This window comes from Vicugna pacos, chromosome 4 (genome assembly GCF_048564905.1).
Source record: "Vicugna pacos chromosome 4, VicPac4, whole genome shotgun sequence".
Lineage (NCBI taxonomy): Eukaryota > Metazoa > Chordata > Mammalia > Artiodactyla > Camelidae > Vicugna > Vicugna pacos.
In genome coordinates this window covers 3,239,214-3,311,302 of record NC_132990.1, presented here as the reverse complement: position 1 = coordinate 3,311,302, position 72,089 = coordinate 3,239,214, and the positions used below count along the sequence as shown (strand labels likewise).

General features: G+C 41.7%; 1 protein-coding gene across 9 annotated transcripts; it reads right to left on the bottom strand.

Moving 5' to 3' along the window:
• Positions 1–12,545: 12,545 nt before the first annotated feature.
• PTPDC1 (protein tyrosine phosphatase domain containing 1) lies at positions 12,546–66,850 on the bottom strand. Of its 9 annotated transcripts, none has more exons than XM_072959130.1 (10): positions 66,777–66,850; positions 42,226–42,313; positions 28,254–28,425; positions 26,149–26,229; positions 25,794–25,912; positions 24,655–24,792; positions 21,850–23,093; positions 18,069–18,254; positions 16,843–16,953; positions 12,546–14,459 (listed from the first exon to the last, which is right to left on the bottom strand). In XM_072959130.1, exons 2-10 carry the CDS (start codon positions 42,305–42,307, stop codon positions 14,340–14,342), a joined length of 2,253 nt encoding a protein of 750 aa, XP_072815231.1. In that variant the 5' UTR covers positions 42,308–42,313; positions 66,777–66,850; the 3' UTR covers positions 12,546–14,339. The 9 variants fall into 9 exon arrangements, with proteins under 9 accessions (XP_072815231.1, XP_072815232.1, XP_015099061.2 ...); XM_072959131.1 differs by having other exon boundaries at positions 66,784–66,825; XM_015243575.3 differs by lacking the exon at positions 66,777–66,850 and adding an exon at positions 66,466–66,742.
• Between the last annotated feature and the right edge of the window lie 5,239 nt (positions 66,851–72,089).

Sequence of the window (72,089 nt, the reverse complement as noted above, 5' to 3'; positions counted from 1 at the left end):
GTTCCTTCTGACTCAGGTCCCTACATTACTTCCCTCTTCCAGCAATTTTCCATTCATTTTACATTTTCTTCCTTCGTCCCTTCCACAAATACCCAAAGAACCTAGAGAAACACTGATCACTGTTCCTACGTCCCAGTGGGGGAGAGAGACTACAACAGCCATTGTACACAAAGCCTCCATGAGAGGATGTGATGCAGATGATGGTGTGATTTCAAAGCCGATGCTCTATGACCCTTTCCAGGTTAAACATTGCTTCTGGCTCTCATCGCTTACAGGATGTGCAAAGCCTCTGGCATGGCAGTTAAGACCTCCTTCGATGTGTCCTAATCTGCCCTCCTGGTGGGCACCCTAGGTGCCCTGGCCTCCCCTCCAGCCCCACACTGAAGCCTTCTTGTCTGCTAACCAGCTCCAAGCATTTGCTGCCGGCCCCTTTCTTGGCCCTTGGCACCTGCTACCCTCTCTCCCCAAGCGCCCTCTCCATTCACGTCTGCCCTGCTCTGTAGACTCCCCCAGCTGTCACCTCCTCTGAAGCCTTTCCTGCCTCCACTGTGGGACCTTTCCCTGTACTCAGGGCCACTGGCTCCTGCAAGGACGCCCCTCATCTCTGCATCCCTGGGGTCCTGGCACCGTGACGAGGCCACTGACAGGTGCTGATAAATGCCCTCCGCACCCCAGCACCCGCCGAATACGTGAAGGCTGGCGTACTTTCTCTCTTGGCGGTGCCGTGAGAGCCTTCTCTCTGCCATTAAGCCACCACGCGTGTCCCCCTGCAGCTCCTCCCCTGGGCCTCCCCGTGCCTTCTAAGCCTGCTCCCAACCACCGCACCATAGCCCTTCAGCGATGTGAGTTCCGGCCGGCCAGGCTTCATCTTGCAGGCCAGGCAGCCCCAGTTCTTTCCTGGAAAACCTTCCCCGAAGTGCTGACCGGGAAGGACTCGGCTAGGCCAGCAGCAGAAGGGCCCCAAACCTCTCTTACCTTCCTGCACACCGGGCAGCAGAACTGTCCGTCGGCGTGGGTGCAGCTCTGGCACACCAAGATCGGGCTCCAGGCACTGTTTGCAGGAGTTGTGGGAACAGGACAGGAGCAGCAGCGGGGGCGTGAACAGCCCCACGCACACCGGGCAGGCCAGCACCGCGCGCAGCGCCTCCCGTGGTGGCAGCGGCCGCCCGCCCTCTCCGGGGCCGTCCTTCCCCGCCGGGCTTCTAGAATACAGCCACGTGGGACGGGTCACAATAGACACGCCCAGGCTCTCCTCAGAGGACAGGAGCAGCAGGGGGACCTCCACAGACACCCGGGGCCCAAGGATGTGTTGGGCACAAGGTGGGAAACTGTGGCCCGCCAGCCAAATCCAGCCTGCGGCTTCTTTTTCCCTCTTTTCTTTTATTTGCAATTGAAGTCTAGTCAGTTTACAATGTTGCACCAATTTCTGGTGTACAGCACAGTGCTTCAGGCATACATGAATGTACATGCACATATATTCATTTTCATACTCTTTTTTGCTGTAAGCTACTGCAAGATATTGAATATAGTCCCCTGTGCTATACAGTGTAAACTTGTTTATCTATTTTATATATGCCAGTCAGTATCTGCAAATCTCGAACTCCCAATTTATCCCCCACCCCCGGTAACCATAGGCTTCTTTTCTATGTCTGTGAGTCTGTTTCTGTTTTATATATAAGTTCATTTGCCTTTTTTTTTAGATTCCACATGTGAGTGGTATCATATGGTATTTTTCTTTCTCCTTCTGGCTTACTTCATTTAGAGTGACATTCTCCGGGGCCATATATGTTGCTGCAAATGGCATTATTTTATCCTTTTTTATGGCTGAGTGGTATTCCATCATATAAATATACCACAACTTCTCTATCCAATCATCTGTCGATGGACATTTAGGATGTTTCCATGTCTTGGCTACTGCAAATAGTGCTGCTATGAACACTGGGGTGCATGTATCTTTTTGAATTAAGGTTCCCTCTGGATATATGCTCAGGAGTGGGATTGCTGGATCATGTTGTAAGAGTATTTTTAGTTTTTTTGAGAAATCTCCATACTGTCCACCTTAGTGGCTGCACCAATTTACATTCCCACCAACACTGTAAGAGGGTTAGCTGGCCTTGCTCATGTTTCTTCATCTACAAAACTTTGCCCAGGTCATCTTAATCCCCACCAGCTCTGTAACACTGCACATCCAGTCACTGGCATGTTACTTAGACTTTCTTAACCTCACTCACTTTCATTAATGGGAAAACTGCATAGGTCTTACTTGGCCAGTGGGTTCTTGGGAAGATGAACTAGTCTTAAAAAGGAACATTGATTGAGCACCCAGGCTGGGCCAGGCAGCTGTCACATTATCTGTCATCTTATCTCCACAACTGGAAGAGACTCGAGTAACTAGCTTTCACCTGAGTCCGGGAAGCAGAGGATGGAGAGGTGGAATGACTTGTCCAGGGCTACAGTTCATGTAGGTGGCAGAACTGGTAATACCACACTCCACGACTCTTTATTTGCCCCAGTGGGCTGTTGCCTCGCAAATGAGGTCTTCCGGCAGATGGGAAGGCTCCTGGTGAAATGCACCATTTCCTTACACTCCTGGGTGTGCTTATGAGACCATGGAGAGCAGGCAGAAAGGAGTAAAAACCTACCCCATGTGCTCTTAGGCTTCATTTGACACAGATTGGAGCACTGACCAGGTTTGAGACACATGATGGGGCATGTGGGGGCTCAAGATGCTTGTTATCCGTGACGGTGACAGCCAGCCTGCAGACTCATTAGTGCTCTGCACACACCATCCCATTTACTCACCACATCGCTCCTGTGTAATCAGCTCTACTTCATGAATGCAGACAAGGCAAATCCCTGCTCTCAGAGAGCTGTCAGTGCAAAGGAGACGGCAGATGTAGAAAAGAGGTGCAGACGTCCCAGAAGGCCCACCAGCCATCCCTTCTCTGGCTGTCTTCCAGGACAGTGGCCAGAAAGGTCAACTCCCTCTCATTAGACTGTCTGACATTGAGAGGGTGGTTGTGGTCAGGTGCTTTTGGCCAATGACACTTGCAATGATGTCTACTGACTTCACCACACTTCCCTTTATCGTTCTGCCTTGTATGAAGATGCAAAACTTGGAGTTGCAGCAGCCGCTTTGCAACCATGAGGCTCCGACATGGAGCCGGACATCAGTGAACAGCTGCACTGATGTCAGGTCTCACGTCCCTCCAGCTCACTGTGTATGAGTAAACAAAGCCACCCTGAACTGGGTTTGCAATCCTGACTGACAGGACAAGGCAGGAAGTATCATGAGTCACGGGAGAGAAGCTGGAAGCCTTCTGGGAACACGAGATGACTCACAACAGAAAGGATCGTGGAGAGTGGAGCAGCCGCGGCTGTTGCTCACTCCATAGAGCCATGCTTTCTGCCTTGCTAACAGCCCCCCAACTACACTCAAGACCCCAAAGTGCCCCATCCACTGGGACAAGACCCTAACAGCAGTGTCGTCCCCCTGGCCAGTCACTCAGACATTTAGGGCCAGCTTGATTACACGGCCCACTTCTTTCCAGTGAGACATTAGGGGAATCTGGCTAGAAGGTTACTGAGAAGTGTTTCTAAAAGGGGGAAATCTCCCACCCCTTTTCTTCCTGCCTTGAGCACGGTTGCGTGAAGACGTGATCTTGGAGCTACAGCCTACAGCAGCCGTCTATGATCGAGACGTAAATCCCCGAAGATCTGCAGAGACGCCGACCCAGACTGCTGACACTGACATCAACGAGCTGTTGAAAGAAGCCTGGTTCCAGATTTCTTGGAAGTAAAGAGCAGACGCCTTCATTGCTTAAGCCCTGTCGGTGGGGCGTGCAGTGGCTCATTCCTGGCTTGCGCGCAGGCTTTCTGGAGGACCAGGCATCGTGGTCATGTTTGCAGGCACAGAGGCCAGGGTGAGCAGGCATCTTCCGAAAAGGGAGCGTCGAGAGCAGGTGTGGAGCGGGAAACTGTGGAGTATACGATGGAGACAGTGAGTCGTCTGGTTTAGTAGTAGAGTCAGTGTTTGAACTAGGATTCTTTTTTTATTACGTGTGTTAGAAATTGCTAGCTCAAACTGGCCAATGGGGAAACAAAATGGAATAAACTGGCCCCACACTTAAGAGAACTGAGACTGGCCACAGGTGACGTTGGGGTCTGGGCTCGAATGATGTCCTCAGGCCTCAGTTCCCCGGAGCGCAATGGGACGTGGAGGCCGGGCAGTGGGATTCAGGAACGTGGGAGAGGAAGGTGTGCGAGCAGCAGGCCCACTCTGGCTCTGCGTGTCTTCCGGGCACCCTGAGCGCCTCCCAGAGGCCACCCGACTGGACGAGGTGGACACCCTTCTGCCTCGTTATCCCCCCTCCCCGTCCCCGCCGCGTTCCTGCTGGAGAGTGCTGGACAGTGGGGTTTCCCTCCGTTCCCTTTTGTCCACTTGCTTCCTTTCTAAGGCACAGTCTTCCCCATCTGTGTCCCTGTTGGACACCACCTCTGTGCCAGACTTCAATCAGAAGTTGCCCCTGCCTTCCAGGAACCTGTGTTTGGGTGGAGGAACCAACACGCAGCCCCTAGACTCTTCCCTGGAAGTCAGCACTCTCCTTGGAGGAGAAGGTATCCAAGGCACGTGGCCTGGCCCCCAAGAAGCTGCAAAGAAAGTGTCCCCTGGGGTGGGCCCAGGAGGACAGATGTCCCTGGGGGAAGGGCAAAGACAGAGCAGGAGGGCTCGGGGTGGGGATCCTGGATCCCCGAGTCCAGCGTGGTGCAGAGCAGGTGCCAGTTTGGTACCCATCGGGTAAGACCCCAGGGAGACTGAGAGGGGAGGACGTGAAGAGATGTGTCTTTAGAAAGTCCTGAGACGTGTGGTGAGACCCCCAGAGACTGGGGTGGGGGTGCAGAGGAGGGGATGGAGCTGAAAGGCAGTTACCCACAAATCCGTGGACAACTGGTTCACAGACTGAAAGCTGGGGCCTGGGGGAGGGACGAGGCAGAGGCGATGAGAGAGGGGAGCCAGGTTCTCTGGAGGAAACAATAAAAAACCAGCTGCATCTTGTAAAGTTGCTCACCCCACTACCCCGGCCCAGCCACCCCTCTCCTAGGCTTCTTCACCAGGAGAAACCCAGACCGAGTTTTTGGAGAGGAGAACCTGTCCATCCCTGCACGTGTTTCGCATCTTTATTCACAGTTGGCAAAGCCCAGAATCAACGCGCATGTCCTTGAGTGAATGGATAAACACATGCTGTGGCCCATCCACACAGTGGAAATTCCCCAGCACAGAAATGAGCAAACCACGGATAGACAGGGCAGCACAGGCGAATCGCAAATGCATTTTCCAAAGCGAGAAAAGCCAGATACCAAAGGCTGCACGCTGCCTGACGTTCTGGAAACGCAGAACCAGAGGGACAGAAAACAGATGGCTAGGTGCCGGGCCGGGGATGGGGGCTGCCAAGGGACACCAGGGGGCTTTCTGCATGGACGGAGTGATCCTGTGTCTTGACTGTGGTGGTGATCATACGACTGTGTGTTTGTCAAAACCTAGAAGATGAAAAGCAGAGAATCTGACTGTATATTAATTATATCTAATATACCTGACTTTAGAATCAGCAGCCACTGGGGTGACAGCCTTCGGGGGGGAGGTGGTTGAGTCGTGGTGGCTGATGCTGTGGTGAAGGGCAGAGGAGGGGCTGGAATGTGGGGTCAGGCCCTAGGGGAGAACTCAGGAAGGGGCTTCTGCATACAAGCCTGGTCCTTGGAGCTTAGGGAGGGACAGATCCTGGTCCTCCTGGCAGTGTGCCATGCCCAAGACAGTGTGCTCAGCCAAGACAGCCCTACCTAGGAGCGCACTGGAGAAGATCGTACTTTTTTTTGTTTGTTTTTAATTGAAGTATAGTCGATGTGTCAATTTCTGATGTACAGCATGATGTCCCAGTCATGCACATATATACATATATTCATTTTCATATTCTTTTTCATTAAAAGGTTATTATTATAAGACACTGAATATAGTTCCCTGTGCTACACAGAAGAAATTTGTTTTTTTATATATAGTGGTTAACATTTGCAAATCTCAAACTCCCAAATTTACCCCTTCCCACTCCCTTGCCCCTCTGGTAACCCTAAGAGTGTTTACTATGTCTGTGAGTCTGTTTCTGTTTTGTAGATGAGTTCTTTAGTGTCCTCTTTTCCCTTCTTCTTCTTCTTTATTTTTTTAGATTACACATATGAGTGACATCATATGGTATTTTTTTTCTCTTTCTGGCCTCCTTCACTTAGTATGACCATCTCCAGGTCCATCCGTGTTGCTGCAAATGGCATTATTTTGTTCTTTTTTATTGCTGGGTAGTATTCCACTGTGTAAATATACCACAACTTCTTTAGAGGATCATAGTTCTTTTTTCACCTTCTCCCAAGAGTTACGGAAGCTCCTGTACAACTCATCTCCTTAGCCAGCCTCAAACAAAGGGACAGAGGAAAGTGATTTCCTCGGGGTCGAGAGTGGATCCCAGATTAGAAGACAGGTCTCTGAGCTCCTGGAGCCCCGTCCATCAGGATGTCTGGGGATCAAACAGCACACACCTCCATCTAACTGCTCATCTGCTTATCAGGCTCACCTTCTGGCTGCTTAGAAGGGGCCAGCCTCCAGGACACAGTCTTGTATTTTAAGGAGAAAATCTGTATGTGTTCCAGGCTTGCTGAAGGTGCGCAGGCAGCAAGCCCAGTGTAGCAGCTGGGAGACGGAGCAGAGGACCCAAGCATGGAGGCACATTTGACATCTCAGCTCCACATGATCCCCGAAATGGGCCGGGCATAATCTTGGGGCCCAGAATAACCTAGATCAGATATTTCCCCATTCCCTGGGGGGAACTGGGGACTTGGAGTCAACACTGTGTTCATCTAAAGAAAGCAAAGAAATGTGATCTTTCTTGCCTTCTGCTGTTTGTGGATTTAACAGTGTGGAAGAGGGGGGAGCTCTTTGAAATTTGGCACCAGAATGACCCTCGGCTTTATTTCTCCCCCAACCCTCTCCTAGAGTCCAGGGACAGAATGATTTGGTCTCAGAACAAAGGCCAGAAACATTTCCACGTATTGTGTCTTTGTCCAGAGTTCTCATCCTTGGCCAAGTCTCTCATTTTCCTTGGCCAAGTCCAAGTGTCCCCTGGCATGGGAGCCTCTCATTCTTTCCAAAACAATTTGGCTCCAGGGACCTGTTCCGCCTGGGCTGCCGTGTGCTCCTGGGGCCACCTGCCTCCTTAGAAGGGAGCCCGCTGCACATCCCACATTCCAAAGTGGGGGATGGAGTATGGGAGCCTGAAGGTGCTTGAGCAAGGACAAGAATGAATGACTCCAGAGGAAGAATTTAGATGGTCCTACATTTAATTCAACTTTCTACTCTGTGGCTCAGACACAGTACTTTCTGAAGGACCATTTCTCATTTGCCTGAAAGTTTATTTTACACTCGGGGTTTCTTCATGACTCACGGTCCTTGGGCGGCAGCCAGGAGGCTCTATCAGAATTTCTGGGGTGATGACTTCTGGGCACATCATTAGCACCATTGTAGGAGGCTGGAACTTTTCTGAAGCTCTTTAATTAAACTGAGGTTTCTATGCCTCGATTTAATTAGTTTGTGGCTACCAGGGGCCAAAATTTGTAATTGTTGAAGGTTCAAAACAATTATGTGGCTATAATGGCTAAATGGTGTCTGAACCCTTTAAATACATGAAGCAGGAAGACAAACATCTGGTAACAGAGGTTGTGTTCCGAATGGGCGGTGGCCAAAAACAAGCACGCATTCGTCAGAGTCTAGAAAAATACTGAGCAGGGAATGTAAGACATCTGTTAAAAAGCAGAGTTTTCCAAACTCAGTCCTTTAGAAATTCTCAGGGGAAAAAAAACCCACCGAAAATAAGAAATAAATTTCAATTCACTTAAAGATATTTTAGATTGTAAAAACAAAGTTCTCTCTGTAAAAATATTGTAACTCACCAAGGTTCTCTGCAGATTCAGAGTCAATAAATATCAGAGCCCACTGGTGCGCCATCCATCCCTTTTTCAGCTTTAAAAAATAGCACAGTTACTATGTGGGCATATTTGTGTTCTAAAAATTCAGATAATCCAGGTAAAGTTCCAGTCCACCTTGAGAGGAATCACCCAATTCAATCCCCTCTATAGAGAAAACCACTGTGACCATTTACATTTTTTTCCTTCCAAAATGTTTTCTTTCCTCCTTTACAAATGTAGTTTCTTTTCTTTATTTGAACAGCCTTATTGGGGGTAAAACTGACATACAATATTTAAAGTGGACAGTCTGATAGCTTCCGACAGGTATACACTCATGAAACCCACTTGCTGTCGCCACAGATCACGTTGCATCTTCTAGAGTTTTACATAAATGGAGTCATTCAATATGTCCTTTCTTTGGGGAGGGGGGAGCTTGGCTTCCTCCACTCGGCACAATTAGCCTGAGGCTCATTCCTGTGGCTCTGTGTATCAGTAGTCCACTCCCTTTTACTGCTGCGTGCCATTCCTGGTGTGGATGTACCACAATTTAGTATCTGTGCACCTGTGTGTAGACATTTGTGTATTTCCAGTTTTGGGCTATTCCAAACACAGCTGATACAAATACTCGTGCACAAGTCTTTGTAGGAACAGACACATTTTTTTTTTCCCTCTGGAGTAAATGCCTAGGAGTGGAATGGCTGGACCACATAGCAGATGTATGCTTAACTTTCTAAGGCACTGCCAAACTGTTTCCCAAAGTGTGTCCCATTTTACACCCCCACTAGCAGTGTAAGAGAGTTCCTATTTCTTTGCATGCTCTCCGACACTTGGTATGATCAGTCTTTTTCACTTCATTTTAAAAGATGTGCAGTGTATCTCATTGTGGTTTTCATTTGCACTCCTCTGAGTAATAATGCTTAGCGTCTTTTCATGTGCCTATTTGCCAGCTATGCATCTTTGGTGGTGTACTAAAATCTTTCGCACTTTAAAAAAATTAGGCTGTTTTTAAAATTGTCTTATTGTTGAATTTTGAGAGGTTTTATAAAGTCTGGATACAAGTCCTTTATCAAGTATATGCTTTGCAAAGATTTTCTCCTAGTCTGTGGCTTGTCTTTTCATTTCCTAATAGTGTCTTTTGAAGAGCCGAAGTTTTTAATTCTGATGTAGTCTTATTTATCAACGTTATTTCATGGACTGTGCTTTTGAAACAGCACGTGACTGACCAGCTTAAACCGGTTTTGCTTCTGTAAAACAGGTTGTTGACTAATCAAACCTGGAGTTATTTTACAGAGGTAACACTGCCGCGTGTGCAATATGGGAACCCATGTCTCCAGAATGACCCCAGAACCAAGCAAGAATCTTTAGTCTATGAAACTCAAGAGTAGAATGTTGACACTAGGGCCCTTTAGGAAGCAAGAAGTCCTTCAGGAAGGGAAATCTGGCTTCCAGCAGCTGATCACCGTGTATGGACTGATGGAGGCCAGCCAATCAGCTTATTCCCCTCATCCCTTAAATTACACCTGGTACCCTGGGTCAGGGAGATGGATTTGAGCTCTGCCTCCTGTCTCCTTAACTGTCGACCTTGAATAAAACTCTTTCTCAAAAGCTGATGGCATAGTGCTGGCTTCTCTGCACATCGGGCAGTGAACTGCTGCTCAGTCACACTTTTGGTGTCATATCTAACAAATCTCTGGCTAACCTAAGATCACATGTATTTTCTCCAAGAAATTTTATATAAAACTATTTTATCTAAAACGATTTTGCATTTAAAAGCTGACTTCCGCAGATGGTGCAAGAAATGGGTCCATACTTTTTGGGGGGAATATAAATATCTAAATTGTCCTAGCGCCATTTGTTGACAGACATGGACGTGTGGGTCTATTTTTGGACTCCTTTTTTTTCTGTTCCATTGATCTATTTACCACAGGTTTGATTACTGTAGCTTTATCATAATACCTGAAAACAGGTAGCATTAACCTGCCGGTTTTGTTCTCTTTCGAAGCTGTTCGAGGTCCTTTGCCTTTCCATATACATTTTAGGATTAATTTGTCAATTTCAACAAGAAAAGCCTGCTTGGTTACTGGTTAGGATTGTGTACAACCTGGAGGGAAATGACATTTTAACAACCTTGAGTCCCCTGACTCATGGATAGGTGCAACTCCCCTGTCTTAATTTGGTCTAAGTTTCTCTTGTATTTATTATTTATTACATTTTGTAGTTTTCAGTGTACAGGTGCGGTGAATGGAACCATTGCTCCCCCATCCCATCCCCTGAGCTATGTCCATGTCCTAATTCCCAGAGCCCGAGAAAACGACTTTATTTAGAAAAAGCTCTTTGCAGATGTAGCTAAGGGTTTTCAGATGAGGAGGTCATCCTAGATTATCTAGATGGGCCCTAAATTTAAACGGGTGTCCTTATAAGAGACATGTAGAGGACAAACAGAGAAAGAGAAGGCAACGTGAAGACAACAAGTGACGTGGTGGATATGGGCACACACTGGACTTGGTACCCGATGGAGGGGTTAATGATGGAATGAATGATTCCTGGGTCCACAGCATCAGCAGAGCACCAAGCACAGAGAGGAGGCACGAACCTGTTGCCGAAAGAACAGGAATCTCACACTGGTCTCTCCCACTTGTACTGGGATTCTAATGTGAGCATACAGGATGTTCCTGGAAAGTAACTGATCATTTAATTTTTGCTAAAGTAATTCAGAAAGTGTCACCTACCAGTCCCAGGAACACTAAATTTAATGTTAGGTTAAACCATATGAAATGACCAATATTTGATCATTTCTGCCCTGCAGAAATGGCCATTTAATATGTTTCAACCTAATTCAATGTCTGAGTAATCTGTTTTTATTTTTAAGAGAAGAAAATGATAAAGCAAGTCATCAAATCAGAACCAAGGAGTATTTGTAGACTGTAATCAAACGGTCACATAAGTCAGAATGTATTCTAAAAATGCATTCTTCTCCCTCCAACAGGCAATCTTAAAACATTTTTCATTTTAATTAAGAAAGCCAGGAGGCAAGGGCGTGACAGCCTTCTGTGATACAAGCTGCAATAGAAACATAAAACTTTTATTTTCAGTGCAGAAGACTGTATGATATTAATATGATATTAAAGTCTTACTGGGACATTAGTTTTAGTGACTGGATGTTTTAGCTGATGGCTTAGAAGGCAGGCCCACCACAGCTCCACTACTGAATGGCTCCATTGTGATTATTTATAAATCAGTTTTATTGTCAGCACTGGGCTAAGCAGAGATCAGCTTGTGCCTAAAAGCATAACTAAAAAAATAATACACCACTGAGTGACAGGATTTGTTGAATTCTTCTCCTGCCATTTTACCTGTGAATAATTTTCAACCACTAGCAATGCAAAGGGCTCCTTTGGTAAAGGTGCTCACCTTGGGTCACGTTCGTAAAAATAAAAAGCACCAAAGGAAATGCTGTTCTTGAATTACCTGCACTGAAAATATATCAGTGCTTATTAACTTTGAACAGTAACAACGAAGATTCTATGAGTAAGCTGTCATTTTTAATCAACCCCCCAATTATCTGGGGGCCTTCAGACAGCAGGAACTTGGGGCGTGCCCTCTGTCTACAGCATACTACCTCTACAAATTTTTTCAGATCTTTAGAGAACAGCCAGAAACAGCACCCAAGCATATGAGCAAGTGTCCTCTACTTAAGAGAAAACAGAGAAATTTTTTTCCCCACTGAAGTATGGCATATTGTTGTTTTCATGGAACTCAGAGCGATGAAAGCACACAGCTTTCTCAGGTAACACCGGGAAGCGGCTGAAGCTCCGACGCAGTTGACCGGCACGGCATTTCTGGGCGATGCGTGTAGGCGAAGCAGTCGCTAATCCAGCAGCACTTCGCCTCGAAGAGCATCAGCAAGATCTCTGAAGCAGGAAAACCCGCACGCGGCAAGAAATCGCGTACTTCCCAAATGTGATGTGCTAGAGGTCCTCTATATAGTGACCGCAGAGTGAGTGCAGCTCGTCAGAGGATTACAGATGTGGAGCACTTTGGCTACAGCTATGGATGAGGAGCTGCTCTACGCTGCCGCCCCGGAGCCTAGAGCGGAAGGGGCCTCAGGAGGGGGAGAGCGCGGCCCAGAGGCAGTCGGAGGGGCCGGCCTCTTGCTGGGCGGCTCAGAGGGGTCACGAGCAAGACAGGGCCCGCGCCTGGCCGTGGGCGTTCAGCTCCGAACATGTGCGCTTCCGGCCCTCCCCACTCGGCTGATCTGAATTTGGGAGCCCCTTACCTCCTTCCAGTAGGGGGATTTCTATCCTCTGGGCTACAGAGAACTCCCCCTCCGCTCAAATACAGGAAGCCTCCTTTCTGCTCGCCTCCATCCCTTGGTCATTCTGAACCAGCAGAGCAGGGATGGACCAGACCTGGCCAGCTGACGATCCAGCCTACGACTCAGGCTGCCCCTCAGGGCAGTCCAATCACAGGGGCGTGTGTCCCTGCACCACCAGGAGCTCAAGAGCAGCACGCTGCGTGTAGAAGCACAAGACAAGGGCCATGGGTCGTTCTTTTCGCTTTTATTCAAATACAAAACCTGTGTACAGCTCGGTACATTTCTCCTACCGTCTCTCTCTTCCAGGCTGGTGCATTCAGACTTTCAGCGTTCACTGCTGTGGTCACATCAGGGCTGTGCAGGGTCTGGCCTCTAATTTGAAACAATCATTTTGGACGCACAGGCCGACAGCCACTTGTCAAACGAGCCCCAGTGGCACCTGCCCATACGAGACTGACAGAGATGAGGTTAACCACGGTTTTAGACTTAAAAACCACATTTTTATAATGTACCTTTGGATGAATGTAACTGTTTTCTCTCCTTCTTTCCCAGATCAGGCACTTGAAAATAAGAAATTTCAGGAGTGGGCAACCCAGCTCGTTAAAATTCACTGGATTTGATTTCCTAAAAATTCACACAGTGTGGGAGGAAACGGCATTTAGCATTTGCCCCTGGAGTCCGTAAGACTGACAGTGACTAAACCATTTTTGATGTGCTGGAGCCTGACTCAGAAAGCCAGGAGTTGGAGGAATTTCATTTGTTGCAAATTAGCCCGGCTTCCCCTGAAATTCCGTCTTTAAGATCAAGCAGCAGCTTTGGTTTGAACTGGTTTAACATCACCTTTATTGGTAAAAACTACTCTCCTCCCTGCGGCACAGCATCTCGTGCCCCACATATTCATTTAAATCATCGTTTAGGCTTCAACTGCCAATTGAGTTTGGTTAACCGGGAACTAAACAGTTTAGGCAATTACTTCTTATCTGAAACCAGTAGGGTGAGCGCAACCTACTGGGTCAAGTTCAACTTAAAACCTTAATTCTCCAAAAATAGGGCCGTGAGGCAACTGGGGCTGTGGAACAGGTGGCTGTGGGAGGTGTGGGCTGGGGCGGATGCTGTCCCCACATCTGCACGAACAGAGCTGCCTCCCGGCAGCAGCCGCCCCTGCAAGACAGTTCTTCCTGCCGGAGTCTAGCAGCTCCCCACGCCGCCTGCCACTGGTCCCGCCTCCTCCGTGAAGATGCTATCTGGCTTAGCAACGGCCCAGGGGAGCGGGAGGAAGGCTTCACGTGTCGAGAACTGCTCCTCCCTCCCGTGACAGCAGAGGTCAGTGAGGCTGTCTGGGAGCCCGACGAAGGGCAAACCTATTTCCTACAATGAAAAAAATCCCAAACACCTCACTGGCGATCCTCAGGAGTAAAATTAAATCACTCTGAGAAATATAATACACTTTGAGACCTGCTACCACAGTTATAAAAAGAAAAAGCAAACAAATTCAAACCAATAAAAAATGCCTTTAAAAATGTCGACTCACTGGCCTTCTTATGAGCAAGTACAAAGCAGTGTAAGACACTTGGTGACTTCCTTAGGTCATGTATCGGGGGGACGGACACACGGTGAAGCTTCACCACTGAAATGATCTGTTTGGTAAAAACTCTAGGAAGAGTCCCGTCAGTCAAATGCTTTGGAAAGAAGAGCCACAGCTTCTTCCCAAATGTCAAAAGGAACAAGGATGTAAACACCACATACTTAACGTAGCAACACAATAGTAATTCCGTTCAATAAATAAAAGAAGTGGCACCAACTTTATGGCAACTTTTCAACCAAAAACGTAACTCAAGGATATTTTAAAATAAATAACTGCTCCAAAGAGGAACAAGACTTCCTCGCACAAACCAAGAACATCTGGAATGAAGTGCTGTAGGATGGACCGGTCCCACACGTCAACCTGTTCACCCGCCAGCAGAAACGCCAGCAAGATCTTCAGATCCGAAACAGTCCCCACGAATATCAGGGCAAGCCGGCTTCACCAAACGTCAGGCTTAGGGTCATCTTTTGTCATTTTTCTTTTTTCTTCCAGCGTGTGCTTAAATATTTTCTTCAGGGTGTTGTAAACTACTGGTCCGTTTTCAGAATCAAAACTAACCTAGCGACAAAGAAGATTTAAATTCAGGATACCGACTTTTACTGTCAGGATACTGTAACAAGAATTTTAAGCAGTCTCTGTTTTGGGAAAAAAAGAAAGAGGGTGAAGAAAACATTAAGACCTATTAGGTAAGGTATTATAAGAAGCACACATAATAAATTAGGTATTATACAAAGCACACATAATACATTTCACATACTAGTTTTAATTAAAAGATGACATTAGAACGGCCAATCATGCCAATATCAAACTTATGAATGAAAACTAAAAAAATTAACTCTAAGTATGCACTGTACTCTCACACTGTCATGAAGCAAGTCAACAGTGAGTGTGATACGAGTTTCGAGCCGAGAGACTAAACATGGATGGTTCAAGGGGAAAAGGTCTCCTTATTCAAACACAGCACAGCAGCTAAGTGTTGCACTTAAGTGGCCCGAATGGGGAGCCTGGCTCTCCGCCTGCCGGCCGTCGTAGCCTTGCGTCATACTTCACCTCTGTAAAATGGAGCTCACATCCCCCCATCGTCTTAGGATTTCTGTGAGTGCGAAATACGAGTTCTAATACATGCTTGGCACATGTAAAAACCTCCATAAATGCTACTCTCCTTTCCCCTTGGTGGGAAGGCACCATGTACACATATCTGGATTATCTGCCCACGTTCACCATACCATAGGGTTAGGAGTGACCTCAGGACAGAGAGCCGAGCAATCACCACACCTCCACCCCACTCCCACCACCAAGGTAACGTGCAACTGCTTAGGAAGGGATCGGGACCGCCTGGTCAGTGACCCCCTCCCTCCTAGAGGGAGACAGGAAAGGTCAGTCCCTTGTGAAGGGCTAGGAGGGTCTGAGACCTCCCCCTGCTTACACGGTTTGTGGCCACTGGCAGAAGGCACAAGATCGCTGGGTCAGAGACAACTTGATGACTCAAGGCAGCACGTGCCCCATAACCACAAGGGCTCGCCTTGCCCTCCCAGCCCCGAGGGGGTGCTGCCGAGGGGCACGGGGGAAGGCTGCACAGGCAGGAGGTCTGCATCACAGCTGGGGAAGTCCACGCTTAGGCGGTCCCACATCTGATGGAAGAGCCGTGGCAAGCCTGCTGAGCTTCGGCCTGGAGGAAACATGGTCTTTATGACCCTGGAAGCAGATGCTGCACAGATTTCTTTGAAGGGCCAGCCTGGAACAAAAGCTATCAGGGCCTCTGCTCCTAAGATTACGTACAATGGGAGAAACCCAAGAACGCTCCTCTAGCATTTTCAGAGACAGCTTTGGAACAATCGGTACATTTAACTTTTCATTAGTATCCCCCTAAAAGGCCACAGAAGTTGTGAAGAGCCCCTGCCACTTGCACAGACTGGTATTAAGGATTTTCTTCAGTTAAATTCAGAATTTAACTTTATCTCATTACTCTGTCAATCCTATCTGCAAAACCTTCTTATTAATAATGGTTTAAACTGTATACTTTGTTAAACACCAAACCACAACCCTCCCCACACAGCAGGCAGCCTCTAGGTCTGTGAGAACACAAACAGAGACGGAAGGGATCACAGGATTTGGGTTTGAGCCACTGACTCTGGAGATGGTCAAGAAAAGATGGAGAGGATGCAGAGTGGTCTGTGCTGTAAAGTCCCGAAGAGGGACACGGAAGCCTGCAAGGACATCACCGTGGAAAGAGTGGAGGAGGAAAGACGTGGAGAACGAGCACAGATAATACTATGACTGATATTATTGCATACTGGTATTATCACTAACATTTACCACAGATGCTGTCATGGGAAACCTGGGTTCTCTGCTTAATGACATTTTTGTATCTCATACGAGAGACACCAAAGGAGCTGAAAGGGTGAGGGGAACCTTTTCCTTTGGCACGAACCTGGCTTCCTTCTTCAGCCAGCGAAGACTGCTGCAGGCCAAAAGGATGTGCATGGAAAAAAAACCACTTTTTTTTTTTTAACTTGTTGCTGAGGATCTGCCAACCAACCGGGCATGGTACCGGACTGCCAACATTGGACGTTAAATTTCCAATAGATGGTTCAGACCCAGGGCAGGACTGGCTCAACAAGAAAAGGTTCTCTGACTTCTACTAGGCACGTAATTTAAAAATATTTTCTCAACACTCAAGTGTCTCTCTCTCCATAAAAGTTCCCTGTTGTAAAGTTTTCCTTCAAAAAACCCACAGTTCAGCCTTTTCTAACATCATTGTTAGGAAACTGGTATTTTTTTGGCCAAATGTCTGCAATTACTTTCAAGAAACGTCAAACACATTTCCAGTCAGAGGAAACATGGCTAGAAGCTTTATTTTAGAGGAGGCCGGTGACTTCTGGAGTCTGATTTATAGACTGTGCTGACCGGGTCTGGCCGGGGACGGAGGAGCAGGACCCACCTTAGTGAAAGCTTTGATGGCGCGGGCAAGAATGGCCTCCTCCACGTCTGCAGGGATCGCCCGCAGGCTCGCTACGCAGTGCAACACACACAGGATGGTCTGGTGCTGGCCCTGTTTTTGCAGAGATCAAAATCAAGTAAGTCATCTGAAAAATGCCTCACGAAATAAACCCCAAACAACTGCTGAGCCAAGAAGTGGTTTGTGGCCAAGTATTCATCATTTCACATACTGAACTACCCACCAAGGGTTCTACCAATATTTACTGTTACGTGCTTACTGGAAAGGCTTTCAGGAAATAAAAATTAAAGCTGGTGAGTTATTACACAAAGTACAGGTGAATCTGAAGATAAGGACAATTTTCAGCCAAATGCCCTCCACGCAGTGAACTGAAGACGATCCACTCTTGTTATTAATGGACACAGTGGCTTCATCCGGCTCGCGCGTGCTGACGTGTCACGGCAGTACGTGGCCTGCTCGGCCGCGTCCTCAGCGCCCAGGACTTGATCGTGCAGGCACTACTGAGGGAGGAGGGGCAGGAGAAGGAAGACAGCCACAGCCCCCCGGGAGCACGCCATAAACTAAGGGGGGGTCCCCTAAAGAACGTGTCCCCAGCCTGGCTCCTGAGGGCTGTTTACTTTGGAGAAGTACAGGAGAAGCTCCAGCACTGGAGCAATGCACACCCACTGAATGTATGTAGGTGACACACACAGCCCTTTTTAAGAAATACAAACAAGTGCATAGTCCAGCCCACCTCACAGTTCTCCACCTTATATGCTCCTAGTAAATAAGTAGAAACAAATGCTTGAAAGTGAAAAAATGGTTATAACTTATTCCCCCGCCAGAGCATTACCTACCCATTCAAGTTAACATTTATGAAAAATTAAACGCAACATGGAAAAATACCTATGTTATAATTTTCAAGAAAAACGAAGTTTAAAGTTGTACACAAAATGATTTTTACCAAGTTGACATATGTGCTGGTAACAGAAAAGACACGGAAATGTTAAAAGTGGCTCCCCTGGGGCCATGGGCACTTTCCCGTTTTATTTTTGTACCTTCTAAATGTTTATACTGGGCGTGCATTTCTTCTCTTACCTCGGAAGAACTGAAATTAGACACTGATATGGGATCCTGTACGAATTCTCTTTTTTATAGTGGATTTTTTTAGCGTGTGAAACGTGTATTGAGGCCCTTTAGCCAACGAACCTCATCAGCTGTCCAATTACCTTGTCCAACAGAAACAGCGCTTCCGCGGCCTCCGCCCGCCTGTCAAGCAGCAGGTCCACGTCCCGTCTGGGGATCACAGGCTCCTTCAGCTGCTCCACCCAGGACCACATCAAGCTGCACAGGGTGAGAGGGTCCCGCTCGCCACACAGTCTTTCCCAAGCTCCATCTCGGGAGTTTAGTTCTTTCTAAAAAGGAAGGAAGGAAGAGAAAGAGAAAGGGACAAGAGGAGAGCACAGGGCGGGGGGGCGGGGGACACGGAGGGGAAGGAAGAGAGACAAAGTGAGGCAGCGAGGGAGGCAGGCACCGGCTGCCATCTGGCAGTCTTCAGGCTGCCCAGGAGGGTCAAGCCTCCGGCTCTGGGGTGTGGACTGAGAACCCTCCCAGCGCCCCCAGCTTCCAGGCTGCACCTCGGGCTGAGACACTTCACTTCTCTAAGCCTCAGTTCCCCTTTGTGGAGGTCATCCTGCCCCTCAGGTGCGCTGACTAACAGAGGGCCACTGAAGCTGCGGGTACAGAGAAGGACTTAGTTAACCCGAGTCCTTCACTTCGTTCAGAAACCACTGTAACGGTTCAAGAAGAGGGAACAATCCTTTTCAGACTCCTTGGAACAAAACAGGAATATTCACTGCACTGAAGCAGGATGGGGCATGAAAAAAGTGTGAATATGGAACACCTACAGGTTACCCTGGGATAAGGAAAAGCTTCTGCAGGGAATGTCAAAGTGTCAAAAAAAGTGTCAAAAAAAAAAAAAAGCTGGTAAATGTCTTACACATATTTCTTTCAAATTCCTTTTTAAGAATCCTACATAGAACTTAACAAACAGGCTGGGCATTCTCAAAATCTGACAGGGTGAAGTGACTAGGAAGTCTTGCCAATATGCCAAATGCTTGGAGCTAATTTAAGCAGATTTTAAAACTCTGCCTTAGAGAACAGGGGAAAAGTGAGATAAGAATTTTAATTTCTGACAGGGTTTATATTTATGTTTAGGTAAATAAAACACACAACAGGAATAAGCACCACTCATTCACTCACGCATCCAATATTTACAGAACACTCAAACAGTATGGCAGTAATGGCAATACATGACCTCTCTCTGATGTCTACAGCAGCCCACCAGGGAGGCCCCCTTTGACAGGTGAGTGTACTGAGGGGCTCAGGAAAGATAGAGCAACTTGCCCAGGAGCCCACGGTGACAGAGGCCAAAAGAGGCGTCCCCAGCCCAGCTCCACCCCAGTCCGTGACGTTCCTGCCACACCACCAGTGTCCTCTGGCATTGAGTTTCTCTCTATTATCTCACAAATAGTTTTGTATAGTTCTTCATATCCCACAGATCATGTATAGTCTTTTATTCAATTTTATGTAGATAATACGAAGAGAAGCTGAGCAGAAATGGCACGACTCAAAGACCCTATTAGTAAAATGACCATTACATCATTGTTGTTTTCTGAAGTCTTCCAGTGGAGTTGGGAAGGACTGCAGGGATGATGGAAAGCATTAAACACATAGACTGTATCCTGGGTCGGCTGCATTTGAACCACATGACCTCAAGTGTATCACCGGACCCCTGTGACCCTTAGTTCCCCCATCTGTGATACTTAATTCATAAGGACTGAAAGTCTAACAAAGAACCCACAAGTAACATCACCTGTCTCTCAGGATTACTGTGAAAACCACATGAAATAACAGATGTGAGAGGCCCAGCGGGCGCACAGGCAGTATTATGTGCTCAAGTCATTTCAATTGTTCCAGAATTCAACTGATTGGTTTTATTACCTCAAGAAACAAGGAAAATCTCAAATAAACAACCTAACCTTACACCTAATGTAATTACAGAAAGAAGAACAGGCAAAACCCAAAGTTAGTAGAAGAAGAGAAATCATAAGATTAGAGCACAAATAAATGAAATAGAGACTAAAAAAATAACAGAAAAGATCAATGAAACTAAAAGCTGGTTCTTTGAAAAGATAAACAAAATTGATAAACCTTTAGTCAGACTCATCAACAGAAAAAAGGGAGAGGGCCCAAATTAATAAAATCAGAAATGAAAAAGAAGTCACAGCTGACACCACAGAAATGCAAGGGATCCTAAGAGGCTACAATGAGCAACTACACACCAACAAAAAGGACAACTCAGAAGAAACGGACAATTTCTTAGAAAGGTATAATCTGCCAAGACTGAATGGAAGAAAACAGAAATCATGACGGACCAATTACCAGTCCTGAAATTCAATCAGTAATTAAAAAACTCCCAACGAACAAAAGTCCAGGACCAGGTGGCTTCACAGGCTGATTCTACCAAACATTTAGAGAAGAGTTAACACCTACCCTTATGAAACTATTCCAAAAGATTGCAGAGGCAGGAACACTTCCAAACTCATTCTAACAGGCCACCATCACCCTGATACCAAAACCAGAAAAAGGTATCACAAAAAAGAAAATTACAGGCCAATATCACTTATGAATATAGATGCAAAAATCCTCAACAAAACACTAGCAAGTCAACTCCAATAATGCATTAAAAAGATCATGTACCCCACGGTCAAGTGGCGTGCAAGGATTTATCCCAGGGATGCAAAGAGTTTTCAGTATCTGCGAATCAATCAATCTGATACACCATGTTAACAAACTGAAGAACAAAAACATACATCAACTCAACAGTCGCAAAAGCAACACGGATGGCCCTGGAGACAGTCATTTTAAGTGAAATAAGCCAGAAAGAGCAAGAAAACTACCATATGCTACCACTTATATGTGGAATCTAAAAAAAAGGGCACAAATGAACTTATTTACAAAACACAGACTCACAGACAGAAAACAGACTTATGGTAACCAGGGGGTAAAGGCGCTGGGAAGGGATAAACTGGGAGTTCAAAACGTGAACCTCTTAGGGAGTGATGGAATGTCAGGTGTCTTGACTGTGGCAGGGGGTTTACAGGTGTGCACATCTATCAAAATGCATCAAATTGCACATCTGAAATGTGTGTAGTTGACTGTACATAGACTATGCCACAAGTTGTTAAATTTTTTAAAAATTTAAAATATAAAATTAAAAAAAAAAGACTGTCTTTCTAGTGAAAGTGACAACACAAAAAGGGGTTATAATTAAAAACTTCTCATTCTAATTTAAGTAAAAGTCAGGAAGTAGACCCCAAAGACCCAACCTCAGATAAAACTAGTGGCACAAAAAATACTACGTGGTCACTCCCATTTGCTTCCTGGAATCCAACAGCTGCCTCACTGGGGTGGACTGGGAAGTCTGCAGGAGGGAACACTAAGCAGACAGCACCGGTTTCTCATCCTTCTGGCCTCACTCGACACTTGTGTTGATGAGTTTTGGAAAAGAACTGTCTCTGAACTGTCAATGGGTCTCAAAGTGGGGCTCCCTGCCAGGCCTCAGGTTAGAGATGCTTCAGGTCAGCTCCTACAGCTGTCTGCTTGGGGTCCGTTTGTCTGTCCATCCATCCCACAAACCCAGCGAGAGAGAAGGCAGGCAACGACATCCATCAATACTGATGCCCTGTGCAGCCAAGCACCCTGCTCAGTGCTAAGCACCAAGTGGTCTGTCTCACAGGGACTGGAACGGACCCACACAGCAGTCCTGTGCCTGCTGTTTCTATGACAGCAAAGCTGGTATTACAGCTGAGAAGCCTGACGTTCAAAAGCTAAGTATTATACAAAAATGTCTTCAAATTCCCGTAACAAACGAATTTGGAAAATATATTCCTTTTGCTCCGACGCAAATACTTCCCACGTGTATATAATCAAGCGAAGCGCGAGTACCTGCCACATTTCTACCTTCCTTTTCACCTCCTCCTCTTCTGCAAACTCGTCTAAATTTGCCAGGGCTTTGGCTGCCACTATTCTCCTTGCTTCAACACTCAATTCAGACTGTAAAACTGTGCTTGGCGCGACTTTAGACAGATCTCTGCCGTCCTGGGTTTCAAGTCCAACCAAGAGCTGTGCTTTGGGACTGGACCCACAGCCCCAAGGGCAGCGGCAAGTCTCCCCATGCCCTGCAGCAGAGCCCGGGCCACAACCACCGAGAGCTTCACGTCCACAGTGGGACACCTGCTGGTGAGGACAGTTTGGTTCCTTAGGCATATGTGCCAAGTTTGGTGTAACTGGTTCCCCAGCGTTGCATGATCCCGAAACACCTGAAGAAAAGGTTCTACTTCGCTGTATTTCCTTTGGAATGTTCGTCCTAGAGGAAACTGGTGACCCGTCATCTCGCAGTCCTTCCAGGCCTCCAAATTTAGCCTGATTCCAGAAAGAAAAAGCGCTGCAGACCAGCGTTTCCTTGTTTAAATCTGGCTGTGGGGACCGCGAGGAGTCACAACGGCCGACGGGCTTGTGGCAGAGCAAGCCCTGGGCAGGCGCCGTCCACGGCGTGCCCCCTCGCTCCAGGAGGGACTCGGCCCTCTTTAAATCCGAGTCGCTGTAGCTAAGCCGTCTTTTCAGATGAGTCAGGGGCTGAAGGCACTCCATGTTCCGCCTCTTCCACAGAGGGTCAAGCTCTTGCTCACTGGAAAGAACTGCATCCTGATTCTCAAAATCCGCCACCACTGCGCTGGGGGCGAAAGAGCCCGACGCGTCGCTGTCATGTCTCAGTAACTCCTTCTCCAGCTGCCTTGTGACCACCTCAGAAACGGTCTTTTCAATCTCAGCAGAGAGGCCAGGTACTGCCGCCACTTCCTGCCTCACCACCGGCCTGTTCTCAGCCAAGTCCAGCAGCAATCTGCAAACGAGGTGGATAATTTTTGGTACGTGCTTCAGAAGTCGGGCCTCGTATCCATGAAGCAGATGGTGCTGGCGAATTAGGTACTGTGCTAAGGTGACAGCATGGGCCTTGGGGTCACAGCAAGAGAAGATATTGCGAAGAGGAACCAGAAACTGGGTGAACTCCCTTACACACAGTAGCTGTCCTCGCGTTTGTATGGAATTAGGTCGTTTTGCCCGAACAAATATAATTGCTTGGTCAGCAGTCATTCTTGTTGCAAAAACTAAGTAACATGCTATTAAAACACCTAAACAGTGAAGAAGAAAAGATCGATATGAGAAAAACTTGCGTTTTTATTTATATTCTTTCATGATTTAAAATTTGGTGTTAGGAAACCATATAAATACAGAAATACTGTGAGGACAATGAAAACTTTTAAACTTCTGTGTGGGTGTTTATCTATTTACTTGTCTGTGTGGCAACCTTTCCCTTAACTGAGAACCCTTGGCCACCTCTGCACCCCAGTGCAAGCACAAGAACTGTCAGAGTGACGCTGAGTACATGTGCAGTGAGGGGGATGGCAGAGTACGTGTGCAGTGAGGGGGATGGCGGAGTACGTGTGCAGTGGGGGATGGCGGAGTACGTGTGCAGTGAGGGGGATGGCGGAGTACGTGTGTAGTGAGGGGGGATGGCGGAGTACGTGTGCAGTGAGGGGGGATAACTAGCTGTGCATGAGGGGGATGACTGAATGAACTGATTACCTGGCCCAATTATCTTGACCATTCCCAACTCCATCATGGAAAAAAGCAAACCCTCTTTCCATTCTGAACAGCTCTTAAAAATTTCCATCCAATCAATCCATACACTCTGCTTGGAACTTCCCATCCCTGCCAACCTTGCCATCAGTTGGTGGTATGTTCTAGACTGGCATTTTTCCTACTTGGGCATTTTTTTGTTTTACTTGGGCATTTTTATCTTTGGGGATTATTCACATTCAAAATCGACTTTTTTTTTCCTGATGAGTCTTCTTCAAGATTTGTGCCTAAACTAACATGCATTTTCCTCCAGACCATGCTATAACTCTATTTTTCTGTAAGTACTTAGTATTAAGGAAAACAGACTTAAGAGTATAAATATTATGTATTCTTTTTAATTAGTACCAAATGAAGATGAATAATAAAAAGGCAGGTACACAGGCACACTGTGGGCAGAGTTGAGCTCGGATGTCTGCCTGGACCAGATGACAATGAAGTTCCCCACTCTTTTTGTGCCCCAATTTCAGCACAGCACTGATGCTCTGCCGTGTTTTTCAGTAAATCTTTGATTTTCATGAAGAATTCTAGGCACAGATAAGACTCTCCTTCACAAACAAAATCCTTATAGCCGTGGAATTAAATCATAGCCTTGACACTTATTTGATGTAGCAAATTAATTAACTTCCTTTAATACTTACATTGTTGCTAAAGACTTAAAAAAACAGTAGGAGAAATAACACTTGCTACTTTCATTATTACTTTGGTTAAGGAAAATTACATTTTTAAAAGACCTTATGTATTAAAAACAAAGTGTTGACTTTTTTTCCTTTAAAGAGGAAAATCAGAAAGGTCATTTAGCTCGTTGTGGCAATCCACCTGTTTATTACTCAATATAATGAGGTTTTAACCCTCACTCATCCAAAAATACTCTCATGAATATATGGTCACTAAAACTGTTTAAGATATTTCAAGTATCTTTTATTGACTTGCTCCATTTGACTCCAAAGCTTTGATAGGATTCTGAAAAATATTTACCCTCTAGAATACGGAAATATTATTCCTTATATGTTTAAGTATGCTACCAGACCATTAAAACCACCTCCTGGAATTTACCTGTTCGACCAAGCCCTGCATGACAGTGGACAGCTACTTTTCCTTCTTGTAAGGCAAATGTCATCACCTTTACCATATCTAAGATGGTGGTAAGTGACGCTACACCATAATCCTTCCACCCGAAATTGTAGAAATAAACTGAACAATAAAAAAGAGAACAGGAAAAAAAAATCAACATATAAGAAAAATATTGGCAAAGTGAGTTAATTTATGAAAAGTATAAAGCTATGAGGCATACAGATCTCACTGGGTGTGCAGGCCTAAAATAAAAGGCTTTTTACGTTTCCAGTAAGTTTACTGTCAACATTTCTTACAAAGCACATTCTATATTACTTAGCACATTTCCTGCTGAAACTCAGCCAGAAAAAATTAAGGAAAAGCAAGATTGCAAATTACAGTCAGCGATTTATGCCAAAATTATTCAACCATGGAGGGAAAGCAACCGTGTTTAAGCATGGAAACACGTCTAACTGACTGATGAATGGCATAAGGCAGTAAGTACACAGAGGTCTTCTGCCCAGTGGGAGAAAACAGCTAGACACAAACCTCTAAAATAAATACAAGTTCTAAAACTGGCACGGGCTGACCCTTCCCAGCTCAGTATGAGTAACACACGTTTCGCGGTTTCCAACCTGATGCTCCCATAACCGAGGGGCTTCTGGGGATGTCACATGAAGACTCCCTGCATCCCACCCGGGGCAGAGCTGGGCAGCAGCTCAGGGCACAAGTGGGTCCAAGGCTCCGAGCCTGCTGCCATGACTGAGCGCTGTGACCCCGGGCACATCACATCTTGCTCAGCCTGCGTGGCCTCATGTGTGACGCAGAACACTACTGCACATCAGCTTTCAGGAGTAAATGAGATGAGAGATCCGGCACGCTGTTTATGTTAATTATTTCTACAAGGTCTCCAGTCTCCTCTCAAGATTCCTCTGACAGGGAAAAAGCAAGCCTGGACTTTCAACAGCAATACCAAAGAAGGATGGTGGCGCTGCTGAAAGTTAGCTCTCCTTTACTTTTAGGAACCCTACTACTATGCAGTAACTGTTTATTTCCATCACCTTTTTAACCCAAGACCTGAGCAGACAAGTCTTTGAGCTCTGTCCTTGGTAACTCACAGAGAGGAGGGTGGAAGGACTTACTGCCAGCCTCCATGAAAGCTTCAGGAAGGTACGTGAAGCCACTTTCTTGTTCCAGAGGGTTCCCACAGCTGGCATGTTCACCAGGACGCTGCAGGTTGATGATAGTTTTTATACCGTGACTTAAAGGAAGAAGAAAAAAAAAATCAGTCATACTGGAGGTATTGTTGGAAAAAAATAACCATTTTTGGCATTCATAAACACTATTAATTATTCTGAAAACCTTAACGTCTTATTTGAAATAAGCTCTTCACACTCCTATAGTTAAAATAAAAGCACTTTTCCATTTGAAGTCAAAAGGATGGGAAGAGCAAACATGAGCTGGCTTATTAAAGTGTGTAAACAACGCGACGTTTACCTTCGGAACTGCTCGATGATGCAGTATTTCTCGAGGAGCTCCGTGGACGGGCGTGCCATGGCCAGGATATGATCAGTGACCCTGCAGATGGGAGGAGGGACTGGTGAGATGCATAAAACTGAGAACATTCCAGCTCTAAGGTCTGAGAAAGAGAACGCAAGATTTCAAGCCCTTTTCCCATGATTTCAACAACTCTGTAAGATAAAAGTCTGCTTAGACAAAAATCTGGCTTCAATTCTGAATCATGATTAGGGATCCAAGAAACCCTAGCTTCTTAAATATCTGGAAAAAGAGATGGACTCCAGCACAGTATTTTCCAGGACTCTCATGAGATTCTAGCGGATGTGATGGAGAAACAGCTGGCTGCAAAGGTAGCATCTGGATTATTTATCCAAAAGTTTCTGACTAAATGAGGAGGGCCAATGGGAGGAATTTTTACTTACTAAGCTCTCTATACTCCAGTTACCTTAAGTTTTGAGTGGGGACAGTAATGACCGCCTTGCAGGGTTGTTGTGAGAATTCCGTATGATGTGCATGGGAAGTCTTTAGCACAAATCCTGGCATGTAGCTATGAATAAATGCTCAGTTACTGTTAGCCAGAAACATGGGCTTTGGAGTCAGTCAGGCCTGGTTTCAAATACTGGCTTTTTCACTTTCTAGCTGTGTAGCAAATTACTTAGTCTCTCTGGACCTCAATCCCTTCATCAATAAAATTACATTAATAATGTCTACTTTAAAAGTTTTCTGAAAATAATAATTCAAAGTGTCTGGCACGATGCCTGGCCTGTGGCCAAATGGGTGTTTACTGGATGTACAAACGGACAAAAGCCCAATAAAGAGCTGTCACTCCCATTAGGGATCTGGCTCCACTCCGTTCTGGTCGAATTTCTCATCAGGGGCCTGGTGAAAGATACATAAGGTAGACTACCGGAACTGGGGGTCACATGAGCCTGAGCGGAGTAACAAAGACATTAAATGAGGGAGGGCAGGATTCAGAAAGATACCACCCCTCCTGCCCGAGGCAAAGTCTAAAACTTAACAGGGCCCCCCAAAGGCTTGGGGGTCCCCCAAACTTAATAGTACTTAGTTTAAGATGAGGAGGGATGTAACATGAAAGCAGTAGAGGTGAAAAATATTCAGATGGTTTAGTCAACAATAAACCAAAAATACTAAGGTGACCTTAAGCTGCATTATTAGGAATTTACTTGTCTGACCACACTTTCACAATATTCTTTAAGACAGTGATGAAGTAGAACATGATCTGTGGGGAACAAGTGACAGTGGACCCCAGACCATGTCACTACACGTGTACCTAGCAGATCCACAGAGGGTTGCAAGTTAGATCAGCTGGTTGCCAAGTATCTAAGCTGTAAAAGGATTCTTGCCATATAAAATGATTCACTACTAGAGTTCTTTAAACATTCCTCTTAGTGCATTCCAAATGGGATTTGGTTTGAATGTTAGAATTTTTCAGAGAGATCACTGTATCAAAAAAGGTCTATGCAAGTTTACTATTAATAATAAAAGCAGTATGATTCAGTAATGAATGAGTTATACTTACCATAAACAACATAAGCATGTTATACCATTTACTGAACTCACAACCCATACCACCTGCTACACTGGAAGTATATGTATTGGCATGAAAAGGTGTCCCTTCATACAGAATACAGCAACAAAATAAAAACAAGGCTAAAGTGTACCTGTATGAAATAAAAAAGCTACGTGTGTACCTCATAATTTCTCAGATTTATAGCTGAATGTTTTAATTATTCCTAGAAATTTCTGAAATTTAACAGCCACCTAGGTATCATTTCTTTAAGATACTTTACATAGAGCATTTCACTGAATTTAAAAAAAAAAACCTGTAAGGCTGATTTTATTATTTCCATTTTACAGATGAGGAAAGTTGGTTCGGAGTGCCTGTGTGAGTAAGCCAAGATCACACAGCTTGTCAAGCCAGGGAGGGGAGGTGAGTTCCTCTGACTTCAAACCCCGTATTCCTTCTTCTGCAGCCCACTGTCCCCCAGCATCGCCCACGTGTCCATTCCCTTTTCCTGCTCAGCAGCAGGTGGGAGCTACTGAAGATGGACTGGATCACTTACCATGACGAGTAGACCCCGTTGATAGCCTGCTCCTGCTCGCTCCAGCGCGCTGGGTTTTCATACTTGCAAGCTTTGCCACCACATGCCACGGAGCAGGCCACATGTCCAGGAATGACATGCCGTAAACGCTCTCCGACTTTCGTGTACTTTGGTGTTGGACGTCCGGGATTTCCTAGAACGTACACACAAGGGAAGACTCAAAGTTCTAATTCTCCAAATAGAAGAGTAACATGGGGAGCAGCTTCCATTTTCCATGATTAGCTGGTGCTAAATCCCCTTCATTTTGTCACGAATAACACTGTCTCCTTCTCATGGAAGTGCACCCTCCCTTACTACAGAAAAGGCTTTAGCACACAATCATTTCCACATGTCATACCGGTAACGAGAAGGAACAAACAAGCAGATCTTCTACGAGGGAATGAGTTTTGTGCAAAAACTACATTTTTAAATTAAAAAACACAGAACATTCGATCATTTTTATCTCCTATTATACGTCCACTGAAACTTTTAGCATAACAGAGGGCAAAAAGTATAACCAAGAATTGTCAAAATTTTAAAAAGTCTAAACACAGCATAGCCTGTCCAGTCCTTCTATTTAAACTCAAAGGTGTGGCAATCTTTAAGAAGAAAAGGAGCTTTACTTCTTCTCTCGGGGCAAGTTGGGCTTCTCTCGGCACAGCTGACGGAGGACATCGCCACCATCACCTGGAGAGAGGACGAGGACAGCATCTTGGCGGCGGAGCTGCGCCGCCCCTGCTGCAGACGCAGCAGGGGGTCGGAGGCAGAGTGTCGGCGGCCCTGGAGAAAGGCGCTGAGGAACGGCATGGCAGACAGCCTCCGAGGGGGGTCCTGCATGGCGCTGGCTTTCCAGGAGGCAAGAGCTGGAGGTGAGGCGACGGCAGCGCCAGCCTGCTCCGCGATGAACTTGCACTGAGACGCGAGCATCACTCTGCGTGATCTAACAGCCATTCAGGATAGGCTGACTTGTTCCCATAGTGACGAACAAAGAAACTACTGATTCCCACTCAGATCTGTACAAGCAAAATCTCCTATGAATGGACTGCGTTTTGAACAGATTGTTCAAATATGAGGAATAACAACATGTATTTTATAAAATGCGACTGTTCCATTTTACTTCTCAAACCCATTTAAAAGATCTGGCTGCTCAAAGAATTACATCTAAAATATTGTAATACATTTAGAAAAATGTTTTTATGATGTAAACACACATATTTAAATATTTAAATGTTGCTTCTTTCGTATCTACCCTCTGAACATCTGGAAAAAATTCTGTTTCTGGAACAGGGTGGATAAAAAGTTAACTGTAAAAATGGGATAGACTAGATAACTAACATTATTAAAATACCATTTAATTTTTCAAAACTAAAAAAAACCCCTATATTTTCTTTATAGAACTCTTAAAGTAATACTTGGAAAGAATAAAGAAAGATATCTGTAGGGCTGATACATTAATCAAGATATCTACTTTCATATTTTTATTTTCAGAATGTGAAAGCCTAATTCTTGGTTGTGCATTATTGGACAGCTATATTAGTCATGCCATCAAAAGCTCAAAGACACAGTTCTGTGTTTTCTGTTGCTGACTGTGGGGAAAGGAGAAGTTTCAATCATGTCTTGGCAGAGGCACAGGAAGAAAATTCACTAAATACCACTTTTTTTTAAAGGAACTAGATGAGGGGGACGTTGCAACTTGAAGATAAAGGATAGAAAGAACACAGAAACTGTTACAGCCACCCATTGTCCGCCTCCTCCCTGTTAATGTCAGGCTGCACACCCCAACCCCACCCCCGTGTTGCTCTCTCTTTCCAAATGGTATTTCAGCCCTGTGCAGAGGGAAACAACCTACTGTCACAGATAGGGTCTTTGTTTTGTTCTGTTTTACTTTAACAACTAATAGTGCTTTAAAGTACACTCCTTTTAAAACGCCCCCAGATCTCCCCAGCTGGAAGCACTTTGTCAAATTAGAGCAGCGCAATTTGGTGCCCGCATTGCTACACTGAGTGCAGCAGGACGCCTCTGTTATTTTGTACACAGCAACGAAAGGCAATTTTTAATGTACCCAATCTGAGAGGCACAGCTTCCACAGAGCTTTACAGGAGAGGAAAGAGGAGAAGATGGGATGTGGAAGGCAACTTGCAACCTGCCGGCAGGAAGCCCTAAATGCTCAAACTGAGGGGTCCAAGTGTGCTATGTGGGGAACAGGGAACCTGACTCAGGTTTCTTAGTCTGTTAACACCCCCAGTAAAGACAGAGCCAGGGGCCAAGGACTGGGGACCTGCTGGGACAGTGACTGCATGACAGGAGCTAAGCAGGGGAGTGAGACCGCAGAGGGGCGCGTACTACATGGGGTGCCAAGACTTGGAGCTTAAACGAGCGGCAGCGAGATGCTGCGGCTGATTAATATGGGAGTCCATGAGGAGAAAGTGTGAGGAACACCCAGGCCAGCTCCATTTGAGATGAAAGGCATGCGAGGCGGCAACCAGGAGGCCTCAGCCAGGGAGTGGGAAACGCCTGATCTGTGCAGCTCTGCGGACAACCACAGAGGAGAGCGACTGCTCTCAACGGTTCTGAGAATAAAAATGAATCTGATGAGGACAGGACTTCTCCGGACCAAGCTAAGGAAGGGAGGGCTTATGTATCATCTCGAAAACAATTTCTGCTGTAAAATCTTAAGAACTGGGCTGCCCTCAAATAAATATGTAACCACTGAGCAGACTCAGTTACTAGACAGTCAGGGATGCTCGGTCCAGGTCTTCAGGAAAGCGGAGCCGAAGGCAAACCGGTATCCAAAACATGACTGCAGTCCTCCCTCCCAGCAAATTCAGACTCAGAAATAATATTTTAATTTTTATTTAACTTAGCAACAGGAAAAAAAATGAAGCCTTGTTTTTTAGATAAACAGGAGCAACAAGACAACCTTAATTTCTACTTTATGTTTTATAGAAAATGAAATTATTTTCGAGTAAGAGTAATTTTATGAAGGGCCATGTCTCAGTGGATACCTAAAAGGTAAAACCCTTTTTTCCCCCAAACATTCCTGGGCAGGACTTTGCTTCCAAATCCTTCACTGTAATTCCCCTTCTTCAGAGAGCCCTCCCTCCACTCTTCACAGGTGAACTTCTGATAGAGCCGACTTTGCCACATCCTCAGTCATTCTCAGTCTATTCAACTCTTGTCCCTGCCTGCACCATCCACCAAAAACTGATCTTGCTAAGGTCCCCGATGGCCTCTTTACAGTTTCTGTCTTACTGGGACTGCTCAGGACATTCAACACAGCTGGACAATTTCGTTTTAATTTAAAAAGCTTTTCGGAGAGGATTTTCTTTTTTTGAAGCAATCTCAAACTTACAGAAAAGTTTTAAGTGTAATACAAAGATTTTTTTCTTTAACCACCTGAGAATAAGCTGCAGACATGCTTCCTGATTACTCTAAATGACTCAGCATATATTTTCTGTAAACAAAGACATTCTCTAAAATTCCTCCCAAATCAGAAATGTATGATTGATATATTAGTAGTTGCCTGCTAGTCCTCAGACTTCACTCAAGCTTCACTGATAATCTCAATGTTCCTGGTGGTAAAATCAGAATCACAGTTGCATTTAGTTGCCCTCTCACTTATTTTACTTTAGAATGAGTCCTTCAGTCTTTCCTTGATTCTGATGCCTTCATCTTTTAAAGATTACAGGCCAGTTATTTTGTAGAACATCTCTCAGTTTGGGTGTGTCTGCTTCCTCATGATTATATCCAAGAAGCCCTGGTGTCTAATGGTGAAGAATGGTATTTAGAAACCAAGTCTGGGCACTAGGTGTGCTCATGACTGTTAAAGTGTTGTTGCCAGCAGGCCCTCTCAGTGGACAGAGCTAAGGAACACGTGCATTACAACAAAGGAAATCACAAACAAAATGAAAAGACAACCTATGGAATGGGAGAAGATATTTGCAAATGATGCAACTGACAAGGATTTAATTTCCAGAATATACAAACAGCTCATACAATGCAGTAACACCACCACCCAATCAAAAAATGTGCAGAAGACCTAAATAGGCATTTCTCCAAGGAAGATATACAGATGGCCAATAGGCACATGAACAGATGCTCAACATCATTAATTATTAGAGTAATGCAAATCAAAACTACAATGAGGTGTCACCTCACACTAGTCAGAATGGCCATCATTCAAAAGTCCACAACGACAAATGCTGGAGAGGGTGTGGAGAAAAGGGAACCCTCCTACACTGCTGGTGGGAATGTAATTTGTACACAAACACACATACACACAATGGAATACTACTCAGTCATAAAAAAGAATGAAATAATGCCATTTGCAGCAATATTGACGGACCCAGAGATGATCATACTAAGTGAAGTAAATCAGAGAAAGACAAAAGTCATATGGTATCACTTACATGCGGGATCTAAAAAAAATGATACAAATGAACTTATTCATAGACACAGAAAATGGTTACCAAAGGGGAAAGCAGGAGGGGGGAGGGATAAATGAGGACTTTGGAATTAGCAGATACAAACTACTATATATAAAATAAATAAACAACAAGTTTCTAATGTATAGCACAGGGAACACATATATATGTTATATAATATATAACATATATTTAATATCTTGTAATAACCTAAAATGAAAAAAGAATGTATGTACATATATATATATGCATAACTGAATCAGTTACGCTGAACACCAGAAACTAACACAACACTGTAAATCAACTAAACTTCAATTGAAAAAGGAGTATGTGCATTATATATAAGCATACACACATTTACATCCATATATATGTATGCACATACAATGAAAACGGAGAGTTCACCCTGGTATCACCCATTCCAATCCAACAGTGCAGGGATCCCCATAATTTCCCCCTTTCTATAACCTCCTTCTCTGTTGGTGAGAACCCTGCTACCATTATCCTTACTGTATTTACTTATCTGACTAGGCCTTCTCCATGTGACCACACTCCCCTCACTGCTGCTGCCCCCTCATTAAAGTGGATGCCTCCCTCCCAGTAAGACAGAAACTGTAACTCTTAACACCCCAAGCTAGGCTGCTGCTGCCACCCACCTGCGTGGGGTGCCTCTCACCCTGTGTGTGTTCTGACACCTGGAGCATTCAAACACCCAGGAGTCAGGTCAGCCTCTCACGTGACATCGTCCTGCTCAGGAGACATGACTGCCAGGCTGCTCCCGTACGGGTCTCCCTCACCCTGCTTGGCTTCCTTCCTTCCACACCCTGCAGCCTCACCCACCCTACCTTTTATGGCCTTGCCCCAGTGACTTTTGGACTGTTCAGTTCAGGAAGGGAAGGAAAAAGACGAGGAAGCGAAGTCTCCTTCCTTTTTTTTCTTTGTTAATTGTGGTAAAACATATATAACATAAAAGTACCATTTTAACCATTTTTCAGTGTCCAGTGTAATAGCATTAAGTACATTCAGACTCTTCTGCAACCATCACCACCACCCCCCTCCAGAACTTCATTTTCCAAAACTGAAACTCTGCACCCCTTAAACACTAAGTTCCCACTTGTCTCTTGCCATAGTGCCTGGCAGCCACCACTGTACTTTCTTCCTCTGTGAACCTGACTATTCTAGGTACCTCATATATGTGCAACCACATAATTATTTTTGGTTTTTTGTGACTAGCTTATTTCACTTAGCAAAGTCCCTTCAAAGTTCATCCATACTGAAGCATGTGTCAGAACTCCTTTCCTGTCTAAGGCTGTACATACATGCTACAGCTTATCCTTTCATCTATTCACAGACATTCAGTCATCTTCAACTTCTGGTTATTGTGAGAGCCGCCAGAAATATGGGTGTACAAATGCCTGCTCAAGTCCCTGCTTTCAATTCTTTCTGATGTATACCTAGAAGTGAAAATGCTGGGTCATACGCTAATTCTGTTTTTAATTTTTTGAGGAACTACCATACTGTTTTTCAACAGTGGCTGTACCATTTAACGCTATCAGCAATATACTAGGGTTCCAATTTCTCCACATCCTCACCAACATTTGTTATTTCTGTGTTTTTGATAACAGCCATCCTAAATGGACATGCAGTGGTATGTCACTTTTTTTTAAACATTTTTTACTGAATTATAGTCGTTCTACAATGTTGTGTCAAATTCCAGTATAGAGCACAAAATTTTTCAGTTATACATGAACATACATGTATTCATCGTCACATTCTTTTTTGCTGTGAGCTACCACAAGATCTTGTACATATTTCCCTGTGCTATACAGTATAATCTTGTTTAGCTATTCTACATTTTGAAATCTCAGTTTGTCCCTTCCCACCTCCCATACCCTTGGCAACCACAAGTTTGTATTCTATGTCTATGAGTCTGTTCCTGTTTTGTATTTATATTTTGTTTTGTTTTAGATTCCACATATGAGTGATCTCATAGGATATTTTCTTTCTCTTTCTGGCTTACTTCACTTAGAATGACATTCTTCAGGAACATCCATGTTGCTGTAAATGGCGTTATGTTGTCGGTTTTTATGGTTGAATAGTATTCCATTGTATAAATATACCACCTCTTCTTTATCCAGTCATCTGTTGATGGACATTTAGGCTGTTTCCATGTCTTGGCTATTGTCAATAGTGCTGCTATGAACATTGGGGTGCACGTGTCATTTTCAAGCAGGGTTCCTTCTGGATACATGCCCAGGAGTGGGACTCCTGGGTCATATGGTAAGTCTATTCCTACTCTTTTGAGGATTCTCCATCCTGTTTTCCACAGTGGCTGCTCCAAACTGCATTCCCACCAGCAGTGTAGGAGGGTTCCCCTTTCTCCACAGCCTCTCCAGCATTTGTCATTTGTGGATTTTTGAATGACAGCCATTCTGACTGGTGCGAGGTGATACCTCATTGTAGTTTTGATTTGCATTTCTCTGATAATTAGAGATATTGAGCATTTTTTCATGTGCCTATTGATCATTTGTATGTCTTCCTTGGAGAACTGCCTATTTAGGTCTTCTGCCCATTTTTGGATTGGGTTGTTTTTTTCTTATTAAGTCATATGAGCTGCTTATATATTCTGGAGAGCAAGCCTTTCTCTGTTTCATTTGCAAAAATTTTCTCCCATTCCGTAGGTTGTCATTTTGTTTCACTTACTGTGGTTTTGATTTGCATTTTCCTAATAGTTGATTATGTTGAGCATTTCAAGTCCTTTGTGCATTTCTGAATTGGGTTGTTTGTTTTTGGTTGTTGAGTTTTAGGAGTTGTATAAAATTCTGGATATTAGTCCCTTATTAGGTACATGATTTGCAAATAGTTTCCCCCATTCTGTAGGATGACTCCTGATTCTGTTAGCAGCATCTTTCGATGCACAAAAGTTTGAAATTTTGATGAAGTCCAATTTATCTGTCTTTTCCTTTGTTGCCTTTGCTTTGGTGTTATAGCCAAGAAATCATCACCAAATCCAATGTCATCAAGATTTTCCCCTATATTTTGTTCTAAGAGTTTTATACTTTGAGCTCCTACGTTCAGGTTTTTGAGTTTGAGTTAGTTTTTGTATATGGCATAAGGTAAGGGTCCAACATCATTCTTTTGCATGTGCATACAACAGTTTTCCCACCACCAATTGATGGAAAGATTATCTTTTCCTCATTGAATAGTCTTGGCATCCTTGTCAAGAATCATTTGACCACATAAGCAAGGTTTTTCCCTCCCCTGCTGGGATCTCTATTCTATTCCATTTTTTGTATGTCTGTGTTTATGCCAGCATCACACTGTTTTGATTGCTGTTTCTTTGTAGTAAGTTTTGAAATCAGGAAGCAAGTCCTCCAACTTTGTTCTTCTTTTTCAAGATAATTTTGGCTATTTGGGGGTTCTTTGAGATTCCATGTGAGTTTGGGGATACATTTTTCTATTTCTGCAAAAAAAAAAAACATCATTGGGATTTTGATAGGGATGATCCTGAATCTGTAGATTCTGTCGGGTTGTACTGACACCTTAACAATATTAAGTCTTCCAGTCCATAAACACAGGACGTCTTTCTGCTCATCCAGATCTTCTTCAATTTCTTTCAGTGATGTTTTGTAGTTTTCAACAAGACAAGCTAAGGACACTGTGGCCCTGACTGCCCTCACTCAATCCCCTTTCTAGGTCAGAGGTTCCATGCTGAGAAAGGAAAGCCTTCAAAGGGCAAGAACAAACCTCAAACACTGGCTTCAAAAGTTACCACTACCAAAACTTCACTGGATCAACCTGTAGAGCAATGTATGTCCCAGCAGAGTGAGCAGCAGGCAACTAGTGGAACCCACCAGCTGGGTATGATACCGAGGGGGACAGCTTAGCAGAAACATTAGTGAAAGAGAGCCCTGACACACCACCGGCATCCCGGGGTGACTGTGTCTGTCTGCCTCAGGCTGTGCCCTCCGAGGCTTCAGACTGTGGAGAAAACAGATTTCACTGAAATGGTGGAGAGTCAAGTCTCTGAACACACAGGCAAGCAAAAGCAACACAAAAGGCCTGGAGAAGGGAAGGGGAAATCAGCCTGGAGAGGCGTCATCGGACGCTACCTGTGAGGCGGACGTCAGATTTTCAGAAAACACTTCAAAGTGGTCATTATAAACATGACCAGAGAACTAAAGGAAACCATGCTTAAGGAAGTTAAGGAAGGTACGATGATAATGTCTCATCAAACAGAGAGAAATTTAAAAAAAGAAACAAATGGAAATCCAGAGGTTGAAAAGTACAATAAAAAATTCACCAGAGGGCCTCAGCAGATGTGAAGGGGCAGAAGGGGGAATTAGATCATTGGAAGACAGACTGAGAGAGATTACGTACTCTGAAGGACAGAGAGAATAAAGAATGATAAAAAAAAGAACAGAGAATCTGAGAAATACAGCACACTTATGTGTACCAACATGCACGTAATGGATGCACCAGAGAGGTGAGAAGGGAGCAGGAAAAAATATTAGAAGAAATAATGGTTTAAAACTTTCCATACTTGATGAAACATTTATCTACACATCCAAGAATTCAACGAACTCCAAGCAGGGTACACAGAGAGAGATTCACACCAAGACACGTCATAGCAAAAACACTGACAGTGAGACACAAAGAGAAGAACGATTCCTCCTGTACAAGGGAACCTCAGTAAGATTTATACTGATCGCTCAGTCAGAAACAAGAGGCAAAAGGGCAAAGGGATGACACACTCAAAATACTGGGAATTAAACACTGTCAACCAAAAATATTATAGCAAGCAAGATTATCTCTCAAAACTGAAGGGGAAATAAAGATATTTCCAGATAGACAAAAAACAGAGAATGTCTTGCTAGGAGAGCCAGCTTACAAGAAATAATAAAGGAAGTTCTTCATGTTGAAAGCTAGTGACCCAAGGCATTAATGTGAATCCACATAAAAAAAAGAAAGGATATTGGTATATTACAAAAGACAGTATATATAAAAGACTGTGAGTACATAAGAATGTAAGACAGTAAAATTCAACAGGAAATTACAAATTTGTCTTAAAACAAATGAATAAACAGAAATTCACAGCAAAGAAGTGGATGTTATAAAAGACAATCAAACAGAAATTACAGAACTGAAAAACACATAACCAAAACTTAAAAACTCCCTGGATGGGCTCAACAGTATACAGTGCATACGACAGGGAATATAATTAGTGACCTGGAGGACAGATCAACAGAAATTATATAATCTAAACAGAGAGAAAATAGACTAATAGAAATTGAATAGATTCTCAAGGGATTAACACAGGAGCTCATATCCGTATCAGTGAGTCCCACACAGAGAGAATAAAAAGAGTGTGGGACTAAAAAAATACTGTAAAAAATAATGGTTGAAAATTTCCCAAATTCGGAGAAAGGCATAAACTTGTATGTTCAAGAAGCTAAATGAACCCTAAATAGGACATCCCCAAAGGGGTCCACGCCAAGAGTCTCAGGTGGAAGTGGGTTTGGCTATAAAAGGGCAACAAGAGGGATCCTGCAGTGATGGAAGAGTCCTGTATCTTGACCATAACAGACTATAACAAAGTCAATATCCTGGCTGTGATGTTGTGCTGTAGTTTTGTAAGATGTTACTATTGGTAGAAAATGAGTAAAGGGTAAATGGGATCTTTCTGTACTATTTGTTACAATTGCACATGACTGTACAATCATCCCAATATTTTAATTAAAAAAATATATATACAAAGAAAAAAAATAAAACCCAAGGCAAGCCTAAGTGAGGGTAATTTAGCAGAGGTCCGGGACAATACAGGGAAGGCAACTAATAGAGTATATGGCATGTGACCTGGCAGAGTTTGGGCTCCATATGAAAAAGAGCTAAGTTGGGTAATGGCTGGGCAGATTGGGAGACTGGTTATGAAAAGGAGGGCAGAATAAATAAGCAAACATTCTGAGGATAATAAGAGCCAGGTTTCTCATTCTTAGAGAAGGAAATTATAAACATAAAAATAGGGAAAACTAGAATGATGGTATAGTGTTGGATTAGAACAGAAGTGCCAATGCAAAGTTATGGTTTCAGTATGCAGATAGAAACAAAAATAAATACACATGTAAAAGCGAGAGAGTGTGTGTGTGTGTGTGTGTGTGTACATATATTAACATACACTTCCTGGCTTTGTCTCCTAGGGAGCGTGGGGACTGTGACATTCCAATAGCAGTCAGCACGTCAGCAGCAAGCACTTCCTGGTTTCTAGATACCATTTCCCACTACAAGAAACCAGGGCTTCCAGGAGAAATGGCTGACCTCAGGGCTGGGGCCTGTACAAGATGAGAGTGTAAGCTCTCACTGTGCTAGAAAGCAAGGGATGCAGGAGTGGCGGGGACACGTCAAAATGACACAGCTAACAGCTTGAAGGGGCTCTTACTGGCCAAATATGATAGTATCATATTTAAGCATCAAAATAAATGATAGTAAAAGAATATCAAACAAATGACAGTAAAAGATGATATTCCATTGAACAAAACATGACTCTACACTGAAATAAAGAAAACCAAACCAATCAATGGAAAGAGCACGTTCTTCCTTACTGCACAACGCCAACTAAGAAAGGCAGAAGGAACGACAGAATTGGAAACCTCCATTTAGTTATCTACTTTCAGTTAGGAGCTGAAAGTCCTGGGTAAAACCTAGATGAGGACCGGGATATATACATGGTTTCAAAGCATCTCTCCATAAAATATTAACTGTGGAGGGAGAAAGAATAATTTATAATAAGTAAATCTTGGCAGATACCACTTTACTGATGTGATCAAACTGAACATTTCCAGTGATATGGAGAAATGATACCTTGTGTCACCTGATAGGATGCAGTATAAGACAAGCATACAATCACTTGTGTGATGTTTCTGCCAGAAATGCACAACCTCAATCTCCTGATGAAACAGTAGACAAACCTAATTGAGAAACATACTGCAAAATAACTGGCCTGTAATCTGCACAAAGGTCAGGAAAGGACTAATAATGGTCATTGAAAGAAACTGAAAAAATATGACAAGTGTCATTTTGCTATTAAAGGATATTATTCGGACAGTTGACAAAACCTGAGTGGAGGGTCTCTTGGGGGAAAAATATACAGGGACTTTTCTGTAAGTCTGAAATTATTTCAAAGTAGAAGAACTAATATCACAAGAAGAGAGACAAGCAGGCATCCTGGGCATTCTGATGGAAGAATAAGGCACCATCCATGAAACTCTGTGCCAATTAAAAACCCAACTAGACTCTACATCCCTCTGACAATTCAATTTACAGTAGGAAATACCATGAGGACATAATCGGCAAAATACAGAATGTGCCAAACTCTACAGGGCAAAAAATCTGGTTTCTTCAACAAATAAACTATAAGGAAAAAGAGACGGGGGAAACCCAAGTTTAAAAGAGATGTGAGATACGTATCAATTACAATATACTGAGGGATATATTGTTGGATGCCAATTCAAACAAACACAGATACATCTATGGGACAATTAGAAATCCGAGCAGTATTTAGATATTTAAGCAAATTTTTTTTAGTTACTATACTGATGATGTGGTTAACGAATAAAATGAAGAAATAAGGAAGTAGAGGAAAGAAGCGGAGGAAGTGAGCTAAAACTGTTAAAACCGGTGATGGTACCTATGTGGGGGCTGGTGCCTCCATGGGGCAGTGGTGCCCACATGGAGATTCTGTACACTTTTGTGAATGTTTGAAATTTCCCAAAATAAAGAGTTGTGGGGTTCCCCCCCCAAAAGTAGTAGAATCAGATTTAAATCTAGGTCTATCTAATTCCAAAGCGAATTCTTGCCGAGTTTTCCATTTTCCTTTAAAAATAATTTGAGTACTCTATTTATATATTCTCTAATTAAAACTTCCGATGATCCATTAGCTAACATTAAAAAAATACTAGCCCATCCCAATGTTAACGTAATGAAGTATAACTAAATACCTTCATACATGAGATGTGCTTTAAGAAAGTTAGGTATACTTTTTAATTTTTTCAGATTTTTTCCTAATTAAAAGTTAGCTACATTTATACAATAAGGAAATTTTTAATTTAAAAAATGGTTTTGGGAAAGGTAAAAATCAGCTTATCTAGTGGATGACAATAGGGGTCTTACAACCTTCCTAGGGGCATTTGGAAATGTATGTATTTTTTTTGGTTGTCACTAAAATCTGGGGACATTACTGGGTTGGGGGGAGCAGGGATACTAAATGTCTTCAGTGCTCAGGGCTCCCGCTGCAATGAGGAGTTGCCCTACCTCAAAAGCCAACAGAATCCCAGATGAGAAACACCAACTAAGAGGTAACATTCCAACACAAGAAAGGATGGAGAAAAAGGCTCATTTGATTCTTAACATTTGTTAGTTGGGAAGTCACTTGAGGGAAAAAACCCCATTATTCTACAAGAGAAGCAGCAAGCAGACGCATTATTGCATTTGCTTCAGTAGCACTTCTTTCTAAAACCAGGGAAATGAACATAAAGTCTGACACACAGAAGCTGCCCACAGACGGCAGTTAGCAGTAGCAGTCCCCCTAGAGTCAGACACAGCACAGACGTGAAGGAGGATCTCCGAGGACCTGGAATTGAGACAAGGTCAGAAGCAGGAAACTCTGGTTTTCTTGATGAAAAGGAGCTCTCCCTGGTGGAGTGGTTAGATTCCAACAAGAGGCACAATCTATTTGGAGAATCGATTATTTCCAGCTAGCATTAGACTCCAATACCTTTAGAACCTAACTCCTTTACTTTTCCTTATGTTATCTAAGCCATATGTAGGAGTTAAAAAAGAATACTTCAAAGTTCCCTACAGAGGAGCACGAAAGTGAACTTGGGCAAAATCCAGAGTAGGCAGTAAGAAAATCATGCGAGGGGTAATGCCAAGAACAATTATTCAGCACCTCTCCTGGCTAACTGGCGGGGACAGAAATAGGACCAGCGGTGCCTCAGTGGCAGGAAATCAGGGTGTACTCCCAGCTTAGCACTTGCAACAGTAAGAGCGCGGGTGAGTGTGGCAGTAAGAGTGAGTCACAGCACCCTTCCTTTCCCGGGGTACGTGGGGTAAAAATCAGAACCGTGGGACAGTGACAGAGGAGAGGAAAAAATTGAGAGGAGGAGAGCTAGCCTGCTTCTGAACGTGCTTTATAAGTGATGTCTGTGAGTAACGAAAGAAGACAGAAATGAAAGGTTGGTTCCCAGTAGGAGTTTGATAAGAGGAACCACATAACTTCAGTCTAAGAGGATAATGCAGGAGATAAAACAGTTTTCAGCATTCCTTCTTAAAAGGCTAAGGTCATTACTCAGGATTTTGAAAAGGAATTTTAATGGGCCAAAATGGTAAGGCAGAAATAAACAGAAGGCCACAAATAGGACCTGCAACTTGGGGTTCCAATACGAAGGATCAAGATTTTTCTTTCATGTCCATTCACATAGATTTACTAAACTCTCGTTTGCACAGAGACGAAGAGCACATTAAAGAACTATTACCTTTCATGTCTGCAGCACACCCACTGTTATTCACCATAGTGGAATATGGCTGTTCATTCTGAGGCAAGAGTCCCGCAGACATGGTAGTCTGTTGGGGGAGAAAAAAAGATCATTTTTTGACAGTCTGCCTATGGGATATTCAATTGCTCATCACCTACAACATGCTAAACTTTGCTGCCTTATATGGCAGTCGTTAGCGAAGTGGTTATTCAGGACTTGAAATGTGGCTAGTACAGATCTGAGAAAGGCTGCAGGTATAAAATACAAGATTTTGGCAACTTGTACAGAAAAAAGAATGCAAAAGATCTAGTTTTTTATGTTGATTCTACATTGGAAATATTTTTAATATACTGAATTTAATAATGTTTTTAATATATTGAATTGAATTATTAAAATCAGTTTTCTAACTCATTTTATTTTTAATGCTGCTACTGGAAAATCTAAATTTGACTACCTGACTCACATGATATCTACTGGACAGTGCTATTCTAGACAGTAAAGATACTATAGAGAAAAACAAGACATACTCTCCCTCATGCATTTACAGACGACTGGAAGATAAGATGTAGACACAAAAATGTTACCATGTGCTAAGTGTCACAAGACAGGCTTGGACAAGCAGGAGGGCTGCCCAATTTGAGGGCAGGTGCAAGGCTTTAAGAAGGAATCTGCACTTGATCTGGCCTCGAGGAGTAACATTTATTGTGGACATGACAGTATAATATGCAACTGAACAGAACCCTTCATTCTTTACTAATTCAATTCAATTTGCTGAATTTATGACTTTAATCTATAGTTAACAGACTTCACCTAGCTCATGCTAAATGATATACGGCTAAGTGATCATTGTGTTGCTATGGTTTCCACTGAGGAAAGGCAAGTAAATCTTTTTATGTGTCAAAAAAAAGCAAAAATTGTCACTTTTATTAAGCTCTGATTATGTGTGGATTGTGAAATAAGAAATTCACATATTGGCCTCTGTCCCCCTGGTTCCTGACAGAGAGCAGCTAGACTCTTGCAAATTCCTAAGAGATAAGAGCCGTCGAGCATCTTCTGTCCTAGTTCTAGTGAACCAGCTCTAACTCTAGGTAGGCCCCTGGGTGGCTCCTGGATAGGGGCTGGTCCCCAGAAAGACAAAGCCATGATTAGAAGCTTGGAATTTTCTAGAGAAGAGAGAGCTGACTGTGATACAACAGAAAGTCATACATAATATTGTATAGTTTTTCTAAATAATGATTTCAGTATCTTTCTCTGAAAAAGCATGTGTACTGTTTGGGTATCAATGATGGGGGGGGTCAAACACCATAATTTTTATTAGCTTATTAAATGGTTTTGTATTTTTAAAAATGCTTTAAAAATCTGTTGAAATTTCAAATTAACAGTGAAATTAAATATAGCCTTAATTTTTTTCTTGGAGCACTTATTTCTGTGGGAAAAATCACTTCACAAATTTCAGTGATCCTCTAGGAATTTCAAACTCATTAAAATTTTATTTCTAAAATAAATGCTCAATAGGTATAAAACATAAAGTCCTACTTGATGAAACCATCTCCCGTCAAAAGAAATACAAGAATTAAAATCATAGGGATGTTCTAACATGAAAGAAAAAAGAAATTCCTGCAATATTGAAATGCCAAATCTTATATCATATTAATGAATACAAAATTTTATAAGGTATATAACATTCCAAATGAATGTTACACAAAGACAAGAAGTCAATGGACTAATAGAACAAGAAGTTCCAGGAAACTCATTAGCAAAAATTTAATTTGAAAGAATATCCATTAATATTAAATATACAGTAAACATTTTTACCATATTATTTTTCATAAATTTGGACCTTTAAAACATTTTGACGAAAAAACAATTATCACCATTTTAGAACCAGGGAATTTTAGAGCAGTCAGTTTTAGCCTTGGCTGTTTTGTAGATGAGGAGCTATGAAGCATGTCACAGGTGCCCCAGCATGTGGTGGTGACAAGATAGAACCAGCTGTCACTTTCTCTGTGAAGCCTTCTCTGATACCACCCTAAGCTCTGCAGTGGTAATGAAATATATGACTACTGGACTGGCTCCCCTGCACACCATGCGGTCTCAAGAGGAGAAGCCAAGAGTCACTCACTTCTATCTCTAGAGAAGGGGAGAGTCTGGTGTAAGGGGCACATTTACTGCACATCTGTTGAGCTGAAATGGGCATCCTAGGCTGAGTTTCATGGATCTATTTGTGTCTTATTTACCCCTGTATCCCCAACATCTAAGGCCCACTGAAAACATGGCTTTAAAGAGTGTAGAATTAATTTTACCCTTTTGGGTACTAAAGGGTACAAATACAACTGTGGCCTGTCTTAAAACTTTCTTTTTAACTAGCCCCTCAGTAATCAGGCTCCCTGACTTCAGACTATACTACAAAGCTACAGTAATCAAAATAGCATGGCACTGGCACAAAAACAGATGCACAGATCAATGGCACAGGACAGAAAGTCTAGAAATAAACCCACACATTTGTGGTCAATAAACCTACAACAAAGGAGGCAGGAATATGTAGCGGAGAAAACCCAATCTCTTCAATAAGTGGTGCTGGGAAAATGAGACAGCTATGTGGAAAAAAAGGAAATTAGAGCATTCTCTAACACCATATACAAAAATAAATTCAAAATGGGTTAAACACCTAAATGTAAGGCCAAATACTGTAAAACTCCTAGAGAAAAACAATGGCAGAACACTCTGACATAAATCACAGCAATATTTTTTTGGATCTATTTCCTAGAATAATGGAAATAAAACCAAAAACAAACAAGTGGGACCTAATTAAACTTAAAAGCTTTTGCACAGCAAAGGAAACCATAATCAAATGAAGAGACAACCTATGGAATGGGAGAAAATATGTGCAAATGATGTAACTGATGAGATTAATTCCAAAATACACAGGCAGCTCACACAGCTCAATAACAAAAAAACAAACAATCCAATCACAAAATGGGCAGAAGACCTAAACAGACATATCTCCAAAGACATACAAACAGCCAACAGGCACATGAAAAGATGTTCAACATCACTAATTATCAGAGAAATGCAAATCAAAACTACTATGAGGTATCACCTCACACTGGTCAGAATGGCCATCATCAGAAAATCTACAAACAATAAAATGCTAGAGAGAATATGGAGGGAAAGGACCCCTCCTACACTGTCCGTGGGAATGTAAACTGGTGCGGCCACTATGGAGAACATTGCTGCGGTTCCTTAAAAAACTAAAAACAAAATTACCATATTATCCAGCAGTCCCATTCCTGATGGAGGAAACTCTAATTCAAAAAGATACACGCTCCCCAGTGTCCATGGCAGCACTATTTACAACAGCCAAGACGTGGAAGCAACCTAACTGTCCATTGACAGATGAACAGATAAAGAAAATGTGGTATGTTTATACAGTGGAGTACTACTCAGCTATAAAAAAGAATAAAATAATGCCATTTGCAGCAACATGGATGGACCTATAAATTATCATACTAAGTCAGAGAAAGACAAATATACTGATATGTGGACACTAAAAAAATGACACAAACTTATTTACAAAACAGAAAGAGACTCACAGATGTAGAAAACAAACTATGGTTACCAAGGGGGAAAGGGGAGAGGGTGGGATAAACTGGGAGTTTTGGATTAGCAGATACAAACTACTACATACCAAATAAACAATAAGGTTCTAACGTATAGCACAGGGAACTCTACTCAAAGGCCTGTAGTATTTTGTATTGAAAAAGAATATATATATGTATAACTGAATCACTATGGTGTACACCAGAACCTATTATAATACTGTAAATCAACTACACTTCAATTAAGAAATGTTAAAAAAAAGATTTATGAAAATATTATCTCCATTCACAATTGAATTTATTTTATGAGCCTGGGTGTGGAGCCAGGACAAAAAGGGTTTGAATAGTAATCTTGTCATTTCACTGTACAATCATATATTAGTTTCATTTCCTGTTTCTGATGACAGGTATTTTGCTTACTCTGTCCTACAGTTTGCTTTTATCCCAAAAAGTCCTTCCAAATGACTCAACAGTTTAGGATTAATCATACTCTCACTAATTAGTACTTAATGCTTACAACTTAGACCAGCAACGGACTATTACTCATAGTGTTAAGAGTCATCACAAAGTAAAGGGCTGACATAAAGAATGTTCCACTTCATTAAAAAGGCATTTCACACAAGAGACTGGGTTCTGAGGTGGACAGAGGAGTTCTCAGGTCACTACTTTCCCTTCCATCTTCCAGATACACAGTGATCTGCCAAAATCTACACGTGTATTTTGGGGAGGGAATTTGTGAGGACTGCGTTAAAAAGTGCAGTATAATCCTTCCCGGACTCTCAAAAGCACCAGCACTCCAACCTGCGTCAGAATCACCCTGGGTGCTGGTGGAAAATGCAAATTCCTTGGCCCACCCTCCGAATGTCTGAGTTGGTAAGTGTGGTGAGGAGTGTAAGAATCTGTGTTGTCAGCCCACACTCCAGCTCGTTCTGATGTGAGGCCCACACCCTACACTTAAAGAAATACACAGTCAATATGATTAGATTCTACACAGCAGTCATGATAGAAGAATTTGAGGCTGCAAAACTCACTTTTGTTTGGGGAAAAAACAGAGGTGGAAAGTCTGTGAGTGAACCTATGAAACCTATATACACGTTTTCATGTTTGTGAATAACACAGCAAATAAAACATACGAGCTTACTCCAAGCCGAGAACCGTTCCAAATGGTTTATACATCTTAACTCATATAATCCTCAGAACAACGCTACTAGGTGAGTACTACCATTATTCCCATCCAAAACAGATTTTTTAAAAAAGTTTATTTTTTAGAGCAGTTTTAGGCCCACAGCAAAACTGAGTGGAAGGTACAGAGATTTCCCACATACCCCCGGCCCCACCGTCTACATGCACAGCCTCTCCCATTATCAACATCCCCCAGCAGAGTGGTACACTTGGTACAATCCATGAGCCTATACTGACACACCATAATTACCCAGAATCCGTAGTTTACCTTAGGGCTCCCCCTCGGTGTTGGACACTCTATGGATGTGGACAAACGTATGACATGTATCCACCATTATGATATCATACAGAGTATTTTCGCTGTCCTAAAAATCCTCTGTGCTCCACCCAGTCATGCCCCCTACCCGATCCCAGCAACCACTGATCTTCTGTCTCCACTGTTTTGTCTTTTCCAGAATGTCACACAGTTGGAATCACTGTATGTAACCTTCTCTGATTGGCTTCTTTCACTTAGTAAAATACAATTAAGGTCCCCCCATGTCTTTTCATGGTTTGCTAGCTCATTTCTTTTTAGTGCTGAATAATATTCCATTCTCTGGCTGTGCCACAGTTTATTTACTCATTCACCTACTGAAGGATAACTTGGTTGCTTCCAAGTTTTGGTAATTATGAATAAAGCTGCTACAAACATCTGTGTGCAGGTTTTTGTGTGAACACAGCTTCTTCAGCTCCTCTGGGTAAACACCACGGAGCATGACTACTGGGTCATAAGGTAAGAACATGCTTGGTTTGCATATGATTTCTACTTTACAGATTAGGAACTTAAGGCAAAGAGGAGTCAAATAATTTGTCTGAAGTCACAGCTATTACTTGAGCTGGGGTTTGAGCTGGGATCTGAATTCACACAGTTCAGCTCCAGAATTTGTGCTCCTTGTCACTACACGTACAGTTTCTCAACAATAAGGCCTCACACTAAATAAAAGGGATGTCACTGTTACTCAGTGACACTATGCACTGTAACTCTAACTCAGCTACACTGGATTCCATACTGTTCAGAATTCCTTCGCTTTCAAACAACTTTTCCGATCTCCCTTTCACTGCAAAATTTCGAATGTGTTTTGCTTTGTGCAATTTGCTGATCCTTCATCCAACTCATCATTCACTGCTGTCCCAAAGTCAAGTATCAAGAACACAGACAGCCCCTTTACACATTTTAGGCTCCTCCCTTGTAACAGAAACAGAAATGCAACTGGTCTGAATGGAAGGTTTCAAAATACAAACATATTTTCGATCGAGCTGTTGGCACCTACTGGCTTTGTGATCTTAAACACACTTATTAACTTGAGACTCCCTATCTGCCCGGCAGTAGTTGTAAAGATTACCTGAGAGCTGGTACACAGACCTAACTCTGCCTGATCGACAGCTCACAGCAGCCAGAGTGATCCTGCCAACTTCGTACCGGTCACGTCCCGTTCCTCTTCAAAGTCCTTCTAGGCACTCTATTTACAACTCAAACCAGCTCCCTTGCCCCGTTTCACTCTTCTCCTCAGGACTTATAAAGAAAACACATCTAGCAGTTACATAGTTTACTTACTTATCGCATTTATCATCCACCCTTGTTTAGTAGAATGGAAGCTCCCTGAAGGCAAAGGTCTTTGTCTGCTTTGTCGTTGTGTCTCCGCAGCCCAGAACAGGGCCTGGCGCAGAGTAAGCAGGTGCTTAGACATCTATGGAATAAATACATGCATATACGTCCAATAAAAGGTGTGCCACCACACCACCACCATTTAATCTCTCTCAACTTCAGCTTTTTCATCTGTAAAGGAGTAATTGCAGTAATCATACCTTACTTATCTCAAAATTATTGCTAAGAGCCTGTCAATTACGCGCCAACACTACACAAATGCAGAGAACGAATGGCCTTCTCCCTACCTTCGCTTTCCTGATCACAGCGACATCTCCAACTTCTTGCCAGTATTCAACCTGACAGACTTCTATTCCTTCTAACTCCTTGACGGTGACACTGTTTTCTCTCCAGTCAAATATGCGTGATGGTAATACATTCAACCCTCAGCCCTAATTTTCTCTCCTTTAGGATGCCTTCCCTAATACCAATCACACATTTTTATTCACATTGCCTCTACGAAGGACTGACTGAAGATTTATCTAGTGGCTCAGACGCTGTAAAACATAGCTTCCTAATACCACAGTAGTATTTTTGTCCTTGAAAGAATTAAAGCACTCCTTATGACTCCTTGCATAGTAAAACAAAACAAAAACCGGTTTCATTTAAACTGTAAATCCTCACCTCTGAATCTGCAACCTTTCAAAAAACAAACAAAACAACTTCATAAAATCTCTTTTCTCCTCAAATAACCTGGGGGTGGGTAGGAAGGGGCAGCAGGCAGGCAACATTTAAAAAACAGCCTTTTCCTCCCTTCCTCAGGGAAAGAACTCAGGACTGCTTTGAATATTACGTCTGGCAGTTCACTATGGACTTCACTGGTTCCCGCAATCTCACACCTGAAATGCACCTTAGGGAGGGCCCCTGGCTCTCAGGAGACCCATCACAGATCAGTGAAAAACAACACTACAGCAGGATCCTTGCTATTTCATCATTTAGAGAAATATGATGCTCGGTTCAGATTCTTCAAAAAGCCTATTATGATAAAAACAGATGAGTAAGATGTTAACAGCAGGTGAAAGCGGTTTCCACAAGCCAGGTTTCCACACTCCTAGCCTTCTCCCACAACCAGCCACACCCGGCGGATTACTCCTATAGGTCTGAACCAACCTCATATGAGCGTCACCACCACAGATACTTCTGAACTCCTAAAGGGGCCAACAGTTCCCGATTCAACACTCATCAGAATCACTTGGAGGGCTTTATTTAAAAATCCAGACTCCTGGGTCCCACCCCACGGAATTTCCACTCCGTAGGTCTGGGTGTGGCTGAGAATCTGCATGTTTAACTAGGTTCCAGAAATGATGATGCTTTGAGAGCCACTGCATCAGGTAAGCAGTTTGCACTTACCTAAGAGCAGGTATCCTATAGATTGTTGCTAAGGTGTGTCTCCTGGGTTCTGTTTAGTGTCAGACAATAAAACTTTCTTTTTACAGTTCTTGGGCCAATCTTCACAATGTCTTGAAACACATGAAGAAGTCCTGTATCATCAACCAGATCTAGAAAGAGCCTCATACTCTTTGGGTGAGACCTAGTACTAATGTTCCTACCAAAATTCTATTTTGAACCAAACACATCACCTAATCAGGGGACTGCTATGGAGGTGGCATTAGCAGTAAGAAAGACTCTCCCCATCAGCCATGTTTTGGTCAAGTATCACATACCACACCATTTCAGATACCATAATCTGGATTCCTAACCAACCGATGTTTATTATCTGAATATTCCTTTTAAATATACATATATTTGGCTATATAATTGTGTTGACCTTTAAATACATATTTTGTGACATACTGTTTAGAACTTTAAATATAATTTTCAGGTAATTCAACATGAAAAGCTTAAAACACTGGGTGAAGTGGGGTTTGTTATTCACTTTACTCTTCCCATTTATTTACAGACTAGGAAGGATAACAAGATTTTACACCTCTCCACTTCCTGAGCTACTTCTCAAAAAGAAAAACTATTCTGTGAGACATATTTCTAATATCTGTGTGACAAGTTTGGATGAGTTAACACATAGGCAGGTGTGTAGCTGTCAAAGGCTTAAACTAGACCTTCTATAGAAAAATACATAGACTGTCTGGTTTAAGCAGTGGGTTGAACTCATACCCTAGCTTCCTCTTCCTCCTAAGAGCCTGGTGAGAAGAAATTAAAAAAAGAATAAGCCCACAGAGCAAGAAGCAAGAGAACAATTCAATGGATTAGCTACCTCAGTAAGCTTCTGGATGAAAGAAAGCAGATGGAAGTAAAGAGGCAACTAAAACTGAGTGGAGGAAGTTGTAGAACAAAATATGCCCATGAAGAGGGTACACAACAGATGGCTGTGTCTCATCAAAGATGGAAAACAGTGAGATGACCACCTTCAAAATGCTGAAAGACATAGTCAACCAAGAATTCTATATTCAGCTAAACTCTCCTTGAAAAATGAAGGAGCAATTAAGACATCTCTAGACATAAAAACAATCAATCAAAAACCAAAAGGCAACTGTGGAACGAGTCGTTGTCAGCAGATCTGCCCTACAAGGAATAACTAAAGGCTATCCTTCAAGCTGAAGTAACTATTAAGGTAACCTGAATCCAAACAAAGAAATAAAAAGCACCCCCCTCAAAAGCTAACTAAACAGGTATTATGAAAAGATATATAAACATAACTCTTCAAGTATAACTCTCTTGTTGACTTGTTTTAAAAGATACCTGGATAGAGCAATAATTTAAAAAAATGAGTTAAGTTTCTAATGCCTAAAGGTATAATTTGATGACAATAATAGTACAAAAGACGGAGAAGGAAACTGAGATATACTGGAGGAAAGCTTTTGCGTACTACTGAAATTAAACTAATATTAATCTGAACTAGACTGTTTTAAGATGCTAATTAAAATCCCAGGGTAAATCCTAAGGAAAAAAACCTGAAAATAAATATAAAAGGAAAAAAAAAAAGGAAATTGGAAAGATATAATAAAAATATCTAACACAAAGGAAGGCAAAAATCAAGGAATAAAGGAATGTAAAAGATATGAGATAAAAATAGGAAAAAGGCAGGTGTAAATCCTAATTTATCAGTTATTATATTGAATGTAAATGGATCACATACACATATCCCAATCAAAAGTCAGAGACTGGCAGAACAGATTTAAAAAATGATCTACATATGCATAAACATATATAATCCATATGAGGAAAACTATAAAACTCTGATGAACAAATTCAAAGAAGAACTAAATAAATGTAGAAATATTCCATGTTTACGGGTAGGAAGATTCAATGTTGTCAAGATGTCAGTTCTTCCCAACTTGATCTATAGATTCAGGGCTGTCTCAGCCAAAAACCCCCAGCAAGTTATTTTATGGACATGAACAAAATGACTCTAAAGTTTATACGGAGAAGCAGAAGACCTAGAACAGCCAATCGCAATACAAAAACAAAAGAAAAACTAAGCTGGAGAACTGACTCCACCCAACCTTAAGACTTACTATAAAGCTACAGTAATGAAAACAATGTGGTACCAGCAAAAGAACAGATACACAGAACAACACACCAAAACAAGCAACACAGAAATAAATCCACATAAATACAGTCAAGTGATTTTTGATGAAGGAGCAAAAGCTAAACAATGCAGCAAAGACAGTCTCTGAAACAAATGATGCTGGAACAAGAGGATACCCACGTTAAAAAAAAAAAAGAATCTAGATGTTGCCTTTAGACTGATTACAAAAATTAACTTAAAATCACTAATAGGCCCAAATGTAAAATGCAAAACTATTAAAACTCCTAAAAAAAAAAACAAAAAACAGGAGAAAACCTTGAGTATGGTAATGCCTTTTGAGACACAACACTAAAGGTACAATCCATGAAAGAAATAACTAAAAAGCTGGACTTAATTAAAATTAAAAACTTCTGCTCTGTGAAATACAATGTTAAGAGGAGGAGAAGAAAAGCTACAGATTGGGAGAAATACTTGCAAAACAGACAGCTGGTAATGAACTGTTAGCCAAAATATACAAAAACTCTTAAAATCCAACAATAATAGAACAATGTGATTAAAAAATGGGCCAAAGACCTTAACAGAGATCCCACCAAAGAAAACATATGGCAAATAAGCATATGAAAAGGAGCTCCACATCATAGTTCACCAGCAAAATGCGAACTGAAACAACAATGAGATACCATTACACACCTATTAGAATGGCAGTAATTTGGAACACTGATTGGTGAGAATGTGGAGCAATCCTCTTGTACATTGCTAGTGGGAATGCAAAATGGTACAGTCACTTTGGAAAAGCTTGGTAGTTTCTTACAAAACTACACATACTCTTACTATACAATCCAGCATTTGTGCTCTTCAGTATTTTCCCAAAGGGGCTGAAAACTATGTCCATACAAAAACCTGCACATGGATGTTCACGGCAGCTTTATTCATAAAACTTGGAAGCAACAAGATGCCCTTCAATAAGTGAATGAATAAGCAAACTTTAGTACATTCGGATAATGGAATATTATTCAACAGTAAAAAGAAACGAGCTATCAGGCCATGAAAAACATGGAGGAATCTTAAATGCACATCACTAAGTGAAACCAATCTGAAAAGGCTACATACCATATGAATCCAACTATATGACATTCTGGAAAATGCAAAACTATGAAGACAATAAAAAGACCAGTGGTTGCTGGTGGTGGGGGAGAAAAGGAGTTAAGGGGGGATGAATAGCCAGAGCTAAAGGAACTTCAGGGCAGTGAAAATACTCTGTATGATGTCATAATGATAAATACGTCACTACACATTTGTCCGAATCAATTAAACGCACAACATCAAGAATGAGTCCTAAGATAAACTGTACTTAGACTACGATGTGTCAATGTAGGCTCACTGATAATAACAAATGTACCTTTCTAGCAAATGATGTTGATAATGTGCCACGCATGTGCTGGAGCAAGGGAAATATGGGAAATCTCTGTACCTTCCTTTCAATTTTGTTATGAGCTTAAAACTGCTTTTAAAAAGTGAATCCAGGAGACATAAAACAAAACAGCATAAATTAGATTCCATCAAAATTAAAAAAAAGATCCAACCATACACTATCTACAAAAGACGCATTAGATTCAATGACACAAATAGTCTGAAAACAAAAGGATGGAAAAATACAGACTGTGCAAGCAGTAACCAAAATACAGCTGAGGTGGCTATACTAATATCACACAAAATTCTGTTAACACAAAAGAAAGACATTTTAAAACGATACGAAGATTGATTTATAAGGAAGATAAAGTGACTATAAATATACTTGCACTTAAAAACAGAGCCCCAAAATACATGAAGTAAAACTGAAAACCTGAAGGGGAAACAGACAATTCATCAAAAATAGCTGGAGACTTCAACACTCCACTTTTAATAATGGATTGAAATCAAGGCAAAAGACGAACAAAAAAACAGATAACTTGAAGAAGACCGTAAACTACTTAGTCACAGCAGTTATCTATAGAGCACTAAAGATCCAAAAAGAACAGAAAACACATCTTTCTCAAATGCACACAAAACATTCTCCATGACAGTCCATATGCTAGATGATCAAACAAACCTCAGTAAATTAAAAAAGAATTAAATTGTGCAAAGTATGTTCTTTGATCACAATGAAATTAAACTAGAAATCAGTAATGGAAGAAAATGCGGAAAAATTACAGATACATAAAAGTTAAACAACATATGCATAAGAAACCATGGGTAAAACAAAACACAATGGAAATCAAAGTACTCTGGAATGAATGAAAAAACATTAAAAAAGTCATAGTTTATGATATGCACAGTTACAGTATTTAAACTTACAGCTGTAAATGCATATATTTAAAAAAGGAGAAAGAACTCAAATCAGTAACTTTCCACCTTAAATAACTGGAAAAAGAAGAGCAAGATGAACCCAAAGCAAGCAGAAGGTATGAATGCAAATGATTAGAGTGGGAAAAAATGAAACAGAAAAATCACAGAGAAAGATCAATGAACCCCAAAGTTGGTTCTTTTAAAAAAAACCAACAAAATTTATACATTTTTAGCTAGACTGCTCCCTGTCTCCAACAGAAGACTCAAACTAAACCAGGAACAAAAGAGGGAACTTACAGAAATAATGTTTGTTAGAGAATACTATGAAGAAAAGTATGCCAACGAATAGGTAACAAAGACCAAAAAAATTCCTAGAAAGACACAAACTACCAGGAACACCTTCAAGAAGAAACAGAAAACCTGGGAGCGTGACATGAGCAGCACGGTGGAATGAGGTGCTCCCCTTCAATCAGCAACCAGTAGAACCACCATCACTCAGCAAGGCTCCTTCTGTCCAACACAACAGGATGTTGGAGAACACCACACACCTGTACACCAAGAACTATGGTTCTTCGTAATGCTTAATGAGTTGTTCCTCTGCCAGTCTATTTGAAGTAGTGAACGCTTTTCTACTTGATTCTAATAATTCAACAGGGAAGAAATTAGAGAATTTTCTTTTGTTTTCCAGTAGGTGGCACTATAGCACAAGTTTTTGTTCTCTCTTAGCTGAGCTTCCACTGAGTTGGCACGTTCCACCCTCCTGAGTCGTGTGTACCAATGACTCTGACCTCCCGACAGGCAGCAGTGGCACCCACGGCCACAGGTAACTGGGCAGCAACTAGTACTAGCAGGACTAGCAGCCCAGGACCCCATCCTCCCAGCCACCTAGATGCCCACGAGTCTGGCTCCGTTACTGTACCCGCAGCAGTGGAGTCTGCAAACCTTACAACACCAGACACAGCAGAGGTGTCTGCGTGACCCCAGCTCCCCACCCTCACCCTTGGTGGCAGAGTCTGTGACTCAGGGGATCCTGTCAGACAAAACAAAAACTTGTACTACAGTGCCACCTACTAGAAAACAAAAGAAAATCCTCTAGTATCTTTCTGCTGAATTATTAGAATCAAGTAGAAAAGTATTCACTACTTCAAAGGCACTGGCGCAGGAACAACTCATCAAGCATCTCATAAACAACAGTGAACAGTGGACCACAAAAAGAAAACAACTTCCCAGAAACCGAATTTAAACTCATGGAATGCTGTGATCTGACGGAGAATTCAAAATAGCTGTCACGAAGAAACTCAACGAGCTACGAGAAAACTCAGAAAGGCAGTTCAGTGAGCACAGAAACATAATTAATAAACAGAAAGACTACTTCACTAAAGAGATTGAAACTCTTAAAAAAAAAAACCAAATTCTGCAGCTGAAGAACTCAATACATGTGATAAAGAATACATTAGGAAGCAAGAGAAATAGACCAGATCAAATACCACAGAAATACAAAGAATTATAAGAGAATATTATGAAACTATATGCTAGCAAATTGGACAACCTAAAAGAAATAGAATAATTCTTAGAGTCATACAACCTTCCAAAACTGGAATCACGAAGAAACAGAAAATCTGGTTAGACAAACCACTAGTATAGAGATTAAAACAGTTATAAAATACCTTCCCCAAAGCAAAAGCCCAGGACCAGACAGCTTCACAGGTAAATTCTTTCAAACATTCAAAGAAGATTTAATATCTATCCTTATCAAGCTCATCCAAAATACCAAAGAAGAGAGAATGCTTTCTAACCCATTTCATGACGCCAACATCACCCTGATACCAAACCAGACAAAGACAACCCCAAAAAAGAAAATTACAGGCCAAAATCTCTGATAAACTTAGATGCAAAAATCCTCAACAAAATATTAGCAGACTGAATACAACAATACATTAAAAGGATCATATACCATGATCAAAAGGGATTTATTCCGGGGAGGTAAGAATGGTTCAACACCCTCAAATCAATGTGATACACACCATGTAAACAAAATGCAGGGTAAAAAACGTATGATCATCTCAATACATGCAGAAAAATGGGATTGTTTTCTTAAACTGCTTTTTCAAGTTGAGTCAGTTTCCATCTATTCCTAACTTTCTGAGAGTTTTTTTTTTTATGAGTCAGTGTTGAATTACGTCAAATGCTTTTTCTGGTATCAATTGATATAATTATGATTTTTGTCTCTTTAATCTGCAAATACGGTGAGTTACATTGACTGATTTTCAAATACTGAACCAGTCTTGCACCTTCTCTCAGCACTGCTTTCGGTGGCCCACAAATTTTTGCTATGTTAAAATTTCATTCAATTCCATGTATTTTCCCCATTGAAACAAGCATGTCCACTCTCACCACTTTTATTAAATACAATTTGGAGGCAGGAAAAATTATGTTTATTCAGAATGACGTATCATCTATGTAGAACATCTGATGCAATCCATAAAAAATCTACTAGAAATAATAAGCCAACTTAATAAGGTTGTGGTATGCATGATCAACATACAAAACTTAATCATGTTTTTATATAATAAATATAAACAAAATTAAAATTAGAAAACACATTTACAATAGCATCAAGAAGTATGAACTATTCAGTGATACATCTGACAAAAGATGTGAAAAGGTTGTATACTGAAAACTGTAAAATTCTAATGAGAAAAAACAAAGAGGACCTAAAAAAAAGGCAAGATCTACTGTGTCAGCAGTTTAGAAGACTAAGATATCATCAATTCTCCCCACAATGACCTATAGATCCATTGTAATCTCAACTAAAATTTGGTAAGGTTCTTTTCTTTGGTAGAAATTGACAAGCCAATTACAGAACTCTCATGGAAATGCAAAGTGTCTACTTCGAAAAAGAAAAGTTGTCAGTATACCTGATTTGAACCAACATAATAAAAATAGTGGTATTAATTTAAATACTTTTGAGTAAGAAACGGCTGAGCAAATTACAGCATACATTTTTCATGGAATGAAAACCAGTTACATTTTTAACAAGTTAGATTCATATGCACTGGCCTGAAAAAATGACTATAATACAGTGATTAAAAACTAAAAGCAAGTTGCAGAGTAGTCATTTCAATCTAGTTACTTTCATGTTTTCAAAATTATAGGAAAAATATATTTGTGTTACTAGAAGCACAGGGGGGAACCAGCAGCATATGTGTTAATCTGTTAACATCAGTTATTTTAAGAGATTAAGGTTTGGAGCAAAAAGGTAGCGTTTATCTTATTTTATGTCCTTTATATATTTCTGTATTATCTGAACTTTGCTCTGAAATTAAAAATAAAAACCTCAATATTATATTTTTTTAGTTTCTACTTAAAAAAAATCGGCAAACAGTCTGAAGAGACACCTCATTGACGATATACAGATGCGAATAAGCATATGAAAAGATGCCCAGCACAGAGAAGTGCAAAGTAAAACCACAATGATGTACTATTACAAAGCTATTAGAATGGCTAAACAAATATACAAACAAACAACAAAAAACGACCTAGCAACACCAAGTGCTGGCAAGGATGGGGAGCAACAGGAACCCTCCCTTCATTGCTGGTGGGAATGAATGCAAAGTAGTGGCTACTTTAGACGACAGTTTGGTGGTTTCTTACAAAACTAAAAACAGCCTTAGCATAAGACCCAGAAACTGTGTTCCCAGGTATTTACCCAAATGATTTAAAAATGTATGTCCACAAAAAAAAAAAGTGTGTGTGAATCTTTATAGCAGCTTTATTCGTGATTACCAAATGCCAATACCTGGAAACAACCAAGATGTTACAATCATGCCATGAATATCATTCTGTGATCAGACAGAAAGAGCCGTTGATCTATGCAACAACATGGATAAATCTTAAATGCATTCATTATGCTAAGTGAAAAAAACCAGTCTGGGAACAGGCTACATACTGTTTAATTCCATTTATATGACTTTCTGGAAAAGAGAAAAAACAGATCAGTTTTTGCAAGTGGTTTGGAAAGGGGCAGGGGTGGCTAAGTAAAGCACGGTGTTTTTAGAGCCATTAAACTATTTTGTCTAGTACTACAGTGATGTTATCCACTTGTCAAAACCCACAAGGAATGAAAGGCACTATAATATTTTTAAATGAAAATTAGAAAAAAAAATCAAAGGGGATGGGAGTCGGGGAAATCCCAGCATAGAATGCAGACTCTGACAAATAGAATTTAATTGTATTACAATGTATGACATAACCCTACTGGAGAGGATAGGAAGAAAGGGATCTAAATAACTTTGGAAATGACTGGAAACTGCAAGGCAAGACCAAAGGAACCGTACATAAGCACCATGCTGTAGCTGTAATGTTTCTCATAAAGGTACTGGGTAACAATTCTGATGCTGCTATACCTGTATCCTGGGACTGAAAAACTAAGTAAAAAGATGGGGAATGAGAGGTTACAGATAAGTAAAGGGAAAAGGCTAGAATGAACCATGTAGTTCTGAATTAGAGTCTGAGACATCAGTGGGAACTCCTACACGACTTTACTTCTTCATTTAGAAACTGATAAGTAACAGCAGAAATAACACAGACATGTATGCATTCACAAGTTAATGTACATACATTTATTTCCTGGCTCTGGTCACTGACAGGTCTAAGAAGAATTCAGACCCCAGCTGCAATGATAAGCACACTGGAGCAAATCCTGGTTTCTAATACCATTCTCCAATAAAAGGACCCAGGGATCCTTGATGAAGTGGCTGATCTGGGAGGGAATATACAAGATGGTCCCGGAGTATGTAGTGCCAGAAAGCAGGGAAGTGTTCAAAACACAAACTGGTGGGGATATGTCAAAGGGATACAGAAGCCAACTGCAAGAGCTCCCAGTGGCAAATGCTCGAACACGTTGAGCATTAAGGTCCATAACGCAGTTTTCAGTTATAACTGTCTGGTAACAGAAAACTTTGACATACTCCATAGTAGTAAAATTAGGTCATCTTTGATATTTTTTCCAATTTTCAATCACATAAAATTGTGCCTTTGTGCAAGTATTTTTTAATTCAATTTTTCAAATTAAAATTTTCAATTTTTTTCAAAGTAGGAAGACAGACCATACCAGGAGCATAGCTTACAAGGGAGAGACAAACTGGAATATGTATAGAGGGGATAAGGCCAGGATAGTTAGGAACCCACATGAACAACAGTCCAATTCAATGGAATAAATATCTGAGCCCCTGCTAGCTACTGAGAACTATGAGAGGCATGGGGGAATACAAAGATAAATAAAATAGCCCCTGACCTTTTAAAAGGTTGTTGTCTGGAAGAAAGGACGAAAGCACACATCCAGGGAGTAACAAATCCAAATGGTTAAAGGACTGTTGTACAGAAAAGGGGTCAGAGTTGTTCATTACGACCTGAGGGACAGGCTTATGAATGAAGGTTAGTACCGTAACGGGCTGACTTGATCTCAAAAGTCTAACACAAAGTAAGTGATTGATATATGTTAAAATCTCTTCTCCAAATGCCCAATACAACAGGATCCACTCTGCTGAAACCAATAAATTTTACCATTTATGTGACAAAAGGATATTATACTACTTCCATTCTATACTGTTATCATCACCTAGAAAAGTTAGTTTTAAAAAGAGTATAAAATTTAAGTCCCAAACTTAATATAAAGAAAAATAGTTCAATTTTACTTCCATCTTCACCAACGTGAGGAATTTTGAAGTTGGATTTGTCTGTCAAGGAGGTCTACCACTGATCCAAGTAATCATCAATTAGAAATACTTTGAAAGGTACGCGAGCTAGAAGCGTAATTATTCTATATTCTCTTTATAGCAATATAGATCATTAATGGCATTCACACTTTAAAGATTCACAAATAATTAGAACTCTGTTTTCCCTGTTTTGAAATGTCTAGTCATCTGCATCAGATGGAAGTGAAGAAAATTATCTAAATGAGAATACTTTTCCCACGTGCATCACACACACAGTCACATAGAGAAGAAAACCTCCCGTTTTCAATAAACTTTTGCTCAAAGGAAAGAAAGTGCTGAACAAGAGTCAGCTGATTCTGTACAACCTTTCGCTGACAAAACTAGGCAAGCTAAGTTAGAGGCATACTAGGACCTTTGCAAAACAGTTTTTTTCCTTTATACAATTTTTACATTTTCCATTAATTATACTACCATTATTAATTATATTATTTCTTATTTTGTTACCACCCAGGTGACTAAAACAAACTTTAAACAAACTTTCAAAATAGGTAACATATAAATATTTATTTCAAATAAAGAGTTAAAGCACTTGCAGGAGAGTTCTTATTTTATATGACCATTAAGAACAGAATCCACTATAGATTAGGAAAGAGAAAGGCAAATTAGACTAGTAAAATGATGGAGTATTAACAGTGGTGGAATGCTAAGCTTTTTCTTTTTGGTCTATTGATATTATCTGAATTTTTAAACTCAGTATTTTACATTTATAGAAATAAATTTATTTTCAAAAGATTTTATAGTTGTGCTGGTTATAATTATGTACATCTTTAGGTATTTGCTTTCATGCTATAATTTAAAACCCACTCCTACCATTGTTTTTAATATTTAATATAAACATAATCTGTGACTTGAGTCATTTATACATAATTTCTCATAGAATATAAAGAACTGAGAATGAAGACAAAGATACTGTGTATTTCCAGATGGACCTAGAGATCATCATATTAAGTGAAGTAAGAAAGATAACTATCATACACTATCACTTATAAAGTGGGATCTAAAAAAAAACTGATACATATGAACTTATTTACAGGTCAAAAATAGACTCACAGAAAACAAATTTATGGTTACCAAAGGGGAATTGGGGCCGGAGGGATAAATTAGGAGTCTGGGATTAACATAAACACACTACTATATACAAAGTAGATAAACAAGGACCTACTGTATAGCATAGGGAACTACATTCAATATCTTATAATAACCTATAAAATCTGAAAAAGAATATATATAACTCAATCACTCTGCTGTACACCTGAAACTAACACATTGTAAATCAACTATACTTCCATTAAAAAAAAAACCCACTGAATATTTCCAAACAAGGATAATAGTCAAATATATTTGCACATCAGCAATAGATATAACAAAATTGCTATAAAGTTTGAAATAATATAAAGAGGCAAAATGGAATTTAAAAATTGGGCCATTTTCTTTGGAACACAAAAATTTAAAACTCTAATGTCTATTATTCAACTCTAAACATATTTTTATTCAATTATCTCCCCTTTCCCTACAATTCTGAGAAAGATTACTAGCCTATGATTTTATTTTCCCTTATTACTCCAAATCCTCCCAATTCCATTCTTGATGTTTGCTTTTAGCAAATAATGCAAAAAATAAAAATTCTGAAGGGTTGGCTGAACAAGCCGGAAAAGAAGAGAATTAAAAGTGCTAACAATGTGTAACTGACTAGATAAATCTTCCTTCAGAGACTGCCCCAGGAGAACCCTCCTGGGGATGGGCAAGTGGGCAGTGCGGGGGTAAGTGCGACAGAATTAAGGAAGGAAAGGGGCAGAGAAGTGCATTTTGTTCCTGAGTTAGTAGATCAGGTTTCTGAATTTACTCTGCAGAGTATTTGAATAAATAGTTTTTTTGTGGTCCCTATTCTAGCAATAAAACATCTGCTTAAAAAGAACTGGAATCATGTGAGTAGAAAACACATTTATCTGCCCCATAATACTAGATTAAAAATAAGCTGTAAAATGGAATGCAGAGTACAATCTCATTTTTATCAAATAAAATATGTACACAAAGACTGGAAGAATATATATAAAAATATTAATAAAGTATATTTTATTTTCTGACTATCGATATTTTCTAAGTTTGATGCTGAATACATACTACCTTTATATAAAAACATTACTTTTAGAAGTTGATACATATTACATGCAAATTTCTTGGGAAACAGCACTGTGAATAGAATAAAAACACAGTCACGGAACTGATTAAACTATTGGGCAATTTAATTCCTAAAACAGATTTTTTTTAAATGGAGAAGATACAAACTCTTTAGAACACTTTCCACCTAGCTATATTAATTAGTTGTTGAATTAGTCTTAATAAAGCTATAGAAGTAACATCAAGATTGACTTTGCAAAGACATGATTCTAAATGAGAAACTGTTTTCATGAGTGGCTAAGATCACATGGGCCTCCTTAAACATAGAGGAATTTGCCACTGAATCTGTAATAGATCCACTTAAACTATCACAATGTCTAGGATATAGTAAGTGCTCAAAAATTTCTGAAATAAAGTCCTGAATTTTATAAGGCCAGACAACTTTCCCTTCTGAAGGGAATTACTAGATCAAATGGGCAAAAGAAATGGTGCTGCTTGAACTGTAGTGAATAGAAATGACTCAGAGACAAATAGGCATGCCTTTGTTTTCCTCAACTATTCGTGGGCCTTTCCCAAACCATTCTCCACCTGCAACGGCCAACTCCTTGTGCTATAAACACGGCAGCATTCAGACAGGAAACTATGGTCCAGAGACTGACACTTATCCAGACTCACAGAGAAAGAACAAAGAAGCTAGAACCTGCTGCTCAAAGCTAGGGATTAAAGTGATAAAGGTTTACCACCCAAGAGAATAAAAGTTAGGTTTTAAATGATGTCCAAAAAAGTAATGTCCAAATACTTAACTAGATAGCTGAAAAAAGATGATCAATAACAAACTAAAAACATGCTAAAGCACAATCCCCTATCAATGTTTTCAAGTTATTTTTTTCATGCAAGTAATAAGACAGGGCGTTTCAAATTCTCATCATTGCAACTAGTCACTTGCAAAATTCAGTTTCCTTAAAAATTCAATTTGTTCAGCTTACTGTGATCAGACTGATCACTGAATAACTAGAAAAATAAAGATATATAACATCTAAATTATGTCTAAAGTTACTGGACTAGTTCTCTCAGACACCTGTTTTAATGATCAGTCCATACTCATTGTTTGTGTTAGAATTCCTATGGGCTTAAGAATCAATGAATTTTACCGAAACCACTGAGAAAGATTTTGTTTGGACACAGTTTTCTACCAAACTAGGTGCCCATACTAACTGTGAACAAAGGGAATGATTTCCAAGAAAAATAAGATTATAATTTCTTAAATGTCAAGGCAAAGAACTATCAAAACATTGGCAGGTTTATGTCTCTTGGATCAACTATCAAAGTATTTGGACCTTGGAAACCTTTAACTGGGCTCCTTTGTTTTCCTTGAGTTCCTCATTTTCTGACACACAACCTACTTCCACAATCTTAACTGAGACTTTTTAGAGAATTTTCTAACCAGTATTTTGTTACAAATTAAACTTAGTGAGGAATAATTCCCCATCATGTTAAAATTCAGACACTGTACAGTCTTATTGTCTCTGCACTTATCACAATCTGTAATTACCTTGTTTTATTCACTTATTATCCTTTTCCTATATGATGTCTGTAAGATAAGGGAGGCTGTTTGTCTTCTTCGCTGTTTTATCCTCCACCTCTAACACAGTGCCTGGCACTAATAAGTGTTCATAAACATTTACTGAATTAACAAATGGATGATTTTAGTCACAGAGAGCAAAAATATGTTTAAGAGATGGATGGTCTATGCCATTAGATTTCCCCCCCAAAATTTTTTTTAAGGTGGCTCGCTATAATTTTTTGGATCTTTTTATGTCTCACACAAAGAAGAGCCTCCAAAAAAAAAAACCCAACATCTTTTTTGGAAATGAAAATGACCTCAAATATTATACAGCAGGATTGGAACTTACAAATTTGCTCTAAAGAGAGTGAAGGAGAAAGAGAACTGAAAACAGTTGTGCTTGGTTCTCATGTAAATGCTGTCTCAGACAAAACCCTGGTGGCACTGTCCCCATCTTAAAGATGAACAAAGTGAGGATCAGAGAGGAAGTCACTGGCCAAAGGTCAAAAAAGTGCTGGAATTTGGACTGGAAAACCAGTTCTTCCTTAAACCAAAGTCTGCTTTATTTCCTCTATCCCATATTGCCTCCACTAGAACCAGAAAAAACAAATAAAACCTTTTAAGCAACAAAGTACATTAAATGATAGTTAATATTTGCAAAGAAATGTTTTGATGATTCAAGTCATACAATTTTTAGAATAGGAAACATACAAGCAAATAAAGTAACTAAATATATCTTTTGGTCAGGCTGAAGTGATAAGGGAAAGAACAGATGACACTGGAAAAGAAACTCTCCAATGTGTATCTTTTCATACCTGCTATACCACTTGTTTTAGAACTAAAGAAAAATCTTCAGAATTTGAGACATTCAGAAAAAGAATGAGATATGCCTTTGTGAGAGCTATGATTTAAGGCTTATCTTCAGAATAATTTTCAGACTTCCAATTGGAATTGTGAGGTTCAAGACCATCTCTTAGAAGAATTTTCTAAATCATGTGAACCTGAGCAATGTATATGATTAACAAGCGGGAGATAATTAATAGAACAATCTAACAGAACACGAAAATAACTGTTAAACTGGTCGCATTATGGGTGAATTGTGTTTTTACATACGGGTTTTTAAATTTTTCATGGCGTTTTAAAGTTTGTTCAATATTAACTTTAAAATAAATGCCATGAGCCTGTTTTTTTTTAAAGGAGGATCAGACTAGTACTGAAAAAAAAAAAAAGAAGAAAGAAAAAAAAAAAAAGCAAAGCAAAATTGTCAGCACTTTCTCTCAAACTGAGAGCTGTACAAGGTGCTATTTCACAAACCCTGGCTTCTCCCAACAAAAGATTTCCTCCCAAAGTCTGGCCAGTTACCTATCTGGAAGAGGAGATGGAATCTCTGCTCTGGAAAGGGGAATTTTAAATCCCTTAGGTACAACCCCATGACGACATGAGTACTGGGTGGGAAATTAGACTTGCGTAGTTATTCTCAAAATGGTCCCAGGATCACCAAAATGGAATCACCTAGGAAAGTTGTTAAAAATGCAGATTTCCAGGCCTGGCCGGTCCCAGACACTGAATTCACATTTCTGAAGACACTGAATTCACATTTCTGAAGTCGGGGGCTAGAAATCTTCATTTTTTAAAAAGTCACAAAGTGGAATACTTGTGCACAAAGAGACTGGGACACAACTGGACCCGACGCTGAGAGGCAACATGATGAGTGGGTAGGTTTGGAGCCACACACATTTGGGTTTAAACCCCAGCTCTCCCATTTAATAGCTCTGGCTGCAGCAAGCCACTCAAACCCTCTGGCCCGCAATTTTCTCATACAGAAAGTGGAATGACTGTTTTGGAGACGATATAAAATTACGTGTGCGCACATGTATGGTGTCACAAAACTTTTCTAATACTTAGATGACCTTTCGGGTTACTTCCAGCTCTTAAGTCTATGAAGGCTAGCTTGTTTTAACCCCTCAATATACACCAGCATCACACGAACGTCTGTTTATCTCTTCCCTTAAAACACTGTTTCTCACCTTTTCCCCATTTCCCTCCGTCTCCCCGCAGGAGCCTTTGTAGACATTTTCTATTCTAATCCCCCAGCCCCCATTAACATCTTAACGCCACAGACAGACTGTACATCTGTTTATGTTCTGTGTCCCTCTGGAAGGCCACAAGCCATGGCACTAAGACCCTTTTGTCTCCGAAGGATATGAGAGGAGACTTGGTCAAGGTCATACCACAAATCAGAGGCAGAATCGGGTCTGCGTCTGAGCTACAAACTAACGGTCTAGAACCAGCCCGTCAACGAGCTGTTTGGCTCCGCCCGTATTTACTTATTTACTTTTAATTAGCTGCCAATCTTTAAAAATCGGAGGCTTTTACGGGCGAATTCCGACTTCACCCTCCCCAGACAAGGTCGGGTCCGGGAGCGGGCGGCCCCTCGCGCCCCGGCCCTGTAGCCCCCGAGACCCAGGCCCATCCCCCGCACTGAGGTGCCCTCCAGCACTCACCGCGCGAGGAACCAGACGTTTAAGACGCGGCTGGCGTCGCACGCGCAGCTACATCAACTGCAGGTCGCGCGCCTGTCCCCGGCTCGGCATCCAGAGCCCTCGCGGCGGCGGGCGGGCCGGCGGTGCAGCCTCCCGCGCCGGCCCCGCCCCGCCGCCCCAGCTGACCCCGGCCCCGGCCCCAACCGGGCCCCGCAAGCCTCGCTTCGCCGGGGCGTCCCGAAGGCCCCGCGGCCCCCTCACCACCCTGGGCAGGATGGGCACCACTGCCGCCCCTCACGGCCCCGCCCGACCACGCAGCCCGCCAAGCCTACCACTCACTGCAGCCAGGAGCTCGGGTGGAGGAACCGCTCCCTCTGTTGTCCTCGGCGCGTCCGCCCCCGCCGCCTCGCACCGCACCAATCACCGCCGCGCGCTGCCGCACGTGACGCGCGCTGGCCAATGGCAGCTCGAGACGGCCTGTGACGCCGCCGGCGACTCCCGGCGCTTTCAAAGCGGGCGGCGGGCGCGGGCGCGGGCGCCGGCCAAAGGGTCGGTGGGGAGCCGCTTCAGGGCCGCGATTGGGGGTTGGGGCCTGAGGGCGTTGGCTGCTCTGGGGCTGGGTTCTGCATGGCTGCGGGTAACCGAAATCCGGCTCTGACTCCTGCTGTGTGGAACACACCGGAGTTCGGCGGGAGAAAGAAGGGAAAGGAGTACGTAGGGGGAGGGCTCACAGAGTATGGGGTTTGGCCAGCCTCTCCCCCGAGGATCAGGAGCCTGTTTCCCGCCTTTTCTCCCTATAGTGTCATCATACTGGCCACCTGGCATCAAGATGGTCCCAGTGTTCCCAAGGACGCCAGGAGGCATAGGAGTACTGGGATTAGAGGAAGGCCAGGAGTCAGCTCCACACCAGCTCCGTTAACAGATGGACTGATGAGTTAGCCTTTGTATAACAGAAATCCCCAGATTCCAATATCCTAAATCCGTAAGTCTTTTTTACGTCTCTCAGAAAGTGTTAGGTAAGTACTTCAGAGATCCAGACTCTTTCTGCTCTATCCTTACTGCTTGGCTTCTGTCCCCAGATTGGGCCAAAATGATTGTTGGGGCTCCAGACATCACGTCCTTATTTTAGAAAGGGCCTTCCCAGAAGCCCCAAACAACTTATATCCACATCTTGTAGACTGGAACTTAGCAACATGGCCTCACCTAGCTGGGAAATGTAGTCTAAACATATTTCTGTCTGTAATAAAATCCCCTTCCAAAAAAAAAAGGGAAGAATGCATTTGGATGGACTGAGGCGGGAAGCCCCACAAAAAGACCAGCAGGAGCCCTAGGTAGGGCCAGTACTCTCCTGCCAGCACCATCCGGTTCCCTGGCCCAGAGGCTCTATATCACTTTTTGCCTCTGAAACCTCTTACTTTAAGGAAAGTGAAACTTACCCCTATAATTCTATTGATTCCCTGAGCTCCCTCCTGCTTGATTATTTCCTTCACTCCTGATTGGTCTACTTCCCTAACTTCTGATTGGTCCGTTTGTAGTACTTCATTTGCATGGAGCTCACTCCTGATTGGTTATTTCCATCACTACTGATTGGCCCATTTCCCTCACTCCTGATTGGTTATTTCTCTCCCTCCTGATTGGTCCATTTCTACAAAGCTTGTTCGTAATTAGTCAACTTTTGTTACACCTTATTTGTATATGATGTTGCAAAGTGTAAACTGGCAGTCTATAAAATCCTGTGTAAACCTACAGATGGGGTCCAGAGTTTGGAGTGTTAACTCCTCTGGGCTTGCTGGCATAATAAACCTGAGTTCTCCAACACTCTTAAGTGCTGCTTTGTCTCTTGCCTGGATCTAGGTTGCTGTCACAACTGAGCTGTAACACTGAGCTGTAACATTTTTTCTGCAACAGGACAACTAACAGTCTCTGCTATCACCTCTTTTTCTTCTTTTTTATAAAGTTTTGCAAGTGGTCCTGTATCACACAGCTTGTAGAAATAAATCCTTCCCCTGGATGTGCTGAACAACTTACTAGACAAATGTATACTCTGTGGCTGACCCTGTGCTAGAGGCTTTACGTATATTTTCCTATTTAATTTTCAACAACCTGCAAGATGGGTGGCATTACCAGACCTGTGATGCAGATGAACGCAAAGAAAAGGGTGACAAATGGTAGATAAACCAAATGGTCTGATATGAGTTGCTATGCAGTATTACAAGCACATGGGCCGAACGAATATAATTTTGTGTATTAAGTCAACAAGGGCCACTCGGTCTAAAGCTGCCAAGAATCAAGATGAGAATAAGGCCACTACCCTGTAGCATAGGAAGAGACATCACATAATAGACCAATGTAAAAATATAGTCATGTCAAAACACCAGAACAGGGATGTAAAAACAAACACTTGATAAACAGTAGAATCTAAAAGAGAATTGAAATGGTTGAACTTGGTGTTTCTCAGCACTGTCCAGGGGAGAAGAGTGCCCATAATAGGGTTTATTAATTAGAAACAGGATTAGTTTTGGGGGTTTGTTTTTGTTTTTGTTTTGCAATCAATAAACTTCAATGCCTATTAAATACTTGCTGCTGCATTAAGCATAAATGATTAGTGAGATAATCCCTGCCTTTAGGGAGCCCACAGTCTATGAGGAGAAAGACAAGAGTATAATTTTAACACATCATGGTAACTATGTGTGGTATGGGAACACATGAGAAGGGCATCCAACCTGGAGGGGAGGGGAGGGAGGAGTGGGGAGTTGTCAGAGAAGACTTTCTAAAGAGATGATGACTGAACGAGTTCTTGAAAATTGAACTGGAGACCAGCAAGCTAAGCATAGGAAATGGTAGTTCATGGCAAAGAGGGTGAGTTGTATGTATGTGACTGCTGGGTATGAAGAGAGAGGGGATAGGAGAGCGTACTGAAGAGTTAAGCAGTGCCTTATGATGGATCATATATGTACACCAAGGAGCTTGTATCCTATGGCCACTGGCATCCATTTCCTCCCAGTTTTGGAGGGAGTTACTTTACCTTGTTTGCATTCTTGGTGGCATTCTTAATTTAGACATCTTCTGCTTCCCCAGCTAAGACATGGGCAGTTGACTCAAGAAAAGCCAGATCACCTACCAAGAGTGGGACGAAAAGTTGTGGGATTGGGAGTTGGGTGTTTAAACATCCCCACAAGAGAGGGGGTGAGGGAATTGCCTGTGGATCATGAAAAGATTACAAGATTGTATGGAAACACAACTGAGGGTAGAGGTTATGCGTGTGGTATTTCCTTTAGCAAACCCAATAACCTAGACTCTCATTACTTCATTTCCACATCTCACAACTGGATATAAATACTATATTTTAGTTCCTGAAAATATGTACTCTTTAGTTATTGTGATCATATTTTCTAACCAAAAATTAAACACTTCATGTTTTAAATCAGCACTATTATGGAAAATATGGACTATGCAGACATCATTTCTCTATGACAACTTGCATGGGATGTTCCACGAAAACTTTTTTTTTGAATAATGTGTGCAACAATAACTCAAACCGTATCCAAATTTATTCTCATTCCATGGTCACCTAACAAGCTTCTTGGGATTTCAACTCAACAACAAACAAGGTTCCCCAGTGGAAAAAGGATTACTTTGACGTTATGCATGGATTCTCTCGATTTCTAAATTTCGAAGGGCTTAAAATTGTTCTATCCTTCCACCCAAAATGAAACAGAACTGACGACCTAGGAGAGCATCTACTTTCAACACCTCCACCAGTATTGTGAGTTCAAGACACACCTAGTAGCTGCAATCCAGGGATAGGAAGCCAGAGTGGATAGTAGGTGCTGCTGCTGAAGCTGCTGTAATTATGTCTGGGATGGAGAAGGGATATTGGGAACTTGACAGGAAAACCTTAACCTATCCAAGACTTTGCTTCCTAGTAGAAAGAGCTGAAGGCGAAGGCAGAGAACCTGTACCTCACTTCCACCTTCAAACCCCAGAATCCTAATTTATACAAGAACGTAGCTTCAAGAGAATGTGGGAAGTGTAGTTGCCGCATCTCCAGCCAGAAGGCAGATGGAATGGGAATGGTCCCAGGGATCAGTTCACATTATCCGCCATGTGGAGAGGTCATTCAATGGTCTGGTGAAGGAGGGATGGTCAGGTCTCACTTTTATCCTCCATCCTCCCCAGGGATGCTCTGATGCGTATACAGAAGTCAGGCTGGAGTTTCTGCACGTCATTTTTGATCTCTTAAAAGCAAAGGTGCATAATTTTTAAACATGAAAGAATAAGCTACTATGTATAAACCCTAATTTTAAGCAGGAGCAGCAGTTTTGCATCCTTCGCCAAATAATACTGGCTTTCTAATCAAAATATTGATGAAGAAAAAAATGATTGGAGAATTTAGATATGAACTATATATATTCCTGTGAGTCTGAGTCATTCTTTCTTAATGAATAACGTTGTGGATTTTAGAGTAGATAGGGTTTCTGATGGTTGAAAGTCAAGTAGAACTCACATGCTAGCATAATTTCTCTCCTTTCACTGCTGCCCTAGAGTAAAAGTATTGTGTTAATGAGAAAGAGCAATAATGTTAGAAAAGACAACTGTGGGTGATACGGAATAAAAATAGAGCTTTGTTCTTAAGTTCCTGGAGGGCCACTAATTACAGCCACTTGCCAGAAACCTGTTTTTAACCATTGATTGATTGATTGAAGTATAGTCAGTTTACAATGTTGAGTCAATTTCCAGTGTGCAGCATAATGTTTCAGTCATACATATGCATATATATAGTCCTTTTCACATTCTTTTTCACTATAGGTTACTGTAAGATATTGAATATAGTTTCCTGTGTTATATGGTATAAACCTATTTATTTTAACTTATTTTTGATGACTGATATTGTGTTTCTGGTGACACTTTCAAAATAAAGTTTTTTCTTAAGGAATAGAAAGCTTACAAGTTAGGTTACATGAAAATGATTGTTTTAAAAGCATTTCTGTGTATTTCAATCCTCACCGTTTTTTTTTTCACTTTTGTTTTGCTTCCCAGATTTGAATCTCTGAAAATTAATGATTGATTAGACCTAACTCAGTATACTGATTTATGAATTAGAGCATTAAAAAGGAAATCCTGATATGACTATGAATCTTTAAGCTATATTTCCAACATTTCACCAAATGTACTTTTTTCTCTTTTTTTTTTTTCGGTCTCTTTTTTAAAATGCAGTCTTTATTTTAATATTAAAACAATTCATTCCGTGGCATCTTCTCCAGTTCTGTTCTCCTCAATAATATACCATAACCATTGTTTGACCATCTCTCTGAACACATCTGCTTTAAGGGAGATAAATAGGCAATCATTCTTGAATGGTAAATTCTTATTGAAGAACTTGCCCTTTTAGTCTTGAAAATCCCATTATTAGGTAGAATGAATGTTCTGCATAGCAGCTATTCAAGTTGTGATTTTGTTTCTCTGTAATCTTACAATTTGCAGTTGTGTTTGAAATAAACCATAATGCACTCTTCTAATTTAATATGAGTATTTTTAGCAGTGCAAAATCTTGGATCATGATTGTTTTCATTTGATCCTTAGAATAAGATGGACATCCATCTTCAATCGTATCCACAGATTACCTTAATGAACAAGAATGTGTT

What these genes read in the sequence shown, in the direction of transcription:
- PTPDC1 (XM_015243574.3), bottom strand. Translation starts at nt 29,222, where the DNA reads ATGGCTGTTAGATCACGCAGAGTGATGCTCGCGTCTCAGTGCAAGTTC. An exon ending in ATCATCGAGCAGTTCCGAAG is followed by an intron (nt 25,913 to 26,148) that starts GTAAACGTCGCG and finishes TCTTCCTTTAAG; the next exon opens with TCACGGTATAAAAACTATCA. An exon ending in AGCTTTCATGGAGGCTGGCA is followed by an intron (nt 24,793 to 25,793) that starts GTAAGTCCTTCC and finishes TTTATTGTTCAG; the next exon opens with TTTATTTCTACAATTTCGGG.